This window comes from Capra hircus, chromosome 29 (genome assembly GCF_001704415.2).
Source record: "Capra hircus breed San Clemente chromosome 29, ASM170441v1, whole genome shotgun sequence".
Lineage (NCBI taxonomy): Eukaryota > Metazoa > Chordata > Mammalia > Artiodactyla > Bovidae > Capra > Capra hircus.
Genome location: NC_030836.1, coordinates 24817869 through 24889957, shown reverse-complemented (window position 1 = coordinate 24889957; position 72089 = coordinate 24817869).

The window sequence follows — 72089 nt, the reverse complement described above, 5'->3', positions numbered from 1 at the left end:
GCCAAAACTCTCACAACAGAGAAGCTGCTTACATGGAAAAGGAAAGGAAAAAAATTTGAATCTCTGGGTCAAAATACATTGCTTTGGGAAAAAACACTAGGTTTCTTTTATTGAAATATAGTTCACTTACAATGTTGTGTTAATTTCTGCTATACAGCAAAGTGATTGTTTTATCAATACATATGTGTATATATATATATGTGTGTGGGTGTGTGTGTTCTTTTTTGTACTCTTTTCCATTATGGTTTATCACGGGCTATTGAATACAGTTCTATGCTCTACAGTAGGCCCCGGTTGTTTATCCATTCTATACATGCCAATTTGCATCTGCTAACCCCTCATCCTTCCCTCCTGACAACTACAGGTCTGTTCTATGTGTCCCTGAGCCTGTTTCTATTCCGTAGATAGTTTCACTTGTGTCGTATTTGAGATTCCTCACGTAAGTGATGTTTATGGTACAGTATGGTATTTACCTTTTTCTTTCTGGCTTAACTTCGTATGATAACCTCATGTTGCTGGAAATGGTATCATTTCACTTTTTATGGCTGAGTAGTATTGCACTGTATGTATGTACCACTTCGTTATCCATTCATCTGCCAATGGACATTTCGGTTGTTCTCACGTCTTGGCTATTGTGAACAGTGCTTCTGCGAACATAGGAGTGCATGTATCCTTTTAAAAATAATTTTCACCTTGCCTTTTAAAAATATTTATTTATTTTTTGCTGGGTCAGGTCTTGGATCTTGCAGTAGGCGGGGTGTTTTCATTACAACACGGGGGCTTTTCTCTAGTTGTGATGTGCAGGCTTAGTGATCCCATGGCCTGTGGGATCTTTGCTCTCTTGACTGGGGATTGAACCTGCCTCCCCTGCATTGCAAGGTGGATTCTTACCCCTGGGCTACCAGGGAAGTCCCTACATGTGTCTTTTTGAATTGGAGTTTTGTCCAGATAAGTGCCCAGGAGTGGGATTGCTGTATCAGATGGCAACTCTATTTTCATTTTGTAAAGGAAACTCCATACTGTTTTCTGTAGTGGCTGTACCAGTTTACATTCCCACCAACAGTGCAGGAGGGTTCCCTTTTCTCCACACCCTCTTCAGCATTTCCATCTTTATAATGACAGCCATTCTGACTGGGTGTGAGATAGTACCTCACTGTAGTTTTGATTTGCATTCCTCTAAGAATTAGCGATGTTGAGCATCTTTTCATGTGCCTGTTTGTGCATCTAGAAAAAATACTAGTTTTAATGTCGGTTAGGTACAAAATCATGATCTTTTTATATTTTAATATTGGTGAGCCAGTGAACTGATAGCAAATATTCCATTAAACCAGTTGAGGCAGAATTATTAAAGCACTTGAGCAATCAGGCTTTACAAAAAGAAAGAAGGAGTCATGGCAAATGTCAAATAAAAAGAAAAAATAGTTTAGAAAAAAAATGAAATGACTGCTTGTACTAGGTACTGAAGGGGTAAAAAGATGTGGGAAGAATGGCTCAGGCAGAGGGAATAGCAGGTGCAAAGGCCCCAAGGCAAGGAGGAGCAGAGGGCGCTCAAGGACTAAATGGAAGGCCAGTGTGGCTGGACCCCCGCAGTTTACTGGGATTGTGGTTGAAGGTGGGGCTGGGAAACAAGCAGGGGCTTCTCACGTGAAGTCTCACAGTCACTTGAAAGATTTTGGTCTTTGGTGTAACAGTACACCATTGTACTCTTTTTTTTTTCTTAGCCATTGAAAGGTTTTAAAACTAGGGGGAGACATGATCAATCACATGGGCTGCTAAGACAAGAATGGACTGGGAGGGAGCCAGAAGGGACACTGGGAGACACACACTCACGTGCTCACACACACAACACACATAGCCTCCAAACAGCTGGCAATGCCCTGTATACAGAAAGCCACAGGAACATGAAACTCCTTGTTTCATCTCCACAGTATTTCTCGCTTGTTTTTCTGATACAACCCACCCGTTTATCTTGCATTACAGCTGAAATTGCTCATTATTTATTTTTTAAGCAATTTTGTGAAACAACAGACAGGACATTTCCCTTACTGTCCTTCTCGGGGAGAGGATGCAGGTTACAGCAGATAATGTGCTATTATCAGAGCCCATTTTCTCCCTCAGTTTCATGGGGGATGGCTAGGGACTGGGGGTGCTGAAGTTGGGCAGGAGTGGAATTCACCCTTCTGTCAGGGTTGGCCTGAAAGTGAGCATTAGCACATGTATTCAATTTGGTCTAGGATCTCCCTTTGGACACGGAACCTGGTCTTTATCTCATTTCTCCCATTAATAATGAACTGTTAAATCACATTGCTCATGCCATTTGTGGAGACAGCGATGTGCTGGCCTAATTGTAGCCACCCTGATGCCCCATCATTTTCTTAATCCTCCTCCTCATGGCTTGGCAGGGGGAGTGGGGCGGCTCAGAAATACTGGTTTGGGCTTGGCTCTACTCCTTGCAAGGAATCTTCAGTTTCAGAAACGGGGACCATCTTGGCTAAAATTGATGGAACTCCAGGGGGAGGGCCTTGAGGGGGGACTGCACACATTCCCATCTGTGTGCTCCCTCCTCCCCATGTTCCCAGAGACCCTCTCTGGAATGATAATGGGTTGAGGAAAGGCGGCTGGCTTGGGCGGCAGGCCCTCCATTCAAAGCCTTCAAGCAGAGCCCCTGGCTCCTATCTGGTTTTTGCGGGCAGTGTGGGCAAGCTGCTGACTTCTTGGGATCAGGCCAGTTGATAAACAAGGATAATGATGTCTGTGGGTTTGGAATCCCTCACAACCAAAAGTGAAATGATTCATCCTACAGGAGGGCTTTCCCTATAGAAATGACCCTGCACCTGTGGTCAGCATGGCTAGAAAAGAAGTGCATTTCTCAACCATGGGGAGAGTTTTTCTCCTCTTGCTGGGGGAGTCCAGGCATTGGAGAGCTAGTCAGAATTAGGGTTAAGGGTGGTCTATACTTGATCTTGCTAGAGAATCCCACGGATGGAGAGGCTTGGTGGGCTACAGTCCACGGGTCGCAAACAGTCGGACACAACTGAGCGACTTCACTTTCACTTATACTTGATTTTAGCCAAAAGGCCAAGAAGTGATAAGCATGGTCTACACAAGCCTGCAGAGATGTTGGGAGAGGCTGGCATCATTGAAAAGGCTCAGAAGTTTGGTCCCACCCAGTCACCCACTGGCTGCGTGAACTTAAAGGAAACTCTCTTCCAGTGCTGTGAAATTTCTAAAAATGGGCCTGTTTCTAAAATGGGTGTGGCAATGAGCTCAAAGGTATTGCCCTCACCCTCTCAGCCATGATCGTCAGGTGTGTGGCCCCTTTTCTTGCCCAAAGGAGCTGCTCCATGGGTGGACTGTCCTGGGTTCCTAGTGTTTTGATTTCAGCTGCTCCTTCCAGTGTGGGGATAAAGGGGGTCCCTTACGGGGTGAGATCTAAGATGCACTCCTGCTTGAAGAGGTCTCCCTTTCTCCCCGCATCCAAGGACCTGAAACTCCCACAGTGCGTCTGCTTTGAGAGGGAGCTGGCTAAGGTGGTGGAAAGAGCGTGGTCTTTGGTGCTGACAAGAACCTCAGGCATTTCTCAGGTTACTCGGAGCACCTCCTTCTTGCTGAAGGCACTCCTGCCTCCTCGTCTTGCTGCCACCCACAGTTGGACAGTCCGAGCTGAAGTGCTGGGTCTGGGCGGCCTCTATGCCTCTGCGCTAGCCCCTGCTCTTGCTGCTCTGCCCCTCACTGTGAGGCCTGGGCAGCCTCCGTGCCTCTGTGCTGGCCCTTGCCTTGCTGTTCCGTCCCTCGCTGTGAGGCCTGGGCGGCCTCCATGCCCTCTGCGCTGGCCCTTGCCTTGCTGCTCTGCCCCTCACTGTGAGGCATGGCGGCCTCCATGCCCTCTGTGCTGGCCCTTGCCTTGCTGCTCTGCCCCTCACTGTGAGACATGGGCGGGAGGCAGCATATTGTCCCTGGCCTCCCCAGGGCCCACCAGCGGCCAAATGATACCCCCTACAAGTATAGGGAGCCAACCTTCTGTAGACTTGGACCAACAGAAAGGAAGAAACCTGGGGGAGATCAGCCAATTCCCCTCTTCTTCCTCCCTGCCAGGGACCACTCTGAGGCCTTGTCCTTACAGATTTTTTGGAGAAAGCTCCACATGCTAAGCAAACACACCTGCTGATCACCTGCTGGGTTATAGCAGCTTGTGGTGAAGCAGTGGGCGTTGCTTCGCATCCCTTTCCCCCTTCCTGGCCTCATTTCCCTCTTTTTCTCCCTCTCACTGCCATATGCATCAGGCTCTGTGCTAAGTACTTGATATAAGTACTTGCACAAGCACTTGCTAAGTACTTGGGCTTCTCTAAGAGTGTCTGCACTTGAATTCCCGCTGAAGCTCTGCTGTCTAGAGGACCCAGACTGAGACATCTGGTTTGTTATTTGATCGACCGTTCACCAGCCGTGTGAGTCTTGAAACCTTCCTCTCCTAAAATGCCAATTTTCTTCCCTGTAAAATAGAGATAATAATATTCATCTTTCAGAGTGTGAGAAGTATGTATGATATATATCAAGTACTTAGCACAGAGCCTGGTGCATATGCACAGCAAATGCTCAATTAAGGGTAACTCCTTTTATTATTATCTTTCTTATTGTTGCTGCTGTTATTATTTATGACAGGAATGGCTGGCTGTCACCAAAGATGACTGCACCCCTTCCACAATAAAGAGTTACTGCTTAGAAACCCTGCCCAGCCATGGGCTTCCCTCCTCAGCCTAACTGGTAACTAGGGAAAGTCATGTGACTGAGTTCATGCCAATGGAATGTAGGTAGAAATGATTTAAAGCTTCTTCTCAGCCTGGCTTATAAAATGTTCTCACTGCGATGTAACCGTGTGCTGAAGAGAGCAGAGCATCCATCAGCCCAGAACCCTCGCTGGCTGCAGGGCAAAGGTCCCCTGTTCACCAGTTCATCCCTTCACTCCACCACTGAATGTTATACAAATACGAGATCAATTATTTTCGTGTTGAGCCACCGAACTTTTGGATTCAAACTGTCATTGCAGCTGGTATTACCTTAATTGTCACATCGTTATTACCGTTGTGGCTATAACTTATTATTCAGAGTAAGACCTTTTTTTCAGTTAAGGCTTTTCAAAGGGTTCAGCATGTGGACTCTGGAGTTAGAAGGATGTGAATTCCAGCTCCAACACCTTACTAGCTTGTGACTTCTGTTGCTGAATTACTTAACCAAAAAATGGGTCACATAGGAATTATGAGAATGGGATCAAGAAACCTATGTAAAGAGAAGGGCAGTGTCTGGTACAGAATGAGCTCAAGAACAGTTAACTACCGCCACCCCCATCGTCTTCAGCAGCAGCAGCCCATCGTTATATCAGTGAAGAATTGGGCACAGGCTGAATAGGAGGTGAAAGTCTGGTGTAGCTCCAGGGTTGAAGTGGGCATGGAAGAGTCTCAGAACACGGTGTGCAGGTTTGAGAAAGGCAGCCAAGCGGTGGGCCGATGAGGTAACGCAGTGCTGAAGATAGACTTGGCCCATCTCAGCATCAATCTAGCAGGGCAGGCTACATTTCTCTGGAAGTTGGCTTCAGTCCTACTGGCCAACAAGCAGCTTCAGAGAGCATCCTGTGGACAGGGCACTGCCCTGGCACTGTGGGAGATACAGTGAGAAGGGGCAGGGGATGGCAAAGGATGCTGAGCACGTGGGACGCATCAGGCCTGAGGCTGGACCCTGGACACCTGCGAACTTGTTGAAATGTCACCACAAACCTGTGAAGTTGCTACAACTTCCATTTTATAGATGAGGAAGCTGATACACAGGACTCATGGAACTTGTCCAAAATCACCTAGTCAGTTGTAGAGTGGGGGCCTGAACCTTCACTGGGTGGAGACCCTATTGTCTCTGGAACCATGTTTATTGATCAAGGCGAGTTCAGCAGAATTTCAGGATGTAACTGGGAAGAGGCAAGGAGTGTCAGTAGACAGGTACTTGCCCTGCTTTTAGCTGGGCATTAGCTGACTTTGTGGGTTTGGGCAGGTCACTTTATTGTCTCTGATGCTTTTGGGAAGAAAGAAAACCAAGTGGGAAAGGGGGATGGAAAGAAGCCACATGTGCCAGGTACCAAACCGGAGTCTTTCAATAGAACAACTAACTCATGTATTCCTTCCGGCAGTATACAAGGTAGGTGATGTTACAGAAAGCTGAGGCCCAGAGAGAGATTCAGCCACTTGTCCCAAATCTCTGTGGCATATCCCTTCTCTCGGGTATGTGTGCCAACAATGTTTTGTGGCGTAAAGTCCCAGGTCCCTGTGCCTTAGCACAGTAGGTGCCTTCAAGACTTCTTCTAGCTCTTAATTGACTCAATCTCATTTCTGTAATATTTCTTCAGGAAGCAACTCAAGGGAAATGGCACCTTGAATATCTTGCTGTATATCATCTGCTCTCTTCCCAGCCTAAGTTAATGGAGATGGAGCCACGTAAAGGTGCCTCGTGAGCCCAGGATATTGGTCCTCCTGGTTTCAAACTCCTTTCTTCCTCCTCTTCCCCTCCCTGCTCTCCTCCATCAAAGCTGGGAGCTCCTAGCTTCCTCCATTTTTTCCAAAGATGGGGAGGAGCAATATAAATGCTATTTTTGCATCCTTTCTTCCCTTCTTCTCACTTCTACTTTGTTCTGTGTCATTAACCAAGGCCCAACCAGCACAGAGAGCACCCAGGCGTTGTTTGGGTTTAAATGAAAGTTAAACACAACCTGGGGTTTATCGGCTTCACCGGGCAGCTCTCCAGGGAATGGAGTTTTGGGACCATGAGGAGGGAGTTTTCTCCCTTTTAATGAGCTGCTCGCAGCCTGCCAGGTGATAGCAGGGGGTTAGCGATCGCTTTAGGGGATTTGATAACAAGAGTGAGGACTGCCATCTCAGACAGAGTGCCGCCTGCCTGCCTGCTGGAGTCATCATTAATGCGAACCGCTGAACTGTCGAACGAACAGCTCAGGGCTCTTCTGGGTGGGAGCCAGAGAGAAAATCGGGCCATCACCAGGGCTGTGCCTCTTGGACTCTGTCCATCCACATCTACTCACCGAAGGGCCGGAGACTCCCAGGCCTGCATCTGTGTGGACAGCTGTGTGGAACAGCTGTTGATATATCCTGGGTGCAATGGGGAGTCAGTGTCAGCCCAGGCCCTCAAGTGCTGGAAGGGTCCTTCAGGCGCGTGTGAGTCAAGTTCTCTCCAAAGAGAGGGAATCAATAGATAACCTGGCATGAGCCAGTGAGGTCATGGAACCTGAACTGGACCTGAAGGGAGTCCCGTGTGTTTTCCTTCCCAGAGCCTAGAAAGTTTTGCACCCACTCGTTATGTCATCTGGGATACTGACAGCCACTGTTGCCCAGCAGGCCTGTGGTAAGGGGGGTCATCTCCCTTCTAGCCCTAACCTGAAGCTTTTTCCAAATTCGTTGGAAATAAAGCTCTGGCTGTCTCTTTCTAGCTTACTCGTGGCTTTCCTGAAATTGAGCAGGATGGTTCTCTGCAAGATTTAACTCATAGATTCTCCATCATGTTGTCATGTAGATGCAAAGAACCATGGACATCTGTACCTTGCTTTTCAAAGCACTTCCACTCAAATTGGAGCAGGTTGTGGGGGCAGGGGGTGCGGAGTCTGAGCTGTGGAGTTTGATAGAGTAAGTTCAAAGCCCAGCTCTCTCACCTCCCAGGCAAGATCCCAGGACAAAAGTGCTTCACCTCCTGAAGAGGAGAAAGTCATTCCTACCTACGGAAGTTTTGGGGAAATGAGGGGAGAGGATGTATTTGCAGCACTATGTCAGGTCTAGCATATAGTTAGCTGTTCTTATCATTATTAATAATTCTTCTGGCACTATGAGCTATGAAGTCATAATCTACGAATTATTAGATGAAATATGAAGCATCTCCGACTTAGCATATAAACTTCCCTCCTGGCCAAAGGGACCACACTTGCTTTCATATATTAGACTAAGTCACAGAAGGTTGATTTCTGAAATCAACTAGGAACTTGATGTGTAGCAACATCCCAGGAAGGGTGATCCTTATCCTTGAGCTTCCATGAACTGGTCCTTCGGCTGGATTCTTGAAGAGAGACTGAAGTGCCACCAGAATGTGTGAATCTGGATGGTCCTCACTTCTTTCTCTTTTGTGACCAAACACCCTGGCACCCTGAGCTGTTGCCAATAAGTTCAGTTCAGTTCTGTTCAGTCGCTCAGTCATGTCCGACTCTTTGTGACCCCATGGACTGCAGCACTCCAGGCTTCCCTGTCCATCACCAACTCCCAGGGCTTGCTCAAACTCATGTCTGTCGAGTTGGTGATGCCATCCAACCATCTCATCCTCTGCCGTCCCCTTCTCCTCCCACCTTCAATCTTTCCCAGCATCAGGGTCTTTTCCAGTGAGTCAGTTCTTCACATCAGGTGGCCAAAGTATTGGAGTTTCAACTACAGCATCAGTCCTTCCAATGAATATTCAGGACTGATTTCCTTTAGGATGAACTGGTTAGATCTCCTTGGAGTCCAAGGGACTCTCAAGAGTCTTCTCCAATACCACAGTTCAAAAGAATCGATTCTTTGGCGCACAGTTTTCTTTATAGTCCAGCTCTCACATCTGTTGCCAATCACAAGGGGTTAAAAAAAGATAAGTTAAAGGCAGTCAGTGTGGCCTGGGTGCTACTTCAGAGCCCCCAGCAGGCCTGGCTGTCTCATTGCATGGATTGGAATATAAAGCAGTATTCTCAGGTGGCAACTGTCTCCCTCCTTCCCAGAGAGGTTGATGGCAAGGACACCCAGGGCCAGGACACCCCCTGGGAGTTCTGGATCCCTCCCCAGTCCCAAGTCCATTTTATACTGGGACTGGGTACACGGTTCTCCTTGGAGAGGCCATACAATATTAATTTGGATATTTAGTTTTGTGGGACGTTTTGTTAGGTACTTTTTTCTGTATGCTGAGCTATGACTATTAGTTACATGAACTCGAATAAGTTGCCTAACCTCTCTGATCCTGTTTCTTCATCTACTGAATGAAACAACAATCCTCACTGCATATTATAAGCGTTAAATGCTATCATGTATGTTATTATTTAATAAAATTAATATTATCATTTGCATGCTGCTTATTACCTAGCACATAGTAAGCCCTCAGCAGATACCATCTGTTTTCTGTTTTGTTCACATAGTGATTAGCTGTATAAATAAAGCCTCTCTGGCAATGAAATTACAATCTGTGAAGGAGGGAGCAAGGGGGCTCAGAGTCAATCTGCTCTCTGCGAGTGATGGCTAAGGAAATAGAGCTGTTTAGAGCGTGGTTATTTATTTGTAAAATAAACCACCCAGGATTGTACACAGTGTGGGATTATTTTTTTTCAAACTGTGAAATGCAATTTGTATAACATGATCTATGGATTATGAAATTCACTTAGCCTTGAGCAAGCCTGAAATTGAACGATTATTTTTACTTCTCCCCACCCCCTCCTTCTCAGCCCCAGCTCTTGATCTGCTGAGCCATCCAGACTTTGCCTTCAGTTTGGGGAGCTTGCCCAGCCAGGTGGGCTCTTTGCTGAGGAAAGATAAACACACACACACACACACACACACACACACAGAGCTTTGTCCACAGTGGTGTAAGTAGAGGAGGGGGCTCTTGAAACACTCTCCAAAAGAGGTTCTGAGGAATGTGGAGGCCTGGTTTGAAGTGCAGGAGTGGAGAAGTAACAGTCTCGGGCAGAATGTGTTATCACCAGCCCCCTAGGCGGGGCTGCAAGCTCCCGAAAGCTCCCCTGCTCACTCTGTCTCTGCCTCTCCAGGCAGGGACCGCCACCTCCCAGGGCTGAGCCTCCTTGCCCTTGACTGAAAGCAAAGGCTGAAGTGAGGCAGACCCTGGAGGGGTGAGGCGTGGTCGGCGCTTGGGGCACGGAGCGGCTGATTTTGTAGATCCCTTATTGCAGTCTGTTTTCCCACCTGCCTCCCCTGCCAGCTTATGTGACCCTGGGGGGCAGGGCTGGGCCCTGGCAGTGCTTTCTGTGTCCCCAGTGCCTGGCCCAGGGTCTGGTCCAGAGCAAGTTTGCGACTGTGCTAAGAAAACAGCCGTGGGCGCTAGGGAGCCCTCTTCCTTTTGGGACTTTCTCTCACAGTCTGCCCTCAAGATCTGTGGCTTCATCCTTTCGTGATGAGAACTAAGCAGATATCCAGAGCAGAGCGCAGTGAGGAGCCTTTTTTGCTTTTCCAGGGGAAGGCATGACAGGAGAGATGCTGACCTGCAGACTCGATCATCTTCAATTCATCAGTGGACTCTCCGTAAAAGAAAAAGTAACCGCCTGAGTGTTTGGAAAGGAGGAGACCTTCTGTGACAGTAGTGAGGTCTGGCTGGGGAATTTAGAAGTCCATTTACTACAATGGAGCTGCAGGGGTGAGTGGCAGTGTGGTGTATATGGATCGTTAAAGATCCCCTCCTGAGGCACGGTGAGCTAATTTCCCTGCACAGCCTAGGATGATCCGACTCCTGATGGCAGAGGGTCGCTCGCAATCAGCAGCATTCAGAGCTACACTGTCACCTAATTTCCTTCCCTTTCATTGGCCCCTTTATCAGTGTCCAAAGGCCAGTTCCTCTGAGTCATGGAGCACTGGAGGAAAACCGTTAGGTGGTGAGAAAATTATTTGCTCCATCGTTCTCGAGGCAGAGACAGCGTAGGCAAATCTCCGGTTTTAAGCCCTGAGGTCCTTTGTTAGGCCCTGTAGCATAAATCACACACACACAAAAAGCAACAAACTTTCTTAATCCCTTAATGGCTTATTCAAAGTAGCTTGTGATTTGAAACCTTTGCTATTTCCTAGTAAAAATGCCCTGTTAATATAAAAATATCAGAAACTGACACATTTGTATCTTGTTTTGACTTTTGAATCAATGTCTTATTTCCTGAGGTTTGAATTAATGTGGTAGCCCTGTCTAACCTATAACTTTGTCATTTACAACAAACTGTGTCTAGATTGGCTGAACCGCTTTGGTGTGAGGCAGGACACAGTTCCGTACAGTTTCCAGCAAGCGGTGTTGATTCTTCTCCAGGGTTAGATGTGTGATAGGCCTGTTCTTAGTATGTCTGATGCTTCCCAGGCTAGGCCATGGGAGCCCCCGGGTGCCAGCTGATGGGTGATGGTTTGGGGCCTGCTGGGTGAGCAGAGGTCTGTGGCGGTTTCTGAATAAGGTATGGACTGACGGCCTGAGAGGGCTTCCCTGGTGGCTCAGAGGTAAAGAATCCTCCTGCCAGTGCAGGAGACACAGGTTCGATCCCTGGGTCAGGAAGATCCCCTGGAGAAGGGCATGGCAACCCCACTCCAGTACTCATGCCTGAAAAATCCCATGGACAGAGGAACCTGGCAGGCTCCAGTCCATGGGGTTGCAAAGAGTCGGACACGATTCAACCAACTAAACCAACAATGGTCTGAGAGGGTAGGATAACTTGTAGGCTTCTAGGATACAAGAACTTGTATCCTAGGATACAAGTAGGATAACTTGTAAGGAGTAGCCGGTTAGTAAATAACCACACAGTAGGGCCTTCTCCAGCTGCCCTCCTAGAATATACAGGGATAGAGCCTCCGGCACCCCTAAATGAACTCTACCCTGGAACATGGAAGAAGCTGCTTAGACAAAGGTTCTGTCTGCCCCTTAATCACGTCTGCGCCCTCTCTCTCTCTTGTTCTGGGTCTGAGTCCCCAGGCTGCCACCTGTATTGTTTCTGCCTCCCCTCATTTCCCTCCCCCTCCCCGAGTCTCTTCATCTATGACTCACAGATATTCCTAGAGATCCAGTCTTCTCTCCTAAGCAGCATCCATGGTGATCCCATCAGCCCACAGAAAGGGAGGTGTATCCCCTTCTGATGGACTCAGTGTCCATCTGCACCTCTCCCCAAATGATACATGTTCTCCCCTTTCCCCTCCCTGTCTCTTCTTCCCTCCCTTCCTTCCAAAAGGTATTTTTTTGACGACCTGCTGTTAGTCAGCTCTGGGCTGTGCTCTAAGCGTACAGCAGAGGAGCTCCCAGTCTAGAGGGAGAGAGAGAAACAGTCCCTGGTGCAAATACTGAACTACTCACAGGCGACCCAAGGGCTGCGAAGGCAACTGCAGGATGCTAGGAGAGCAGGGTGCGGCGAGGCTGTGCTGGGGGTCCAGAAGGCCTCCCTGCTATGAGGATGTTTCAACCGAGACTGATGGATATAAGCTGGAGTTTCCCAGAAGGAAGGAAGGGAGCGGGAGTGAGTCCTGGAGGAGGGAACGCCTCTCAGCTGGTTCAAAGTCCCTGGGGCAGGAAGGAATGGAGTAGAGTCAGGGACTTGGAGGTGGAAGAGGCTGGCTGGAGACTGCAGGTGGAGAGGGGCAGCCACGGACCAGAGCAGCAGGACCTTGCAGGCCAGGTGGAGGGCGAGGCCCGGATCCCATCGAGTAGGGCTGATGCGGAGGGCTGAGCAAGGAAGGGTCTTCCATACAGTGTGCCTGTCACTGCGTTGTCTGCTGGCCCATCCTCACTCCACGGTGCATATCACCCTGGGATGTGGTCAGTCTGTTAGCTTAAAAATTGAAGTGTAAGTGTGTGTGTGAGCAAGCGAGAGAGAGAAAGAACAGCAATTCCGTTATCTTCATTTACCATCTGTTATTTTCATTTAAGTAGATAACCCTTAAAAAATTCAGTCTTACAATGCAGGCTGAGGGCTGAAGAATTGGTGCTTTTGAATTGTGGTGTTGGAGAAGACTCTTGAGAGTCCCTTGGACTGCAAGGAGGTACAACCAGTCCATCCTAAAGGAGATCAGTCCTGGGTGTTCATTGGAAGGACTGATGTTGAAGCTGAAACTCCAATATTTTGGCCACCTGATGCCAAGAGCTGACTCATTGGAAAAGACCCTGATGCTGGGAAAGATTGAGGGCAGGAGGAGAAGGGAACGACAGAGGATGAGATGGTTGGATGGCATCACTGACTCGATGGACTTGGGTTTGGGTGGACTCCGGGAGTTGGTGATGGACAGGGAGGCCTGGTGTACTGCAGTCCTTGGGGTTGCAAAGAGTCGGACACAACTGAGAGACTGAACTGAACTGAACGTTGCAGGCAAATTTAGGGAAATCCTTTTTGAAAACTCACAAGTATCCTCTAAATAGTCACGGAGCGCCTCTGGTGCTCCAGGTGCCGGGCTGGACGCTGAGACACGGAAAAAGAGCAGGCTGGGAGAGTGACCATCATGAAACTCCCATGCCTTCCCTATCATCCCCAAATGTCACCTCTTCTCCCTTGCGCAGGTTCCTTTCTTGGTCCCAGACTCCCCCTCCCACCTCACCCCACTCCAGCCACTCCGCCCCCCCCCCCCCCCCCGACGCGTCTGGAGGAGAAATGCTTTCTTTCTTTCAAAGTCCTGTATTTCCACTTTCACCATAACAACAGGGTACCCAACAGTGAGACTGCGGTAAGATAAATAGTGGCTAATATACGTAAAATCTTTTTACATGTGTTAATCCTCAAAAACTACCCTATGGTAAAGGCCCTTATTGTCTCCATTTTATAGATGTTGAAACTGAGGCACAGAGAAGTTAAGTCAGTTGATCACTATCACATACATTCAAAGTCACATGGCTGATAAGTGCCAGAGCTGGGGTTTGACTCCAGGTAGACAGTCCAGCTCCTAAGACTGGGGTCCTTAGCTGTGACAGTTCATTGCCCACGTTTAACTGTTCACCACTGTGAATTCTCCTCTAGATTTTAACAGCCGAAACTATGTCTGTTTTGTTCCCCTGGATCCCCAGTGCTTAGCTCTGTGCTTGACACTTCACAGGGTTCAAGATAAACATGTGGAGACTGGTTGATTGCAGACAAAGGCAAAGGAAAATTTGGGACAACAGGTGTGAGGTCTGATGATGGAGTAAGCCTGTTGAATTTAAAGACATTGGGAAGGAGGACAGGTCCTTTAGGAGGGCTACAATCCAGAGCCTAACAAAGTTGGGTGAGATTTAGATCATTAGAGGAAGCTGATCTTTATTCTTAAACTGGGTGTTAGAAATGTGTGTGGAAGGTCCCTGAACATGCTAACACTTTTTGGTAAGTGGGTCTCTCCCCGGGAAAGACACCCTCTGGAGACTCCCGTGGGCTGCCTGGGTCAGTCTATAGTGCATGTCGTCTCTGAGGAAGCCTGTGTCCTGTCCAAGTGGTCTGGGAGCTCCGTCACACTGATTCCACCAGCCAGGCTCATCAACCTGACCATTCTGTCTGCTGACCACCGGGGCTCAGTTCAGGAGGCACCTCACTCTTCAATCTGACCGCAGGCATCTGCCCTCCCCACCTCTCCCCAGAGCATCACAGCGGAGGGCAGTGGAGGTGGGGGGTGGGTGTGGCTCCAGCTTCCTGAGTGACTGGCCAAGCTCTGTCTCCTCTAAAGAACCAGAAGGGGTTCCCCATACCCCCTGCACCATCAGCCATGCTGACTTGCTCTGAAGACACCTGGCAGTCATTCAAAAGCTGTCTTGACTCTCCTGAGGTTGCCTGGAGAGGGGCTCCCCGAGTGACTGTCCTGTCCTTGGCTGGGACCCCAGGGGGCCATCAGCCCATCCTAGTTCTGCTGCGCCGGTACCGCCAGGGCGGGGGAGCATCTGACCTGTCCTGGGTGCAGCGAACCCGATCCACAGGACCCCTGCGGCTTTCCTCCTGAAATCCTTCCAGCCTTGAATCTAAACCCTTCACGGACAAACCTTTATCCTTTTAAATGACTCCTTTAAGGTTTGGTCTCCTGCCCAAGGCCAGAGTCAGCCCTTTAGAAAAGGGAGGAGAGAGCCCTTCTGGAGCCATCCGTCTGCCTCGCTGTCACTATTGTGCCTTAAGTGAACCCCTTTATGCGGGGAGAGGCCATTATGATCATTTTTGGTTATTAATTGCCCATCCGTTTGTGCCTTTGAATAGCCTTCACGGGCGGTTTTGGACTCCATTCTCTGCTGCTGCCTTGGACACAGATTCTTTTCACAGGGAGATGCTGGCTTCAGTGCAACAATGGGGCTTAAAGTCAGCGCTCCTTGCCTTGGAGGTGATGCCACTTCAGAGCATGGAGGGGGCTGAGGGCTAGGGTCAGACTGCAGAACCAAAGAGGTAGGGGGGCTGAAGAAGCTGGATGCAGGCTACATCTCCACAAGATGAAGCATCAGCTCTGGGTGGTGGGGGGGTGGTGACTCAAAGACACTGGAGCAGGGAGGGGTCTGCAGAGGGAATGAAGCCCACCTGGTTTCCTAGGGTGGGGGCCAACACCAGCTGCAAACAGCTGCCTCAGTGCAGGCCAGGGATGTCGGTCTCAGGAAACTTTAAGGACACGGCCTTTCTCGGCTTCTGTTTAAGGCCGATGGACGTCTCCTTCAGGAGCGTTACCCTGAGAGTAGGAGGTTGTCAATGATAATTGTCATTTATTGTGTGCTAAGCCTTGTGCTTAGAGCTTTGCTTAGGCTGGACATCCCTGAGGCAGGGAGCCGGTCCTTTATTCAGCGCAAATGTGCTTACTGACAGCTCATCCTTGGCCAGCACTGCTGAGCTGGTAGGCAAAACGGCCAGCCCTTCACTTGCACTTTCAGTCCTGCAGCTTACGGGAAGAAGAGTGGGGACAGTGACGGGAAAAGACCGGGGCTGCTATCGTGAACTAAAACAGCAAAGTAGGCAGGCATACGAGAATAACATTCCTGAGGAAGTGATTATTAATATGGGAAGGAGCTGTCGACTTAAAGAACAGTCACATCATGAAAGTTGAGCGTTATATTTTATTTGGTGGAAATTTTTAGGACTTCAAGCCCGGGAGACACCATCTCAAGTAACCCTGAGAGAACTGCTTCGAGGGGGTGGGGGGTGGCAAGGGTAGGAGCATGGGAGGGTAGGTAGGTAGGGGTGAAGGAGTCAGGTTAGGTAGAAGGTTGCCACAAAGGGCAGGTCATCTGAACAACAAAAGATTACTGTTAATTAAGGAAAACCGGGTGTCTCAAGTTAAGGAATTTAGCTTGCTGTTCCATGTATGGAGAGATGCAAGAGCCTGTGCTTACGGAAATCATCCCTTTCATAGGCGTCTCAGCTATCTGGGGCCAGTATCCACTGTTTTTCATATCCCCCTTTCCCCAGCTAGCTCCTCAGTGCTTAAGGATGGGTGCCTGATTGCAGGTATTGCTTTCCTGGGCACTCGACAGGCTGAGAAGTTCATGTTTGGAGGGCCGGAATCACTGATGGCTGTGACATCCTTGTTTGCAGATATGGCAGGAAATGCTGCATTTCTCAGCAGCTGCCAGGAGGAGAGTTGGGGCCTTCTTGACAGAGGGATAGGCGTGTGCAAAAGTCTTGAGGTGCGGCAACCCTTAGCGTCTTCAGGGAACCACGCAAAGGCCAAGTGGCTGGAGCAGTTCTCGGAGTGGATGTCTAGTGGATCCCAGCATCACCTGAGAACAAGTTAGCAATGCACATTCTCAGGCCCACCCCAGATCTACGGGGTCGCAGACCTTGGGGTGAGGGGCCCAGCAAGGTTTCCAGATGTTTCTGATGCATATTAGAATCGGAGTACCCCTGGGCTTGAGCATAGTGTGCAGGGGGCTGGGGTTGTCTGAGATGAGCTGTGGAACTTGGTAGGGCCTGGGAAAGTGCAATAGCCAGTTTAGATTTTAAGCGCATTTGAAATCACGAAAGGAGTTTTATCGGGTGTCCCAGGTAGCTCAGCTGGAAAAGAATCCACCTGCATGCAGGAGGCCTCAGTTCGATTCCTGGGTTGGGAAGTTCCCCTGGAGGAGGGATCGGCTATCCACTCTGGTATTCTTGGGCTTCCCTTGTGGCTCAGGTGGTAAAGAATCTGCCTGCAATGCAGGAGACCTGGCTTCAATCCCTGGGTTGGGAAGATCCCTTGGAGAAGGGAAAGGTTACCCACTCCAGTATTCTTGCCTGGAGGATCCCCATGGACAGAGGAACCTGGCTGGCTACAGACCATGAGGTCGCAGAGTCAGATACGACTGAGCAACTAAGCAAACACAAAGGATTTTCAGCACTTGGGTGGGATGATTGATTTTTCATTTTGAAATATTCCTGGCTGCTCTGTGAAGTGATGGGTGGGGAGGGGGTCAATAATGGAAGATGGAAGCCCAATTGGGAAGCTGTTTGCCATATCCTTAGCACCTAGAACTACAAGAGGTAATAGTAGATGTTCAGTAAATATTTATTGAAAGAATGATCACATTTCAGACTGTTATCTGTTCTCAAAGCACCCGGTAGACTCCATCCATAGCATTTGCCACATGTGAAATTCAGTGGATCGTGCATAGTCGTTGGTATGCCTCTTCCACTCTGCTATGATTTCTAAAGGCAGGAACTAGTGCCAGGCACGATGCCTGCCACGTGGGGCTTCAAGGATTATATGTTGAATGAATAATTGAATGTAATCATAGCATCTCTATGAATGGGAACTGTTATTATTCCCACTGTACGGCAGACGAAACATTATAACAGGTAAGTAAGTCATCTTTCTAGGAATCACTGGGGCTGAAATCGGAACTCAAGCTCTCTGGGACAATGCTCACCGCCCCACCCCTTGCCGTCTTACCTTTGTGCTGTTTAAGAAAAATCACCAGTAGGATTCCAGAGTCTTGTCTGTGCCTGTGAAACAGTCCCCTGAGAATGGTTGCCAGCCGTGAGCAATGCATGAGAACCCAAGGCATCAAAAGGCTTGATATTTTGGGGCCTGCCGGGTTGCCATGGTGTCTGACCTAGAGAAGGCAGAGACATCCTCCTCTGCCAGGCTGAGGCCTGAGTATGCATATTCATGGCAGGGCCAGGCCTACCGAGGGGGAGGGGAGGAGGCCAAGCAGGCAGCACAGGCTGCTTCTGCTGTTCAGGGTCTGGGCACCTTGGAGGTGCGGTGGTTCATCCAAGCCTCCCGGATTGCTCCCATCAGTTCCTCCCAACTGGGTGAGGACCCAGCTCTAAGAAGCATAATCAGAAGGCTTTGCTTTTCAGGTAGAAGAAAGGAAAGTACAGGAACATGTATTTAAAGGATGCCCCTGATATCCCAGGTTCTCCTGTGACCTGCAAGTCATTGTCCGTTACAAGTGCCTGCAGTGTGCCAGGTGCCATGCTAGATTGACAGGCACTATTCCATTGAATCCTCAAACACCTGTCTGAGATACAAATAATGATTATTAATAGGTATTAGTGACATCTAGTGTGTGGAATGGGCTTCCCAGGTGGCCCAGTGGTAAAGAATCTGCCTGCCAATGCAGGAGACACAGGAGATGCAGGTTTGGGAGATCCTGGGTCGGGAAACTCCCCTGGAGCAGGAAATGGCAACCAGCTCCAGTATTCTGGCCTGGAAAATTCCATACACAGAGGAGCGAGCCTGGCAGGCTACACAGGCCTTGGGGTCTCAAAGAGTCAGACAAGACTGAGCAACGAGCACTCATGCACAGCATAGTGTGTGGAATAACCCTACAAAGTAACTGTTATGCGGGTGAGATCACTGAGATTTGGAGAGAAAAGAAGCAGTTTGCACAGCCTCCCAAGCAGATGTGTCAGAGATGTGACTTGAACCCAGGTCTATTTGACTTCATAGCTCACTCCCCGCCCCATCCCAAGCTTTGCCCTTGGAGCAGTCTTCTGAGGATGGCTTAAATGTCCCTTCCCAGGACTGGACTCTGTTTACAGGTGACCTCTTCCATTGTGCAGGGTGATGGGTGAGGTGAGGTGAATCAGAGACAAACTCAAAGCCCTTCAGATGAAAAGTCCCCACAGTCCCACCCTCTGGTGTGCCCTTTCCCTTGTCACTTCCCCAGGACTCAGCTCTTCTGTAAAATGTGGTCCAGGTAGGAGAGGGATCAAGTGACTTATTAGGTCAAAAGTTTATTCAAACATAGTTATTAAGCTCCTACTAGGTACCAGACCAGAGAAGGCAATGGCACCCCACTCGAGTACTCTTGCCTGGAAAATCCCATGGACGGAGGAGCCTGGTGGGCTGCAGTCCATGGGGTCGTTAAGACTCGGACACGACTGAGCGACTTCCCTTTCACTTTTCACTTTCATGCATTGGAGAAGGAAAGGGCAACCCGCTCCACTGTTCTTGCCTGGAGAATCCCAGGTACAGTGGAGCCTGGTGGGCTGCTGTCTATGGGGTCGCACAGAGTCGGACACGATTGAAGTGACTTAGCAGCAGCAGCAGCAGGTACCAGACTCTGTTCAAGGCTCTGGGGACAGAGGGGGACATGGATCAGACAGCATCTCCACTGTCATGGAGTTTATATTCTAATGGGGAAAGAAGAAGTATAAGCAATATTTAAATTAGACAGCGGAGAAGGAAAACAGTAGCATCCCTAATGCCTTTAAGGGAGCACTGGTGAATGCTGTGGAGAAACTGAGATAAAATGATCCAGGAGAAAAGGGAGGGTAGGTTGAGCAGGCTAATTCAGATTGAGTGGTCTGGAAATGTGGCTCTAGGAAATTGACTTGGAGGCGAGAAGAAACCAGTTGTGTGATGAACGGACCAGGGTGCCAGGTCGAGGGAAGAGGCTCTGGGGGAAGAAAACGATGGTCTGATGGCAAGCATCAACTGGGAAGAGGGAGGGAGGCGGTGGACAGAGCCAGTGCATGGAGGGCCTGGTTGGCTGTGGTAAGGAGTTTAGGTTTCCTTTTAATTAGGATGGGAGGCTGTTTTCGAGATTTAAGCAGGAAGTTACACTCTCTGATTTGCACTTCTACAAGGTCACTTGGGCTGCCACAGGAAGGAGGGATGGCAGGGGGTGGGAGAGAGGGGGAGCAGGAGGGCCGGTCCTGTCTTCGGGAGCTGCTGGCTTGGGGTGTAACCAGCAAAGCAGGGAAAAGCAGGCAGATTTTATAACAAGTTGAAGGCGGGGCAGGTCTGCACCGGGCCGAGGGGAGAACTGGGGTATGTGGGACAAGCCCCTGCCCTGCAGGATCTAACAGCCACTTGCAAACTCCCACCCCCCACGAAGTAATGACAGAGCATTGAAGAGAATGAGGCATTGGCACCGGAGCGGGCTGTGGGCACGGAATGGTCTGCAGGAGCACAAGCAGGGAGTCGGAGATGGAAGGAGGAGGGGGCTTCCCTTCCAGGCCTGCCTGCCTACACGCTGCCTCTCCTCTGGTCCTGCCGCCTCCAGCCGGTCCCTTGTCTCATGGGTGGTTTGGGGACAGGCTTGGCTCCCATGTGCCAGGCATCCTGCTCTCACCCCGTCTGCCAACCCAGCCAGCTGAGAGCATCTGGGAGGCGCCAGCTTCTAGGGCGAAAGAGGCCCCACAGTGGGCGTTGGGCCTCGTGCCCATAGCTGCCATTCAGTTAGTGGCTCACGCCTTGTTCTGGTAGCACGCGGAACAGAGGTCAGCCCAGTGACAGCCACGTTCAGTTGGGAGCAGGCGGGGCCTGTGCTGTGAGGTAAGGGGATGGAGGCCAGGGTGACCAGCCAGCTGTGGCTGCCCCCAGGCCCCTTTCCCACAGGTGTCTGATGTGAATGGAGATGAAGCATTTGATGAGGGGACCCTCCACGAGTGCACAGGATTCACCAAGGCCTTCCTGTCACTAAGGCACACGTTTGTGTGAAATATGATAAAGGCCCCACTCATGTCCCTGAAACCTGCCCAGGAGCGTTCCAGGGCCCGTTGTCTCCTGCAGATTAACAGTGATAGTAGCGAGCTAAGCCTTCCATTGACCTACCATGGGTCAAGCACTTCTAAGTGCTGTATCTTTGCTAACTTTTAAAATCCATTGTTAGCTTATTTGATCCTTCAAGGTAGGATCTGTTATCACCACCATGGTATAGATCAGGAAGTCAAAATACAGAGGGGTCCAAGTGCTGCAGCTGGTGAGAGGCAGAGTCAAGATTTTGAAGTCAGGAAGTCTGGTTCTTAGGCCCTGTGTTTAAACAGTTTTCTATACACAGTAAATAAAGAATAGAGTCCAGAGCCCTATCCTGGCACGTGGTGCTCCTAGCTCCATCATTCCACCTTCCAGACATGCCTCCCACCTCCGAGAGGCCATCTTCCATGGTGGTTGTGCATTTAAACCCTGAGATGGATGAGTTCAGTTCAGTTGCTCAGTCATGTCCAACTCTTTGCAACCCCATGGACTGCAGCACACCAGGCTTCCCTATCCATTACCAACTCCCCGAGATTGCTCAAACTCATGTCCATTGAGTTGGAGATACCATCCATCCAACCATCTCATCCTCTGTTGTCCCCTTCTCCTCCTGCCTTCAATCTTTCCTAGCATCAGGGTCTTTTCCAATGAGTCAGTTCTTTGCATCAGGTGGCCAAAGTATCAGAGCTTCAGTTTCAGCATCAGTCCTTCCAATGAATATTCAGGACTGATTTCCTTTAGGACTGACTGGTTTGATCTCCTTGTGGTCTAAGGGACTCTCAAGAGTCTCCTCCAACACAACAGTTCAAAAACAGCAATTCTTGGGTGCTCAGCTTTCTTTATAGTCCAACTCTCACATCCATACATGACTACTGGAAAAACCATAGCCTTTACTAGACGGATCTTTGTCAGCAAAGTAATGTCTCTGCTTTTTTAATATGCTGTCTAGGTTGATCATAGCTTTTCTTCCAAGGAGCAAGCATCTTTTAATTTCATGGCTGCAGTCACCATCTGCAGTGATTTTGGAGCCCAAGAGAATGAAGTCTGTCACTGTTTCCATTGTTTCCCCATCTATTTGCCACGAAGCGATGAGACCAGATGCCATGATCTTAGTTTTTTGAATGTTGAGTTTTAAGCCAGCTTTTTCATTCTCCTCTTTCACTTTCATCAAGAGGCTCTTTATTTCTTCTTTGCTTTCTGCCACGAGGGTGGTATCATCTTCATATTTGAGGTTTCTCCCAGCAATCTTGATTCCAGCTTGCTCTTCATCCAGCCTGGCATTTTACATGATGTACTCTGCATATATACAGGGTGACAATATATAGCCTTGACGTACTCCTTTCCCAGTTTGGAACTAGTCTGTTGTTCCATATCTGGTTCTAACTGTTGCTTCTTGACCTGCATACAGATTTCCATACAAATCTTCCTGACCTGCATACATGAGATGGGTGAGTAGGGGTTCAACTCCATCTAGCATCAACTAGCTTTGTGACTGGGGCTGAGTAACTTAGGCAGAGAACAGCACGGACCATGGCGGGGAGGCTTGAGTGTGTGAGCATATGTGATGACGCAGGTGGGTGGAGGGGAGGGGAAGTGGTAGGAGATGAGCTTGGAAATGGAGGCTGGGGTCCTGACTGCTCAGGGCTTCAAGGTCCCTTAGACTGAATTTCATGCTGAAGACAGGAAAGTGCTCCATCAGGGAAAGCTTCCAATCATAAGAGGACTGCCAGGTTCAAGTGGTAAGAAAGCCCAACCCGAACTCACTCAGGCATAGAAGAAATGTATTAGCTTATGTCACAGAATCATCTGCAGGAGAAGAAGTTTCAGGCCAGACTTGATCCAAGGATGATACGTTGTGTCATTAAGAGCTTTTTGCCTCTCCTCTCTACGCTGCATTCTCAGATGCAATCTCCCCGCTGGTGGCACACCGATTACCAATGTCCTTGCAGTTCAGTTCCCCCGAACAGTGAGTGCTTTTGCCTGAGCCAAGATCCTGAGATTAGCTCGGAGTTGATTGATTGTCCTGGCCCAGGTTACTGGCCCATACCTGAAGTAATCTTGGCAGTATGAGGGGTGTGGCACTCTGATTGTCCAGGCGTGGTCACAGGCTCACCCCAAGGAGAACAATCATGTCTGTTACCAGAAGAAGGGCAAGTGATGGCAGTGATGTAACAGATGTCTCCTTAGAGTTGTGCTCAAGCAAAAGGGTGGTGTAATCAAACAATAGTTTAGGAAGAATGTGTTGGTGCTGATATGGAGGACAGACTGGGCCAGGGAGATGTGGGAGGTCTCTTTGTGTTTGAAAAGCAGTATTGTGAATAGACACTGGATCTGGACTGAGGAGATCCTGAAGTCAGTCTGAGGCTTTATCCTTTAGGTACTTGGGAGCCATAGAATGTTTTAGAGCAAGAGAGGGTTCTAGCCTGAGTTATGTTTCATGATGACTAATGCCGCAGTAACTTAGAAGTGGTTTGAGGTGGGGAGAAGCCCTTCCAAGAGTCTAGTCGGCATGCAGTAGTGAAGACACAAGAGGTTTAGACTTGGAGAGAAAAAGTCTGGCTCTTCCATGTTCAGTGGTGTGACCCTGGGCAAGATACCTCACCTTTCTTCACTTCTGTTTTCTCATCTGGAAAAGGAGATAATAATCTTGATCTGAAAGATTGTGACTTAGAAAATTTTTGTAACACAGCTAGCCAATGGTGCACTTCACACCGTTAGTACGCAACAAATCCTGGTGTCTTTTCTTCTTCCTTCCTCTTCTCCCTCTCTCTGGGGACCCAATTCAGCTGAGTTTGAAGAAGTAAGCTCTGACTGATAAAGAATGTGGGCTTAGAAGCCAAAAAGTGAACAGTGAAAGAGTAAGTTGCTTAGTCGTATATGACTCTACAACCCCATGGACTGTAGCCTGCCTGGCTCCTCAGTCCATGGAATTCTCCAGGCAAAAATACTGGAGTGGGCAGTCATTCCCTTCTCCAGAGGATCTTTCTGACCCAGGGATAGAACCCAGGTCTCCTGCATTGCAGGCAGGTTACCGTCTGAGCCACCAGGGAAGGCCTAGAAGGCACAGACCTGGATCAAATCTAACTTCCCTGTTTAACAGCTCTATGACCTTGGACAGTCTTTCTGAGCTTCTGTCCTCATCTGAAAATTTTCATTTACAATCCCACTAGACCCAACAGATGAAGTTCATCATGCCACCTGCTGGCACATACTGAGTAACCTCCAAAGAGTAGGTGTTAGAAATCATAACTAAAAAGTCGAGGTTGCGGGGGTTGGGAATCAAAGATGAACTTTCTAGATAGGTGAATCTCACCTAGCAATCCTGGGAGAGAGATTCCCCCTCGCTTGGTGGGTGGAGCTTTATACTCCTCATTTCCTTCCGCAGGCAGTAAAGGGAGTTGAGACTTACAGCATACTTCTGTGGGATTCATCATTTCAGGTCCTTAGTATTAAATGCAGGTCTGATTTTCTAGGAGGGGGCGATTAGCACTGCAGCAGCTTCCGTCTGCAGAGTTCAGGTGCTGCGGTTGTAATTTGTAACCAGCACCTTCCCATTTGGCTCCTTTGCGGCCATCTGGTCCCCTTAGCGGAGATCTGTTTTGTTGGCAACGACAGTATTGAGTAAATGCCACGGGAAAGTTGAAATTTACCCATCAGAGCTCAGTGCACCATAGAGACTCCCTTCTCAGCCCCCACAGAATGATCATCTCTGACCCCGCCTCCCCTCTCACTTGTCCGTTGCCAGCGCATCTCCGTGGGGATTTTCTAGCACTATAATTATTTTATTGCCAAGAATCAGAGTAATTATAACTTTCCCAGGGATTTCCTAGGAAAAGATGAACTTGGATTTATGCATAAGCACATTCAAAAAAAGAGGTTTGGGACTTGTGCGTTTTATGTGGTTTGAGACGTTATCATGAGTTTCATTTCACTAAAATACTTAATAAGTTTCTGCCTGCTGCATAGTATGTTGATGATGATGAAAGCTACCATTAATTTGAGAACACAGTATGCATTAGGCAGTGTGATAGGTATTTTATAAACTTGTCTTCTGATCAGCCCAGTCTGGAAGGGACTGCTTAGGTCACTGTTTCTTTCAAAACCATAGCTTGTGATACATTACTTGGTCATGAAATCAATTTGATGAGTTGAAAACAGCATTTTAAAAAGCGAACGATGAAGACTGGAATGAGATCGAATGGAATAGAATGGGATGAAATCAAGTGGGATGGAATGGAGTGGGATGGGATGGGATGGAATGGAATGGTTTGAAGTGGATTGATGCAGGGTAGAATGATGTGAACTGGAGTGGAATGGAGTGGCACGGCATATTAAATATTGGAGAGCATTGCAAGAAGCCAGAGAAAGAATGTTTTATGAAACTATGTCTCAGTTACAAACATAATATGTGTGAGTACTAGGTTGTAATGAAAAGTAAATTTTGTACGATGGGTGGTGGAGAAAAAAGCTGGAAATTCACTGGCCTAACTCTGTGGTTCGCAAGCTTTGCTGCATCAGAGTCTCCCGGAAGGCGCGTTAAAGCAGAGGGTGCCAGCCCCTGTCCCCAGAGTTTCTGGTTCAGCAGGTCTGAGTCGGGCCTGAAACTTTGCTCACAAGCTCCCAGGTGCACTGATGCTGCTGTTCCAAACCACGTTTGAAAACCACTGACCAAATGACCCCGTCTCATAGGTGAAGAGACTGAGATTCAGAGAGAAAGTAATACACCTGTGATCCACAGCTGGTACGATGAAGAGCTAGGATACAGACTCAATCTGTCTGACGCCAAAACTGTAAACCATGTTATGCTCGGTTTAGTTTTGGAAATAATCCATCTTCAACAAGTGACTCTGGCATCTCTCTGCGTATTTTGTGTTTTTTTCTCCAAGGCCTATATAAACTGCCTGAGACAGAAGAAACATTGGCACTGGCAAGCCCAACCCCCTTATTGCTTAGATGGATACTTAGTCCCTGGAGGGAAAGAGAAACACAGGCTTGGTGAGAAGTTGGACAGCATCCTTAGCCTTCATCAGTCTTTATAAGCCTGCCTCACCTCCTTCTCTCGACAACTCCATACCTGGGTCTTAACTGGAGTCTTGACATGTGCGTGGCTTGGTCTCATGAAGATCCCACACTGAGGAAAAGCCTCTTTGCCCAAGAATGTTCTCTGTATCAACTCTGATTCCTGAAGAACCCTCATAGTGGCCCACATATGGCGCTTCCTAGCCTGGGACATTGAGTGTAGTATTCAGAGGATGCTTTTTATTTCTTCTACATGTAGCTAAGTGGAAAGAGCAATAGCTATGGGATTAGACAGAGTTGGGTCAAATCCTGGGACTATGTGATCCTGAGCCATCTACCTGCTTAATTCATCTTTTGATTTGACATCTTTTGTGAAAGTGAAAGTTGCTTAGTCATGTCTAACTTTTCTGCACCCTCAAGGACTGTAGGCTGCCGGGTTTCTCTGTCCATGGGATTTTGCAGGCAAGAATACAGGAGCGGGTTGCCAATCCCTTCTCTAGGGAATCTTCCCAACCTAGGGATTAAACCCAGGTCTCCTGCACTGCAGGCAGATTCTTTACTATCTGAGCCATAGCTTGATTTGGCATATTTTCTGCAGTACTAGAAATACCTATAACCTCATCCATGGGATTTCCCTGGCAAGAATACTGGAGTGAGTTGCTAATCCCTTCTCCAGGGGATCTTCCAACCCAGGAATCAAACCCAGACCTTCTGCATTGCAGGCAGATTCTTTACCGTCTGAGCCATGTCTTGATTTGACGTCTATTGTACAGGACTGCTGCTGCTGCTGCTAAGTCCCTTCAGGACTAGAAATACCTATAACCTCATAGGCACTTTCTAAATATTAAATAACATATCTAAAACACTCAGCATGACACTTGGTACCGAAGGAACCCTCAGTAAGTAGCAGATGGTATACTCCTTGTTCATTCACGCATAAATGTTGATTGAATACCTACTTTGTTTCAGGCACTGTGGTATGTATACCAAAGCTACAAAGATGGTAAAGAATCCAGCTGCAATGCAGGAGACCCAGCCTCAACCTGGGTGGGGAAGATCCCCTGGAGAAGAGAATGGCTACCCACTCCAGTATTCTCGCCTGGAGAATCCCATGGTGGGGTTGCCAAGAGTTGGACACAACTGAACGACTAAGCACACACACACTGGCCCTGCCTTTGGGCAGCTCACACTCTATTGCTCAACTAATCTACCTGTCCCCACTCTCTAATCCCATGCCCTTGGCAGACATGGCTACTTGACCGTTTTGTATCATTTCATACTGAGCTCAATATGCACTTTAACTTGCTTCTCCACATGGCAGTTCAGGCAGTGTTGCCCAGCAGATGGAGTGACTGTAAACCACTGGCTTCTCTGTTTTCCTTAGTTTAGTGGCCGGGACTTAGAAATGGACAATTGCAGTGGTGCGTGGTAAACGCCATGCTGGGGGAAAATAGAGACCCTCAGATCCTGTGTGAGGGTTGCTCCATTCTCTGGGAGAGCTTGCTGTGTAAGGCTCTCAGAGGGAGCTGAGTCTGGAAGGACAGATATGGAGTTCATTAGATGTAAAGGAGAGTTGGTGATCAGGGAGATGGGGGAATAGCATGTAAACATGCAGACATACAAGACAGATAGATGAGCAAATAGGCAGGTCTGTCTTTCCCTCTCTCTGTCTTCATTTCCGTCTCCATCTTTACCTCTCTCTCCATCTCCATCTCTTTCTCTCTCCCCAAATCCATCTCTTTCTCTCTCTCAACCTCTGTCTCCACCTCCATCCCTACCCCCATCCGCATCCCCATCTTTCTCTCCATCTCCTCCTGTGTGTTCTGGAGGCGAGAGAGAGCAATGGGGGCATTTGGGGAACTGTAAGGAGGAACCAGGTGTAGGCAAAGGCTGTACTGAGACTGCAACAGTGAGGAGAGGCCTTTCTGGAAGTCAGGGGACCATTACCGTGCCCCCGGGAGCAGGCAGGCGGCACTGCCTGAGTGGACAGAAAGCTGAACTGATGCAGATTAACCTGGAGAAAAGAAGCCAACAGGCAAGCAACGTCTCTCCTCGGGATGAAAACCTCCAAATTCAGTGGAAAGATTTAAGGGCTAATGGAAGCATTTCTCTGTTTCATACAGTAGTAATCCAGGTCCCTCAGGATCCAGCACAGAACCTGATGAGTGCTGGGCCAAAACCACCCAGAGCGCCCATTTCCATCACAAGCTGACTGCAGGCTACACTCTAATGGGATTGTTTGTTTGAAAAAAAAAATGCCACCCCTGCTTTAAAAGTCTGTCCTTCTCACTGAACCCGAGCTCTGTCGCTATTGTAAGGGGATTGGGGGCCTGGCAAAAATATTTACGGTCCTGCTCTTGGGGTTAATTGGCTTTGAATTTTGGCTGCAGAACTTTCAGCGTTAGAATAGAGGGAGTAGAAAGGAAGTGGCGTGGATCTAGGGAACTAGCCTGCTGGTTGAACGACGCAGAGGCAGCACACCTCTGAGAGAGGGTCTGGCATTCAGACTTGGCTCACGTCTGGGTGACCTTGAGTAAGACCCTTCACCTTTCCGGGCCTCAGTTTTCTCACTTGCAGAATGGAGAAGTTGCAGTTGTACTATCTAAATGTCCTTCCATCTGTAATATTTCTTGTTTAGACAGCAATCACTTGGGAGATTTGGTTTGTAAGGAGTTTGATCAGCAAATTGCCAGACTCTGTCTGTTCTCATCCATCAGAGGGATATACACTGCTAATGTGCTTTATCCAAATTTGCTGCTGTGATCAGAAGCAAGCTATTTGCTGCAAAAAAGTTAGACATTGTTGGCAAATCCCTGCAGCATGTGCTGTGTCCCTACAGTTGGCTTTTAAGTTTCTTGTGTCAAACTCTAAATGTGTGTTCCAGGGAATATTTAATTTGGGGATAACTTTCTTGGCTGACTGCAAAAATCCTGTTTGGCCCTTAATGAAACTAAAGTAATTTTGGTTCTATGGGACTAGGCTGATACTAGTTCTATTTTTAAAGAAGATCCTGCAGTTGGGCCCTTTCATGAGCTAGCCTGGAAGAGTAGTGCTATGACGGGGTTCCCATGGAACAGCCCTATTGCTTTAGGTTGAAATAGTGTTGATTTTGACAGGTTGACTTGGAATGAAGCTATTTAACTTGGAATGAAACTTGGTGGGCCTGGGAAGCTATCTGTAGAATCTCATTGTCCAGCTGTCTGAGGGTAAGAGGACGCTGAGGGTGTGTACCTTCTCTGGCAGTCGCATCAGCCATGTGTGGGAAGCTGTGCTCCTGATTGTCCAAGAAAAAAGGGAGCCCCCTGCTGGATGGAGGACTGCCCTGTGTGGTAGCCACAAGTATATCAAGATTCAGTTCAGTTCAGTTCATTTCAGTCGCTCAGTCGTGTCCAACTCTTTGTGACCCCATGAATTGCAGCACGCCAGGCCTCCCTGTCCATCGTCAACTCCTGGAGTTCACTCAGACTCCTGTCCATTGAGTCCGTGATGCCATCCAGCCATCTCATCCTCTGTCGTCCCCTTCTCCTCCTGCCCCCAATCCCTTCCAGCATCAAAGTCTTTTCCAATGAGTCAAGTCTTCGCATGAGGTGGCCAGAGTACTGGAGTTTCAGCTTTAGCATCATTCCTTCCAAGGAAATCCCAGGGTTGATCTCCTTCAGAATGGACTGGTTGGATCCCCTTGCAGTCCAAGGGACTCTCAGGAGTCTTCTCCAACACCACAGTTCAAAAGCATCAATTCTTCGGCGCTCAGCCTTCTTCACAGTCCAACTCTCACATCCATACATGACTACTAGAAAAACCATAGCCTTGACTAGACGGACCTTAGTTGGCAAAGTAATGTCTCTGCTTTTGAATATGCTATCTAGGTTGGTCATAGCTGTTCTTCCAAGGAGTAAGCGTCTTTTAATTTCATGGCTGCAGTCATGATTTTGGAGCCCCCCAAAATAAAGTCTGACACTGTTTCAAGATTAGTCCATCCTAATGGCATCACTGACTTGATGGACGTGAGTCTGAGTGAACTTCGGGAGCTGGTGATGGACAGGGAGGCCTGGCGTGCTGCGATTCATGGGGTCGCAAAGAGTCGGACACGACTGAGTGACTGAACTGAACTGACAGGTAGAGTAGAATCAAAAGTCTTCATTTTTTAAAAAATAAATGTGCTTTTTCTGGTATTAAATAATCGTTATTTCTCCAAAAGACTTTAATTATTTTAATTGCTGTTAAAGAAATCAAATTTAATTAAATAGCTCCCCAAAAAAGCCTTTAAAATTTCAGATTCCTGATGAAAGATTAAGAATGAAACTTGGCTTTTTGTGTGTTGGAAGGTTGTAGAAAGGGGAACTGGAGAAAAGGTCTTCCGTTTAGGGCTTTTGTGAAAGTTTACAGCTGAACCCTGAGAATGGAAGACGATATAACATTAATCACATTCATTTGAGGATTCACTATAGTTTACACTTTATGTCTCAGTTGATCCTCAAACATATGGTAGACATTTTGCAGTTGGGGAAATTGAGTTCAGCTCACTTGTGGGGGAGCTGCAGTTAGAACCCAGGTACCCAAATTCCCTTACTTTTCTAATATCTTAGGATTAGAAATGGTCTTTTCCCAAGAGGTGAACCCTGAAGGTAATCAGTAGAGAGGAAATTAAACAGTTAAAGTTCTGATGGTAAAGCACCAACTGGTCCCTATAATGTATGATGCTTTCTGGGGAGACACAGGGGTCTAGAAATACACATAAATGTGAGCTTCATTAAAATGCAGTTTACAAGAGAGAGTTCAGTTAGCTGAATTTCTTGTTTCCATGAGAGAGTGATGATGATAGTAATTTGGTGCTGTGTGTGTTTGGTATTTCATTTAAATTTTTATAGCACCATGCCAGATGGGAAGACAGACAGCATTTGTAAAAGCCTCGTGGCTGCACTGGGTGATGGGCCAAAGTAACAGGTCAGACTTATCATTTTGTCTGTTTCGGTGGGATTTCTCCTCCTGTGACCTCACTGTGGAAAATGCATTTGCACCTGCCCACAGCTCCTTGTTTCTTCCACCAAATGCCCCTATTGGGCCTGTCCCTGAGATGTGACTGGCGGCGACACCCTTGGCAAGAGGGCTCATTTCCAGTCCGGGGGTGAATGGGCTTGCCTGCCGTCCCTCCTCGCTTTCATGTCTGAAGGTCTGGGAACAAGGTAGAGGTGTGCAGGTGCTGGAGCCAGCTGCTGCTCAGAGCAGATGAGCGTTTCCTGGAACTAGTCCCAGACGATGAATCGCTTTTGTGGTACAGAGAGATGCACCGGAAAATTGTCCATTCACCATGCCCACTCTTTGCCTCTTGAATGCACTGACGCTTGCTCATTCTCAGCTCCACGTGGCTCAGGAGTGAGCTGCACAGAAGGCTCTGAATGAGCCATGGGTGGAGCCCAGCAGAGGCTGTCAGTTAGGCAGGGACGGGAAAGGGAGATGTTGAGAACACGTCACTGGGCAGAGATGGCCTCCACCCCTGCTTCCTTCTAAAACTCTTACTGGTAATCACTGTAGGGAACTTGGAAAATACAAAGTTACAAGGAAAAATCAATTATTTCTAGACTTGTTACTGAGAAGAAAAGCATATTTTAGATATATCTCCTGTAAATTTGAGGATGTCTCTTTTCCTATCCCCCGTGATCCATACCTCCCCCTCCTTCCCTTCCCTCCTTTTTTCCTCCCTTCCTCTCTCCCCTTCCCCCCCCCCATTTCCTCTCTCCTTCCTTCTCTCCCTCTCTTTCTTCCCTTCTATCTGCATCTAAATTGGGATCATGTTGTATATATAGTTTTGTGACTTGATTTTTAAATTGTGTTCACATGCTCCCATGATAAGATGTTCTTTTCAAATTAACATTTTTAATAGCTCAGGGGTAATTTTTTTAGAAGAACCATAACTTATCTAACCAATAAGGCATAACACTGTAAATATACCATATCTAACGCATTATCTATCGTTGGACATTTAGGCTGTTTTCAGTTTTATTCAAAATAATAAATACTATTTTAATAAGCATCTTTGAACATAAATCTTACTTGGAATTTCTGATCAGAAATGGATCTCTGATCCATCTCTAGAAGTGGGTAAAACCTATGAACTTAAACAAAACAAAAAAACTACTCATGATGCTCATGGCTGACTTGCTTTCCAGGAATTTGTATACCAATTTACGTTTCCTTTGGTGGTCAAAAAGCTTGTTCCCTTACACCCTGGATGGACAGATTTTCCTTGAGAAACAACATAAAGCTGAGGGCAAGTTAAAAGGAAAGATCTGACATCCAACGTTGTCCAAAGAACATCAGGAAATATCTTTTTTCTCATGCGAATCTGTGGATTCTCAGAACTGCTGGTGAATCAGAATGACTTTTTGTTGCTGGGATCGGTGTCCTGTCCCTGGGATGGGCTGTCTGAAGGTGGATGGCAAATCTGTGGTAAATCTCAAAAACTGGAAGCTGTTATTATGGTGATGTTTCTGGGTCCTTTCTGAGGTTATTTCATTCCGAGGTAGCTGCTTGTACCCTATTTTTTGGAAGAGGAAATTGAAGTGCCAAGAGGTTATATGAAATACAGATGACAGAACTGTTGAGTGCAGAGATTCTGAAAACGAAGATCTGATGTTTGAGTTCTCACATGCTCTGTCTGGGACCTTGGACCTATATAACAGGGACAACCCAACTTAACTCATGGGACTGTCATATGAGTTCTCATGAGGATTAAATGAGGGAATTTCATGCAACGCCCCTGGCATCGTACCTGGTAGATGGAAAGTACTCAAAAACTTGTAGGCATTTTGCCCAAGTGGCAGAGTTGGAAGCAAACCCAGACAGCGTGACACCCAAATCCCCACCCTTTCCAGGGAACCCACTGCCCCCCAAAGGTTGGTGGCTGCTCCCCTGGCGCCACTTCTGGCACCAAGAATGCCCATGAATCAAGAATAAGCTGCGGCAGGCCACCAGGGTGAGGTGGATGTGGTGGGAAGGCCGTCTCTTTATGACTTTTGGCCTTTGCCATCAGTTCTGTGGGATGGGGCAGAGGATAGCAAGGGCCTTAAAAGATTGGCTTCTGGCGATCAGAGGATCATGTATTCTCTGCCAGACTGAGAAGAAAAGACCTAGCTCTCCTAGAGCCCAGCTGTGCCAACCCTGCAGTTAAGCCATCTGGTCCACCAGAGCCACATCCCCACATAGTCTGTGGTGCTGGTAGCTGTGTTCCTCATCTCTAGCATTCCACCACGGCCTCTGGCCCCACCTCACCAGGTGCACTCTCCTGTTTGCAGGATCCTGGCCGGCTTTTCCATGGCAAATCTGGCAGGAGTTGGAAAGAGCAAGGTCGGAAAGGAAGAGAACCACCGAAACCCGAAAGTTGCAGTCTCGATCTGGCTTCGTTTGTTTCTGGCTGTGCCGCAGTTTCTACCTACTCTGTATTTCCTTACTGCACTTCTTTCAGTTTTTTTATTTTTTCCTTGTTGTACTGAATTTTTCCAGCCAGGCAACTCTGGCGAGCTGTACTAAAGCCCCAAGAGAGGCTCTCCCTTCGCTTCTCTGTCTTCTTAAAAGGAGGCAAGAATACGAAATAAGGCTACCCTTGTGTCTCTTCGGTCACCTCTGCCTCTTTATTAACACTATGAGAGGAGGGTTCCCGGTCCTGGAGATCACTGGCCCTGATCTTGCCCTTGGCTAGCAGGTCAACTCAGACCTTGCCAGGCAGCCCTTACGCTGACTCATGGGAGTTTGTTTCTGCAAAGACTCCCTGTCTCCCTGGGGCTGAGGAAGGTTGGAAAACCCTGAAGAACTAGTGAATCAGTGCTGGTTGAGCCACAGGGCTTCGGGGAGCTGTTGACTACCCTGAGAACTCACTAAAAGTGTCAGGAGTGTTCCCTAGACAGCCTCCAGGAGAATCGGAATGACTCAAGTGACATTTCTGTACCATAAGCTCCCTGGAACCCTATTACCCAGATGAGGGTTCTGGTAGGGGGCAGGTGGTACACCAAAAAGTATTGGTTGGAGAGGGCTTAATCAAGGGACTGTTTACAAGTGCATGGGCAGGGTTAAGGGAACCGATAGGAAAAGCAGGAGCTGTGCCAAGCCTCAGGCTTGAGGGCTGAGGGGAGAAAGCTGTAGCCTTGGACAAGGGGCTCCCTGACAGCAGCCTTGGCCTCAAGGTGAAGAATGAGACAGTTTGGCAGGGAGGGAGCTGGGGAATTAGCCCCTCCCCCAACCCCTCTTTCTGCTTTATCCCTTCTCGTGTCAGGCAAGGCCTCTTGTTGGCCTGGAGGGCAAGGGAGTGTGCAGAGTCAGCTTCTGAGCCAGAGCAGGGCAGAGAAGTGTGGAGAATGGTGGGGTTAAAGGGGAAAATCAGACCCCTCCAAATTCCCTCATTTTAATGAAGGTCATTTGCATTTGCATTGAAGTTTGCCTTCTGTGTCTCTCCCGCACCTCCCTTTTCTGGTGACTTTCCCAGCACCCTTGGCTACGTCCTCATTTATCAGTACCATTCTCAACACTGCCCACAGAGAGCTAGGGCTCCATGTAGACTGCTCACATTAAGAAGTCAGTTGCTTTCCTGGTGCAAATTACTCAATCCTTCCAAGTCTCCATTTGCTCATCTGTGAATTAGATATAATATACCCACCACAGCAGGTGGGTGAGCGAGAAAAATGATTGTAATGCCCTGAACCAGAGCACAGTGTCGGTGCCCAGCTAGTCACAATAGCAATAAGAAGCAAGAGCAACAACTGTTTCTTGAGCGCATACTCTGTGCCTGATGTGTGTTATGCCCTTTAGGACTGTCTATGGATTTAGTTCTCCCCAGTAGATGAGGCATGCTGCCCATCATGGTTTTATCAGTGCAAGACGCGAGGGGTAGAGAAATGAAGCAATTGCCTGTAGTCATACCGAGAGCCAATGATGGAGCGGACCCAGGACCCAGGACTTGCCGTTGTAACCATGACCCTCTACTACTTCTTGGTGGTGATTACCTCACTACCCCCTCTTCATTTGGGATTCACTTTCGATTTCTAACTAGTTGAGAGTAAACTTGAAGAGGCACTGCTTAGCCCAATCAGTCTGGTAGAATTCCACCCGCTGTGGTGCTTGACTGTGGCTGTCTGGCCACCCTCTTGGCTTCCAGAGCCCCTAGAGCCTTCCATGCCACTGCCAGCTTCACTCAGTTCCTCTTCCCACAGATGCTGCCCTCAGATCCCCTGTCCTGCTAGGGCCGTCACCACAGCTAGAGCCACCAGCTTGCTGAGAACCACAGGTCTGTTGAAATTAAAAAAAAAAAAAAAGAGGCTCAGGGTGAAAAGTACCTTGCTTTTAAACTTAGTGATGAATTTCTGCTCATTTCTTCCATCTTGGTTCTGCTCCGAGCATTGTTGCTCTCGTCTGTGTGTTATTGGTCAAATATCATATCATCTCTGGGTCTCAGTTTGCCCATCTGTAGAATGGGGAGATTAGACTATGTTCTCCATAATTCATTTGAACTCCATTATTCTATAGCAAGCTGAGTGTGTCAGGACAAATACAGGGAAGTGAACCCAGAGGACATGCGGAGAAGCACATGGATTCCAAAACAAGGCTATTCATTCAAATCCCAGCTCCAACCTTTATTTGCTCTGTGACTTTGGCCAATTATTTAACCACTCTGTGTCTTAATTTCCTCATCTGTAAACTGGGGATAATTAGAAGATTTACCCTACAGAGTCATCCTAAGAATTCAGTAGTGGATTTTTGCAAAATGCTAAGAATAGTGTCTCAATATAGATATGACATGGAAATGAGAGTTATTAATATTATTAGTAGTAATGTTATTACTTGGTGGCTCAGTGGTAATGAATCTGCCTACAATACTGGAGCCGCAGGAGACTCTGGCTGCATCCCTAGATCAGGAAGATCCCTTGGAGAAGGGAATGGCAACCCACTCCAGTATTCTGGCCTAGAGAATCCCATGGACAGAGGAGCCTGGTGAGCTTCAGTCCTGGGGTCACAGATAGTCGGATACGACTGAAGCAGCTTAGCACATATGCAGTAATACTATTATTATTGAATCCTGCTGCCACACAGGGCTAGTCTGAAGCCTCACTCTGTCAGCCCAAGCAATTTTGTTCATCAGTTTGGGTCCCGATTTCTCTATCAGTAGCTAGACTGAGGAGAAGGCAATGGCAACCCACTCCAGTACTCTTGCCTGGAAAATTCCATGGATGGAGGAGCCTGGTAGGACAGTCCATAGGGTCTCGAAGAGTCAGACACAACTGAGCAACTTCACTTTCACTTTTTACTTTCATGAACTGGAGAAGGAAATGGCAACCCACTCCAGTATTGCCTAGAGAATCCCAGGGATGGGAGCCTGGTGGGCTGCTGTCTATGGGGTTGCTCAGAGTCGGACACAACTCATGTGACTTAGCATCAGTAGTGAAGAAGGAATTCATAGGGCCTGGACTCCATCTTAGGCCTGTTCATGCTGATCGTGCTCGGCCACCTCTCCAGTGGACTCTGAACTCTGTGTTTAGTGCCTATGAAAACAACAACAGAAGGATAAGACCCCCTCCAGACAGAGGAACCTTGAAGATCGTATCTAGGTTACTCATCGCCTAAGAGAAAACACACACTAATCACCCTTTCCTCCAGACAGGCCATAAATTTTTCTGTATCTATCAGAGTGTAACCTCGGGCTTATTGATTATTGGCTAATTGTTTGACTGTTTGAGCACATGAGCACACAGCGCGTGAATGATGGGGTTATTGGGGTTGTATTTTCCTTGGTTTATGTAAGTCTCAAGGAATTTGGGGTGGTGGGTTCAGACACATGCACATGGGGTATAAAAGATTTTCACAAATGCTGGTCGGGGTCCTTGGCTAAGAGGAGACTCTCTGCCTTGGGCCCGCCGGTGTAATAAACTGCACTCCACTATCTGCATTGTCCTTCTGAGTGAGTTTGTTTCCCAGAACGCGTGGCTATAACAGTAGCAGCAGCAGCTAGACTAAGGGCTTGCAGGGTGTCGGGAAGATCAAATCGGGTGATGTTTATAAGCGCCTACCTCATCCTAGGCCCTCAGGAAGTGTTACTGCCTTCCTCCTTGGAGCTGTTTCTCCATGGCCCTTGTCTCCTGGTTGATTCCGGCAGTGCTGTAAATAAACTCAATGGTGCCTGCTGAGAAGATGATACTCTGCCCGAAGTTTTGATAATAAAACCATCATTTTCTCAGCAACAGCAGCCAAGCCTGAGGCTGCCTGCCCTCCTGTGTGGGGTCCCCCAGGAGCTCAGCTGTGTGACCCACAGAAGCACCGTGATTAACTGGAGGCTGTTCCAGCTCTGGGTGAAGAGCCCACTCTGTGCCACAGGCCAGCAGGTTTTCCAGATGAGAAGACAGAGGACCCATAGGAATCTTCCTGGGGCTCCCAAGAAAGCAGCCAAGCTGGGATTGGAGCCAAGGTTTCTGAGTTTAGAGTTCTGGCTTAGACTCATACAACTTCATTGGTCCTGATTTACCCAGTTGTTCTTTGAGGTGCGAGCCAGCTGAAGCCAGGAGCTGGAGCTAATATGGCTTGCATTCATGCACGCTCAGTCACTTCAGTCGTGTCTGACTCTTTGTGACCCTATGGACTCCAGCCTGCCAGGCTTCTCTGTCCATGGGATTCTCCAGGCAAGAACACTGAAGTGGGTTGCCACGCCCTCCTCCAAAGGATCTTCCTGATCCAGGGATTGAATCCGAGTCTTCTGCATCTCCTGCGTTGGAGGGGGATTCTTTACCAGTGAGCACTGGGGAAGCCTAATATAGCTTGGCGGTGGGGGGGTGGGAGGTGAGGGTGGGCTGTTTGGGTCTGTTTCCTGCCAAGTTAGGCTTGCTTTGTTCCATGCATCTGACAGAATCCTTACCCATTGCTAGAACCCTTACAAATAGATCAGAAATGGGCCCAGGTTAGACGGCTCAGTACAGAGTCATTTCCATGAAATGAAATGCTCATACTCTGAGGTAGGGGTGTAAACTGGCACAGATGTGGGTAAGGGGGAAGAGGCCTGGTAGTACCCTAGCCACTAAATTTATTTGAAAATGCATGCCCAATCCTGTGGTACACTAGTCAGTATATTTGTTCAGCTGTTTTTCAGAAAAACTTCAAATACAATTGATCTAAATAGCACTGAAGTTATTCTTTCCTACAGGAGTCTGTGATGATCCCTCTATGGCTGAACCTAGAAGTTACTCATGTAGTGAGTGCCTGGTCCCATTGGTCAGAAGCTCTTCACATGCACTTAGCTGGGGGGGAAGCCTGGGAGATTGAGTCCCTCTTTCAGAAGTGGGTGTGGCGGATACCCTGCTACATGACCAAGATCCCTCTTCAGGGCTGACATCCCATCCCCGGATCTGGGAGTATCGCTGACTGAGAGCGCACCACTGTGGCTCTCTCTGGCCACTGCCCAGAGCCACAGGGAACCACCTTGCCCAGGATCACACCCGCTTCCAGAAGGAGGCCATTTTTGCCAGTACCTGGCTTATGCAGGCAGAAAAATTCCCGGCCCCCTTGCCTCAATTTGGGACAACTCTGAAGGGGCATTCCAGCTCCAGAGGTCCTCTAGGGGCCCACTGGGGCCTGGTTGGGAGAGCACTGCAGGCCCACTGTGCCTTCCTCACTTGCTTGTAGGTGGCTCTCCTGAGGTCTCTCCCCAGTAAACCTCTGTCTGCACACTCTATGCCAGAGACGGGTTCAGGGAACCTAAACTGAGAAATCTGGGTTCTCTATCACAGAAGAAGTGAGAGGATGTCGGAAACAAACCGTCCGTGTCACCTACTGCAACCCCATTTTTCGCTTCGGCTCTGAAAAGATACTTGCAGGTGTGCCCCAGGAAGCAGGCTCGGGCTGCTCTGGCCCCGCAGAGGGTGAGAGTGCAAACACTGAACGGCTTAGTGAACCGCGGTGTGGCCGAACCATGGAGCATGGTAAGAAGACTGCGAAAGTTCTAGACTGGCTGCGTTCCATAATCTCCAAGAGTTTACTGACTGCGAAAAGGAACTTGTAGAAAGATATAGACCATGTGATTACCATTTTATTAAGAAGGGGCAAACACGACCAACATGCATAGCCATTAAAATAGTATGTAAGTGCTCAGAAAAATAGCAGAAGGTTGACATGGAAGCTGCTCTCAGGGGCTACCTTTAGGTGAGGGGATGAGAGACTTGGGATGTGGGTATCGGGAGGGGGTGAGGACTGGAGCAGAATGGTCTGAGGAGCTTGAAGCCTTACCTGTAACATTTTGTAAAAAGAATATATTGGAATACGTTCGTGGATGATTTGTTCTGTTAGAAATTTACATTAGAAAAGAAAAATGAAAATCCATTTTCAGTCATGGAAATCAAAGTGATCTTCTGAGGCCAGATGAAAAAAAGTCAACTTTGCTTTCCAAAGAGAATCCTTTCTTTTTCCTTTCAAGAGACTTTGAGCCCTCGGGCAGTTCACTCTGTCTCTGTGGGCCTCAGTTTCCCCGTCTGTGATGTGACAGTCACAGATCCCATCCCAGCTGCTGCGAGGTTGAACTGAGGGACAGCTTCTGAAGCGGTTACCCCATGCTGGGCACACTGAAAAAAGTGGTGAGTGGACTTCAGGGAAGGCTCCCCCCGACCCCGCTTCTAGAGAAGGCAGCCTGGCAGCCTGGACAGGGCTCAAGCTGGTCCAGTGAACAACTGGCCCAGCCTGACCGGCCAGCAGCCAGCACTTCCAATCACCTTCAGGTGGGCCTGGGTCAATCCCCCGGGAAGGGGAGAGTGCCATTCCCTGGGCACAGCCCACAGCTGTGAGGGCCAAGCCACGCTGTTCCAGAACTTTCCAGGTGTTCTGAGGCCATCTCTGTTTCTGGGAGATGAGCAGCTGTGTGTGTAGTTGCCGAGGATGTTTTGTATTATGTCAAAGCGTTTGGGTGGCTTTTCTGTCCTCTTCTTTCTCAGGATGAAGAGGACAAAGCCTCCCTTTCAGGGCAGCCCCGGCAGACCAGAAAGGCTTTGAGATCATGAAATGCAAATCCCGGCCGCTTTTGAACCGCATTGGAAGGCGGAGCTGCTGAATTAAATTAACATGGCCCATAAATACAGAGGTTAAAAAATGGGAAACCAAGTGTTCAGAGGCTTTTGTCCAAAGGAAAAATAATCACAGGACAATGGTCTATTTTGTTTGGATTACAGGCCGGGCTGATATCTAGCCCAAACCTGGCAATATTTATGTTGAAAACTGCTGTTTGCAGAGCACTGTTATCCTAATTCATCTCTGTGGGGAGTCCCTCAGAGCAGAGCAAACTGGGCAAGGGACGCCTCTGCCTCCTGCTGACCCGCCTGGTTCTGCCCTTGCCCGTCAGCGCTGGTGTTTGGCCATCTGAGGAGATGAGCAGATGTGGATGAAGGAGCGGGGCCTAGCACACACAGACCAGGGACCCACTGACAAAATTCAGCCTGCAAAAAATGTATTTTTAGAAATATTTAAATCCATCCTGCTTCTCTTTAGAAATCAAAAGAGCTGATACCATTTGACCGTACAGTCATTGAAATCACAGGGGCCTAGGGGTGGCTGCCCCTGTAGTCAGAGCACTCTGTTAGCCCCAGTCCACACTGCTCCCTTTCGCTCCCCATCCCTGAGACTGAATGTCAGTTGCCATTAAGAGTATGCTTGTTACTGTTCAGCTGCAAGTCATGTCTGACTGTTTTGCGACTCCATGGACTGCAGCCTGCCAGGCTCCTCTGTGCATAGGATTTCCTAGGCAAGAATACGGGAGAGGGTTGCCATTCCCTTCTCCAACAAGTATATATATATGTATATATATATAGATATATAGATATATAGATATATCACACTTGTGCTATATATACTCTGGAGTGGGTTGCCATTTCCTTCTCCAGGGGATCTTCCCAACCCAGGGATTGAACCTGGGTTTCCCGCATTGTAGGCAGATGCTTTTACTGTCTGAGATATTATTTTGATGGAGTCAAATGAAAGTGAAAGTCTCTCAGTCCTATCTGACTCTTTGTGACCCCATGGGCTAGTTCTCCAGGCCAGAATACTGGAGTGGGTAGCTTTTTCCCTTCTCCAGTGGATCTTTCCAACCCAGGAATCGAACTGGGGTCTCCTGCATTGCAGGCAGATTCTTTACCAACTGAGCTGTCAGGGAAGCCCTAACACTTGTGCTATGATTTATCTAACAGGCAAAACAACTGCCCAAACTCATGACATATTAAAATATAAGAAGATGTGAGCTAAATTATCCAGAGACCTTTTTGTTTGCTTCCTTAGAGCTGGGCTGCTTTTCTCCTATGGGTACTTCTGTTTCCAATCACTGGGCTATTGCTGAAACTTCTAGGACTAGATATGGGCCTTGGTGCTTGACCAACTGATCCTAGGCAGCCATCCCATCTGTCCCCCACTTTTGCCCCCAGTGTCCTTCTATGTGAAAAGAAAGGACGTTATCTCTCCAACCGTGTTTCAGATGACATTAGCTCTGCGGGACATGAATAAGGTTCACTGGAAGGCGCTGTTAGACACAGTCAAGTTGACCCCCATACGCAGGCCTTTCCAGGGCCCTTGATGAACTGACGTGCATCTGCTTCTCAAATGAATTTACCAGGGAAGTGATTTTCATGGAGCAGCTTGGGGCACTGGTGTTGTCTGGCTTGGATTTGGGGACGTGAAGTATGACACCCAGGCTCCCAGCCAGCAGGAAGGCTCAGTGCTGGACTGTAACCCACCCCATCCTCACCCTGGGTCAGGGCATCCTGCCCAGTACCAGCAGGCCCAGTTGCGGACCTTCGTTCTGTCCTCACTCCAGTTTGCCCCTCCTCGCCAAGCATGGGGCATCAAGGGAGGTTTGAAGTTGAGGAATGATCACTCCCCACCCCTCATCATATCATGTTCCCTAGGGGTCCTTTGCCCCAAAACTGGGTCACAGGAAGATAAGTCTAACCAGTCTTCGGTCAGGCAAAATGATGGGGATAAGAATATGGAAACACTTGTCAGGGTGAACCAGCCATTCAGCTTTCCATCGGTGCTGGCAGAGGAACACTGATGAAGGCCTTGCTGAGAAAAGATTGCTAAACCCTGTAAGACCTGTCATGTTTATGGCCCTTTTATGTCAGACTGCTGTTCCCTGTCTCCTGCAACATTTGCTGCTTGCCTTACACCAAAAACTCCTAGAGGGCAGGGAGCTGCATCGATTTATTTGCATTATTTATTATATCGTATGCATTCAAACGGTTAATCAAGAAGGATTTATTGAGTAGGGTTGTTGCCCCCTGAGATGTCGGTTCCTCCCTTAGAGTCATAAATAATTCAATGCCCACCGTGTGGCAGAGTGGAGACTCCATAGCTGGATGGAACTGGGACTGAATGGTCTGGGTGGCCTTGGTTACATCACTTCTCTCTGAGCCTCAGTTTTTCTCATCTTAAAATGGGGACTGTGCGAGGAAACTCACAGCCTTCATGAGGATTCCCAGCAGAGCCTGGCACAGAGTAGGCTGCAGGAAATTACTGTTGTTATGATGCCTAAAGGTTTACAGGCCTTCTTTTTGGATTCATCATCTCATTTCATTCCCATGGCCTCTCCCTGAGTTAGATAAGGCCGGGGTCAAGACCAACTGCTGCTGCTGCTGCTGCTAAGTCGCTTCAGTCGTGTCCGATTCTGTGCGACCCCATAGACGGCAGCCCACTAGGCTCCTCTGTCCCTGGAATTCTCCAGGCAAGAATACTGGAGTGGGTTGCCATTTCCTTCTCCACAAGACCAACTACATTTTACAAATGTGGAAACAGAAGCTCAGAGAGATGGAGGGCCTTGCCTGAAGTTTCTCAGCCAGGAAGAGGGGAGCCAGGATTTAAAGTTTGAGCCTTGGATCCTACATTCTGGGTGGCCTCCATCACAGCCCTGACTCCCCTGTGAAGGCGCTCTGCCAAATGCAAACACCATCCAGTACAAAGGCTAATGCGTAACTATCATGACAAATTCAGCATTTATTGCTCCAAGTAACAACTTTTCCTGGAAAGATATTCTAAAGCCTTTAAAGAGCCCTTAGGAGGATAATAAGGGCTGTCTATTAAAAAGTTTTATCAGGTAGAAAATGATCAGGGTTAGCTAGAGAAAGCGTGGGTGTCAGGGGAAAGAGGCAGGGCGCAACACAAGAGTTCCCCCTGAGGCGTGAGGAAGGAGGGTTCACAGAGGGACAGCAGCAGAGAAGGACAGAGGAAACCACAAAGCTCCACGTCAGCAAAGACAAGGAAGTTCTGGGCCTTTGGGTGTGATTGGACAGGCAGGTCCAGAGCCAGAGGCCTGCAGGATTTTCTGATGGAGGGCTTCTGGTGGGAGGAGGCGGGAGAAGAAAGTAGGGTTTCCAAGAGGCAACATCAGAGCAGCCAGCGTGGTGTTCACTGACGGCGAGCGCAATGAGGGCCTAACAGACCAAAATGGAAAAAAAAGGCAGGGGAATAGTTGTTGTTGTTCAATTGCTAAGTCTTGTCTGACTCTTTGCAACCCCTTGGGCTTGAGTATGCCAGGCTTCCCTGTCCTCCGCTATCTCCCAGAGTTCACTCAAACTCATGTCTGTTGAGTCAGTGATGCTATCCAACCATCTCATTCTCTGCTGCTCCCTTCTTCTCTAGCCCTTCCATCTTTCTCAGCATCAAGGTCTTTTCCAGTGAGTTGGCTCTTTGCATCAGGTGGCCAAAGTATTGGAGTTTCAGCTTCAGCATCAATCCTTCCAATGAATATTCAGGGTTGACTTCCTTTAGTATCGACTGGTTTGGTCTCCTTGCTGTTCAAGGGACTCTCAAGAGTCTTCTCCAACACCACAGTTTCAAAGCATCAATTCTTCGGCACTCAGCCTTCCTTATGGTCCAACTCTCACATCTATACATGACTACTGGAAAAACCATGGCTTTGACTGTTTGGACCTTTGTCAGCAAAGTGATGTCTCTGCTTTTTATTGTGCTACTAGGTTTGTTAATTTATCAAACGTTTCAATTGATCAGTCAGTGAAAATATATTGAGGACCTACCACATGCCAGGGTTAGTACTTGCTCCTGCAAGTATAAACATAGTACGAGATGAAGACAGGACTCAACGTAAGCCTGGACCAAACAAGGAAAAGCCCAAGGTCTTACCTGCTGCCCTAGCCTGTATGCTGTGCACACACACATGCTCACTCAAGCATGCACACACATATGCAAACATGCACACACGTGGCTCTCATGCCCATCTCTTTTTCCTCCTGGTTACCATTACCCCTAGCAGGTATCTCTCCTCCTCTGTCCCAAGGCAAGGCCCCTTTGCTTGTCAGCTCAAAAATTAGGATACACATGCAATGTCTACTTTGGAAACAAGGCGCACCGCCCCCCGCCCCCCGCCAATGATATCATTAAAAATGAGGCTTTGCCAGACATCTGAGGAACTGGTTTTTTTTTTTTTCCTTTATTTTAATTTACAATACTGTATTGGTTTTGCCATACATTGACATGAATCCACCACAGGTGTACATGCGTTCCCAAACATGAACCCCCCACCCACCTCCCTCCCCATAAGGTCTCTCTGGGTCATCACCGTGCACCAGCCCCAAGCATGCTGTATTCTGCGTCGGACATAGACTGGCGATTCGATTCTTACATGATAGTATACATGTTACAATGCCATTCTCCCAAATCATCCCACCCTCTCCCTCTCCCGGAGGAACTGTTTTTTGTTACATTAGATGGGCACACACTTTTAGCGTAGCTCCCAGCTCCCCGAGGTCTCCCAGGACGTTGGCCATCTGGACAGGGCCTATGGAGGTGGGGTGGCTGTTCTCACCCGGTTGCCTGAGCCAGCTCCGTGGGGCTGAGCCTGGAGGGTGGCTGTGAGTTGAGCTGCAGTTCATTTGGTGGCCTGGTCACTGTGCCGGGTATAATTAACTGAGCTGAAAGGAAGCTAAAGACACTTCTCTGACAGAGAGGTCAGAGAGGATAAACTCTGATGGGAAATTAATGATGAGAGTCTGGAAACTCCACAGGAGGGCTTTGCCACCACGGCTCTGGTTACACACTGGTAGCTGGTCTTCCCGTTCCTTACCTAACAGAATGCAGGCACTCAAGGGGCTTTTCAGAGACTGTTTCTTCAGGGTGTTTCAAAGAACACTCCACTGTTTTATTATTAGTAGTAGTATTAATAATAACTATCCTCAACAACATGGTTATTGAGCATTTATGTGACAGTTGCTGTGGCAAGTGCTTTATATATATTCTTACCGTAAATTGTCATGTTGAACACCCTACCCACCCACCCATCCATCTATGTACCAGGAGCTGTAACAGAGCTCATTTACCCAAGGATTCAAAATTACTGCCCAATGGAACTGGGATTTAGACCTAACCTCCTACCCATTTCACTTTTTGAGCTGTTAGTTAAGTTTTGCATAGAAGAGAAGGGTGGGGGCTGCGGTAGTTCATGGTCTAGGGCCAAGACTGACCCACTATGGCTCGCAGCTCTGTTTTTAAGTTAAGTTTTATGGGCGTACACCTTTTTGTTTACTTTGTCTAGGGCTGGCCTCACTCTACTGTTATAGAGCTGAGTGGTTGCATTAATAACTGTATGGTCTGCCAAACCTAAAATATTTACTGTCTGACCCTGCACAGAAAAACCTTGCCAGCCCTGATCTAAGAAAACCCAGGGTTAAACAAAATTCAACAGGGGTTTCTTTGCTGTACAACTCTTTAGAGCCTTCACTTTACTAATGTGCATTGTGAAGGGCCCAGAGAAGGATCTGGTCTGTGGGACAGCCTCACATATTTGGTTAAAAGACCCCCTTTCATGATGTATCTTTAGGTGAGCTTTGGGGAGCACTGCAGGAGTCTGCTGCCTCTCATTTGGCCAAAAAGAAGATGGGCTCAGAGAGGGAAGAGTGACTCGCTGCTGGCCACGTGGCTTGTATAGGGCTCAGCCAGCGCTTCCCAAGGCCATGCTATACTGTCTGCTCTTTGCCAGCCTCAGCGAGAGTAATTGGTGCTATTCCCATAGCTCCTTCTCCAGAGGGATCGTCTGTGGCGATGGCCGGAGCCGCCCTTTCTTCATTCACTTGCCCATTCACGATGGTGTTCTACAACCCCGTCTTTATGGGGCCTGTTTGTTCAAGTCCAAGAAGAGAGGGGAAAATCATCATACTAATAATGAATGTCAGTTTTAATCAGCTTCATCTGACGTTATGAGAATTGAATTTCTACCTTTCACCGCATACATTAAATATAGGGCTTTATCTCCTCATGCAGAATTGATTTGCCATAATTCTCTCCTTTGGTCCTTGTCATGTAAATCGTGGTATTTCTCCCCCATTGACTGCATGACGCATGATCTGCAGAAGCAGATTAGAGGTGAGAATCCAGCCTCCCTGAGCAGCTGCTGCGGGGAGCTTTGTCTATCTGTCTTTTCCTGCTCATGCTTTCCTTCTCTGGACTCTCTCTTTGGAGCTGCTCACTGGCCCATCGTGCCCTCTGCAGATGGAGCCTGGACAAGAGGGAAAGCGGATGATGGTCTAGGGGGCTGAGCAGGCAGCCTTTGGAGGAAGTCTGGAGGCCTCTGCGTGGGAATCTCCAGCTCCTGCAGTGTGGGCCAGTGACTGCGGGATAGTTTATAGGGTTGGCTCTTAGGGCCGCTTGCAATTTTTGATCCACTACTGAATCAGAGCACCAGTATCCCCAAGAGTGCCATACCCTTAAGTACTCCCCAAGGGGCCCCCAGAGAATCTCCAGGTTTTGGCATCTGTGCTGAATGGATAAGGACAAAGGTAGCCCCTGGTTGGTGCAAGAACCATGAGCCAGATAAGGGTCTAGCCTTATGGCTGGGCCTATGAACTGTGGCTTGGAGACTAGTCCCAGGGCTCTATGGGAGGGAACAAGGTTTTGGAAGAGCTGTCTCAGACACATAGACTGTGTCATTCAGTGAGAATCCAGCTGGAGACATCTATATCCACGCTCTGTAAAGCTCTTAAGCCTCACTTTTGTCTTGTAACTATGTCCTGATACCTATCTGAACAATGTTTAAGAGATGGGGTTCTGGAGGCAGAAAGACTTGTGATCAAATCCTGGCTCTTTCACTTACTAATTATGTGATCTTGGACAGATGACCCCTTGAAATTTCTGCTTTACTCATCTGTAAAATTAGGACAATAGTAATAGCCATGCCCGTGAGATTGTTTGGAAGATTGAAATAATCCCTATGAAGTATTTAGTGCAAGCTCAGCTCTTAATCGGGAGAAGGCAATGGCAACCCACTCCAGTACTCTTGCCTGAAAAATCCCATGGATGGAGGAGCCTGGTGGGCTGCAGTCCATGGGGTCACTAGGAGTTGGACACGACTGAGCCATTTCACTTTCACTTTTCACTTTCATGCATTAGAGAAGGAAATGGCAACCTACTCCACTATTCTTGCCTGGAGAATCCTAGGGATGGGGGAGCCTGGTGGGCTGCTGTCTATGGGGTCGCACAGAGTCAGACATGACTGAAGCGACTTAGCAGCAGCAGCAGCAGCAGCTCTTAATGGTAAATGTGTAGTAAATGGTCAATACCTCAAGGCTACTCTTCTGACTGTTAAACTTCCATTCTACAATAATGGTGTCTTGAGACATGCCTTTTGGTAGAGTGTATTGACATAGTAGGTAGACCAATGTGCTTTAGAAGGCCATTGAATATCTAGTGTGTCTCAGGGATGGCCCACAAAGATGGGGAAGGGCAAGAAGGGATCTATCCCTCACTACTTACTTTTAATAGTAAATGATCAATGACAGCTGGTTTCCATACTATCACTCACAGGTTGCCCTTAGCATTAACTGTCAAAGACAGCATCTAGGCAAATAAACAGGAGGTCTGGCTCAGGTGAGAAATTCTTAATGCTTTTCCTAAAGAAAAATGAAAGGAAATTACAAATTACATTTGCCAGCATTTGACAGATCATGGAGAAAACAAGGGAATTACAGAAAAACTTCTGCTTTATTGACTGTGCTAAAGCCTTTGACTGTGTGGATCACAACAAAGTACTGGGCTACCTTATGACTGTCTCCTGAGAAACCTGTATGCGGGTCAAGAAGCAACAGCTAGAATCGGACATGAAATGATGGACTGGTCTAAAATTGGGAAAGGAGTACAACAAAGCTGTATATTGTCACCCTGCTTATTTAATTTATATGCAGAGTAGATCATGTGAAATGCCCGGCTGGATGACGCACAAGCTGGAATCAAGATTGCTTGGAGAAATAACAGCCTCAGATATGCAGATGATGCTGGTCTAATGACAGAAAGTGAAGAGGAACTGAAGAGCCACTTGATGAGTGTGAAAGAGGGGAGTCAAAAAGCTGGCTTAAAACTCAACATTAAAAAAAAAATAAGATAATGACATCCTCATCACTTCATGGCAAATAGAAGGGGAAAAGGTAGAAACAATGACAGACTTTATTTTCTTGGGCTCCAAAATCACTGTGAATGGTGACTGTAGCCAAGAAATTAAAAGATGCTTGCTTCTTGGAAAAAAGGCTATGACAAACCTAAAAGCAGAGGCATCACTTTGCCAACAAAGGTCCAGATAGTCAAAGCCATGGTTTTTCCACTAGTCATGAATGGATGTGAGAGCAGGACCACGAAGAAGGCGGGGGGCCGAAGAATTGATGGTTTTGAATTGTGGTATTGGAGAAGACTCTTGAGAGTCGCTTGGACCGCAAGATCAAACTAATCAATCCTAAAGGAAATCAACCCTCAATCAACCCTTGTTTTGAAAGGACTGATGATGAAGCTGAAACTCCAATACTGTAGCCACCTTATGGGAAAAACGTACTAATAGGGAAAGACTGTGATGCTGGGAAAGATTGAGGGCAGGAGGAGAAGTGGTGACTGAGGATGAGATGGTTGGATGGCAACATCGACTCAACGGACATGAGTTTGAGCAAATGCCAGGAGATAGTGGAGGACAGAGGAGCCTGGCGTTGTACAGTCCATGGGGTTGCAAAAAGCTGAACACAACTTAGCGGCTGAGCAACAGCAACAAATTTTAAATGATATCCACTTATTGAGAAAGCGCTATGTGTAAGCACTGTGCCCAGAGCTTTATGTTTACTGTAATCTACTTACATTTTGCAGCAACCCCAAAAAGTGGTGCCATTTTTATTCCCATTTTACAGATGGTAAAACTAAAGGGCACCTATGTAGCCACTGGAAAGAGGAAGACCTCAGCTCCAGAATCCATATCAAGATGAATTTTCCTTGGACCCCAGAGTAATTATTGAATGAAAAGAAGGCAGTTTTTCTTGAGTGAGGACTCGGCCCAAGCGACGCTTGAGGACAGTGTAAACTGACTGTCAATGGAGGTGGCCTGCTGACGCTGATGACTGGGGATGGTCAGGTCTCAGCAGAGTTGGCGAGAACCTCTCTGACTGCTCGGCACTGTCCTCCCCAGCAGCTTTTGCAAGTCAAAGCAGTTGGCATGGATCCAGTGAGGTCCTGAAAGGCTAAGCAGTCAGCCTGAGCTGGCCAGGTGGGCAGTGACATGGAGGAGAATCTGTGTCAGCACCACCTTAGTAATTCTCAGCACAGCTTAGTGCTGCTAATCGCAGGGGTAAATGAGGTACTCTTCAAGGCAGGTGGGATGACTTTCAGCCTTGTCCTGAGTGCTGTTCCGCTGGGGAGTTACAGAGACTCTGCAGTCACACACACATGTATACCTGTGTGTGGTGGGGGGCACTTTTAGGGAAGGGCTGAGGCTGGCACGGCAGCTAATGCCCCCCACCCCATGCCTCCTGTCCCTGTGTGCCACTGTCCAGCCCCATGCTCCTGTGCTCTCACAAATGCCAGCTTTCACTTATGGAGCCTAGCTTCTTAGGTGCCAGGCACTGTGCAAGCCCTAGATCCTACAACCCCTTGTTGTAGGTAAGTCAGTGGAACTGTGAACCTCCTTGGTTTTCAGGAGGAAAGATGGAAGGACAGAGAGGCAAAGTAATTTGCCCAGGAAGTGGCAGAGTCAGAATTCAAACCATAGTCTCTTGATTCTAAAGCTCAAATGTTTCATTCAGACGGGTTCATCCTCAGGGTCCTGCCCCCCTGGGGTGTCACAGATCATGGTGAGATGGGCTTCAAGCACCTTGTTGCTGTAAGGTATTATGTTTTCTGTCTCTTGAGTCTGGCAGCGCAGTTTTCTCTCTTCTCTGTGCCCTTGGATTTGTGACTGTTCACACACACACACACACACACACACACACACAGAGGCTCCCCAGGCCCTCAGAGAATGAATATGCTAATTAAAGTCTGGCTCTCTTTGCACTATGCTCCCTTTTGCTTTGGGAGGTTGGAGGTGCTTGGGGGTCGGTCACCTCTGCAGCATCCTCAGTTACTGATTCAAGCACTTCTCATACACCCTCCGATGACAGGGAGATTGCTTCTAGTTCCATTATTGCAAAATCTGGCTGTTTACAAGTATCTCTTTCTCAGGAACTGTAGCAGTCCCCAGGTCAATCCTGCCCCAGTTGAGCAGCTCAGCTAACTGTGTGGGGTGTTTTTGTCTAGATAAAGGGACACTTTAGTTGTTGACCCTGAGAGGCCCTTGCCTGGACCCTGAGGTCTGTAATCCTAGACTCTGGGCTGTGATTGTTCCCTGTTCCCAGGGCTGGACCTTCCTAGGGAAGGTCTGGTTTTCTTTCTTTCCCAGAGGGAGATGGCTCTAGGCTTTGTTCACTCTGACCCCAGCCCTTCTGTTATCAGCCTGCCAACCCCTGAGCTGCCAGCCCACCAGCCCACAACCTCTTCAGCCCCGCCGGCACTGGCTACTAGAGTCAGGCAAGAAAAGGCTGATGGATGGGCCAGCAGGTGCAAGAGAAACCTCCCAGTGTTGAGTCTCTGGCAGCTGGCACGGGACTTTCATCTGCCTGCCCTCACCCCTGTCCCAGCAGGCACTCATCCAGACAGAGCTAGGGAGGACTTCCATATAAGGTGATGGAACAGGTTTATCCCCAAGGCCAGGAGAAATCCCAGTTTCTGGAGATGTCTTCAGTCCTTCCTGTTCACTGGAGGCTCAGGCTGCAGACTCTGTTGCACCTTGGTCCTGCCCTGAAACTTATCACAAGCACCTCCCTTGGACCTGCCCTCTGGAAATCAACAAGGTGCCAAGGACAAAGCACAGGCCTGGGAGTCCAGAGTCACCAGCTCCTCAATAGGCTATAAACTTTCTGTGTGACCTTCGGCTTAAGTGCCGATGTTCCCACCCGCAAAGGTCATGTGTGGATTTCTGGAGGGTCTTGAGGCCAGATGATATTATCTAAGGCTGTTCCTATCTGTGACTTTTCATCCCAGAACCCTATAACTTGAGATTTCCTCTGCGTTCCAAGTCCAAGTGGGAGGTGATAGAGTGGAGAAGAGGAAGGGAAGGTTCACTTACTTCTTCCATCTTTACCCTCCCTTCCTGCCTGGGGCCAGACTACCAGGAAGTTCCCAGCATATAGGGCTTGATTTAGGAGACACTGAAAGGCCCATCTACCCCCAAACATCCTCTCTGCCTCTGTTAATTCAACAATTGCAGTCACTCCTCGGGGGACACATGGTCTCCAAAAGTCACCTGAATTTAATATTTAAATATGGCACCTGGGAATCGAGTTGGATTCATTCTTATCCTTTAACTTGCATTAGATTCTATACAGTCCATGGACTTCTCTAGGCCAGAATACTGGAGCGGGTAGCCGTTCCCCTCTCCAGGGGCATCGTCCCAACCCATGGATCGAACCCAGATCTCCTGTATTGCAGGCAGATTCTTTACCCACTAAGCCACCAGGGAAGCCCACAGAGTGACCAGAAGCTACTGTAAACAGTGATGCTATCACCAAGTTTACCAGACCAGTAGCATTCCCATACATTTGAGGATTCCCTCTCGTGGATTTGATCTGTAGATGTTAACCAGGCAGGGAATGGCTGTGCATAGAGTGTTTTCACCTTGAGAATAACTCAGGCAGGCCATTTTGGATCTTGCTGATGTACAGGTGGCGAAGGAAGATTAGGGTAGGGAGAGGATGCTGGAGTCAGATGGCCTTGGGTTCACATCCCAGGCCTGCCCCTTCCCAGCTGTGCGCCTTCAGTGCTTTTTTTTCGTAAGACCAGTCTCTTCACCTCTGAACTGGCGACTGGGGGGTCATAACACCCTACAGTGTGGATATAAGAATTAAATTAATGAACAGAACATACTGTGCTTAGCACCTAGTTAGTTCTCGATAGTGGCACCTAAAAATAACTCTAATAAACAAGCATTTTTCACTGTGTCATTACTGACATGTACCAAGCTGCCATTTATTGAGTGTGCCTATGGGCAAGGCAGGGGCTTCCCCTGTGGCTCAGTGGTAAAGAAGCTGCCTGCCAATGCAGGAGATGTGGGTTTGATCCCAGGGTCAGGAAGATCCCCTGGAAGAAGAAATGGCAACCCACTCCAATATTCTTGCCTGGGAAATTCCATGGACAAAGGAGCCTGGCAGGCTGTAGTCATGGGGTTGCAAAAGAGTTGGACGTAACTTAGCGACTGAACAGCAATAAATGCGCAAGGCGTGGGGCCAAATTCTTGGTGCAGTGTTGCAGATACCAACCAACAGCACTGCCAGTCTGCAGGCTGGCCCTGGCTGTCCTCTTGTCTGAAGAAATCAGACAGTTTTCTCCATTGGGGTACTTTGAGTCAGGACAGGCCAGTCTATCAGAGGACCCTGGGGTGTCTGCTCTCAGGAGCCTGCTGTGTAGTCAGTACTGTCCCCAACACAGCATCTCTATTGTTCTCCAAGGGTCTGCTTCTCCCTGGACAGGGCAGGCAGTGTCCAGGAGGCCCTCTCACCCCATCAGGAGAGGTGGTGAGACTGTCTCAGCCAAGGGAGGGTCCCTGGGACTATGAAGGCCCAAGGCCCTCATCCCTTTCCCAGAGACCACACCTTCACTGAAGCCCCATATGCACCTCAACTCTGGACTCCACAGTGGTGTCTTAAGCTGCTTCAGAGGTGGGGAGGGGGGAGGAAGGGGGTTCTGTAGTCTGACGTTGTGGTACCTTCTTCTCTCTGCTCTCACTTCTAACACTGTGCTTCCTTGAGGAAAGGGGCATTCTGCATTATCACAGGGAAAAGACAGAGATGCTGGTTTCAGACAGAAAGTGAAAGTCGCTCAGTCATGTCCAACTCTTATAGTCCATGGACTTCTGCAGGCCAGAATACTGGAGTGGGTAGCCTTTCCCTTCTCCAGGGGATCTTCTTGACCCACGGATCGAACCCAGGTCTCCCGCATTGTGGGCAGATTCTTTACACAGCTGAGTCACAAGGCAAGCCCCAAAACATTAGACAAACTGTCCAGGAGGCCTCACATTTCAATTACAGTATTTGGGGATCTTCCCAACCCAGGGATCAAACCCAGGTCTCCCGCATTGCAGACAGATTCTTTACCAGCTGAGCCACCAGGGAAGCCCAAGAATATTGGAGTGGGTAGTCTATTCCTTTTCCAGCAGACTTTCCCGACCCAGGAATTGAACCTGGGTCTCCTGCATTGCAGACAGATTCTTTACCAACTGAGCTATGAGGGAAGCTGTTTCAGATGGAGTAGTGCTTAATTCTAGCTTCACTATTCACAGCTAATGTGAACAACGTGTATCACTTTGCTACCTTCAATTCTTCATAGGTGAAATGGGGATCATAGTTCCTTGCAGGAGGTCATCTTGTGAGGCAAAGCAGAGGCCTGGATGTCAGATGTCAGAATGAAATGCAGAGTGGGTACTCAGTATGTAAGAGAGAATCAACTGGGCTTGATTTTCAACTCTCTCCTGTGAGATCAGAGAAGACATATAAGCACTAGCTTGCAGTATTGGGGCATACTCTGTACTGGATAAATGCTAACTATCGTGATCATAATGTTTTTATGGAGATAGCTCTTCCTTGCCCAAATCATGCCTGACTTTCGGGCCCAACGCTTTCCTACTACCTAGATCTACAGGGGGACTGGAACATACATTTTTTTTCTTCCATTGTCAAAAAACTCCAGTATTGATAAGTACATATGGATGCTGCTAAACACTGTACTTCCCAGCTTCCCTTGTAGCTAGATATGGATATTTCACCAAGTTTACAAAGTTGTGTATCAGCAGACAGAGAGGAGCCGCATCCTTCTTGGTTACTTCCTCCATCTGGCTGCTCGGAATTTTGATATGATGGCTGTAGCTCTCACAGCCACCATGGACTCTGAAAATGAAAGTCATACCCCAGGGAAGGAAGAGGGTAAACTGACTGAAAGGACCCTGATCAGCTCACATGTCTCCATATATGGTCCATCTATGGGCCTCCCCTAGCAGTCCTGTGGTGAACACTCCATGCTTCCAGCACAAGGGACTCAGGTTCAATCCTTGGTTGGGAGCTAAGATCCCGTATGCCACCTGACATGGCCAAAAGATAAATTTAAAATGGCTTTCTATAAGAATAAAACTGTTTAGGTTAGAGATTAGATGTAACATGGTTACATGATAGAACAGTGGTTAAGAGCTCAGGATGTGGAGTCTGGAGTTAGAGAGATGGATTTAAGCCTCACCTTGGCCCCTTACTGACCCTGGAACTGGAACCACTTTTCCTTTATCCCCCTGAACTGTAGTTTCATCATCTATAAAAGTAGGCTGTTAATAATAGCACAGGTCTCAAAAAGAAGAAAAAAAATTAAAGAAGAACATAGTAACACAGGTCTGTGATGTTGTCATCAGGATAGAATGAAACAAGGTATGTAAAGCCCTTGGTGCAGTGCCCAGCTCAGGGTAAGCCCTGGGTGAGACCTGGCAATACTCCTCTTCTCCTCCCCCACCCCCTCTCCTCCTGAGTCTCCTCTCCCCATTCCCCTTCTCCTCCAATGGGACACTGTCCTGGAATGAATAGTATCTGTGCCATCATCACTAGTACCGCCATGACAGAGATAATCGAAAGACATTTCTGTGGAAATTAGGAAGCACGCGGCACACGTGTTTGTACAGCGTGGTCTGTGTGCGTGTGTGTATCTGTAGAGAAGTCAGGAGGAAAACGCATTGGCAGTGCTTCTCTCTAAGATGTGGGTTTTAATGATTTTATTTTCTTCTTTTAAGCCTCTCTGTAATGTCTGCATGAATGCCATGGTCATGAAATACTGTCCTTATTTAGAATTAAACCTGACTTGCTATTTACCTATTAGAAGAAAGCTAAGTTTGTCTGAATGATCCCAAGTCTTGAAGGGGCTGGCTCTATAGGGAGCTTGTGAACAGGAATCCCCCAGCTGGCTGACTCAGCCCTCTCTGGCAAGATGGAGCCTTCAGGGTGGGGCAGGTGGCAGGAGGGGTTGAAGTGACAAGTCTGCTTTTAAATCTGTCTGAGAGAATGGCTTTATTCACCACCATTCTTCCTGAGCATTCCCTTCCAGCATCTTCTCTGACCAGAGTAAAGGTCCTGGGATTGAAAAAATGCCAGCCAGAGAGTAGAGTTAAATTCTCTGTCCTCTGGAGGAAGAGAAATTATTTTGCTTCAAAAAAAAAAAAAAAAGAAAGAAAAAAGAAAAGGAAAAGAAGAAGGCAGAAAAGAAAGCAAGACATCAGCCCAGTAGCTGCATATGCTTAGTTAATGCGCTATTTCACAAATCCTCTTAGCAAGAGATTGGTTTATCTCTCTTCTGGCAGGGCCCGCAGCTGTGGTGCAGACAGAAGCTGGCCTGGCCCCTGCAGACCAGGCTGAGCTCCACAGAGCGGTGGCCTTGGGGACACGGGCCCCTGACAGATGAGCAGCTGGCCCAGGGGCCGTGGTGTGGAAGCCCTGGCTTTGAGTCTCCTGGAGAAGGGGCCGTCCTCCTTGGAAGAGCTGACAAGGCAGGTGGGAGAGGTGGGATGAGGATGGCAGAGGAGCCCAGTCAGGTTACTGTGGGCAGGAGCAGCCCCCTGCTTGGGACTTCCTGTTACTAATAGTTACAACTGTTCTAACTTCCTGTTACAGCTCATTTAGTTGTCCTGGGACTCAGATCAGGTTCTCTTGGATTCTTGCTTCATAGGTGACAACAGTTTGGCCCATAGGTTCTTTTTTTCTGGCTGTTCCATGTGGCTTACAGAATCTTAGTTCCTTGACCAGGAATTGAACTGGGCCATGGCAGTGAAAACCTTGAGTCCATCCTAACCACTGGAGAGTCAGGGAATACCCAAGGCCCATAGATTCTTATTCTTCCTAGGCCCCAAACTTTTCTTCTTTGAGCCACCATTTACTAGTGCTTACTACACATTTATTAAATACACAACTCATTGCTAAGCGATGTCAATATGTCACTTAATCCTCAAACCTCCCTGTAAAGTTATCCCCATTTTACAGATGATGAGAGTAAGGCTCAGAGAGTTATTGTCACACAGATCATTAGTTGCTGAGTTAGGGCTTGAACCTGGATGTGTCTGTTGCAAAGCTTGTGCTCCAAAGTTCTCGACCGATGTCATACGTCAGACTTACCTGTGGGGCTTAATCACACAGGTACCAGAACCCCACCTCAAGATTCCTGAATCCCTGCAAGATGCTTTGCAGGTAATTCTGACGTATACCACCTGATTGAAAACCACTGGATGCCCCAGAATCCTGAGCACTTGCCCAGCACAACTTGCCCACTCCATCCTGTAGAAGCAGGGTTGGCAGGCAGAGCAGGAGAGCGCATACCACTGTCTTTGGAGGATAAATTCAGCTGGTCTTTGGGTCCCCACTACCCTCTTTCCAGCCCTCCTCTCCTGACTCCTGGTGAGCCTCCTGCAGACCCCAGCTGACCTCTGAGCTTTAATGATGTTGGGGCTCCTAACCAAGACTATCATACCTATTTCTCCCTCTGCCCCTGCTGGACTTCATCTCTGACCCTCAAGGGAGAGTCCTGGGAACAGATAAGGGGCCACCTGATAGGCAGGCCTGCTAGGGCCGGTCTCCAGGAGACTGAGGGGTAACTCTGTGGCTGGACAGTTGGGAAGTATGTCAGCCCCTCCGGTCACAGCATGAACTCAACTCTCTGATCCACCTGTGCCAGTTAAGTGCCCTTGGGAAAACTGTTTTCTATGCATTTGTTCTTTCCTTGTCTCACCTTGGCTGTTTCTTTCATTTAATTGAGCACCAGGATCTTGGTTAGAGCAACCAGAAGTGAGGCAGGGCCCAGATGCACAGACTCGAATGGGAATAACAGGCTTTCAGCAGACCACCACAGGGTGCTATGTTTCTAGCTGTGGCAAACGAAGGCAAACCAGCTGTGAGAGCCCAGAAGGAATCAGGGTTAAGACTGGGAAGAGGAAAACTGCCTAGAGGAGGCCACACTGACTGGTAACATACAGCCTGTGAAATATACTGAGTAGCATTTCTAGACTGCAGAGCATACAGGAGCACTCGAACATGAGAAGCTCTCACTTATTCATTCAGCAAACATCCACCGAGGGGCGAGTCATGTTCCAGGAACTGTTCTAGGCACTAAATGCATGGATGGGAGGGAAGACAATAAACAGCCATATATATGTATTTCGTTGTTATTGTTCAGTCAGTAAGTTGTGTCCAACTCTCCTGAGCTTCCATGGGCTATAGCTTGCCAGGCTCTTCTGTTCATGGGATTTCCCAGGCAAGAATACTGGAGTGGGTTGCCATTTCCTTCTCCAGGGGATCTTTCTGATCCAGAGATCAAATCTACATCTCCTACACTGGCAGGCAGATTCCTTACCACTGAGCCACCAGGGTGTGTGTGTGTGTGTGTGTGTGTGTGTGTGTGTGTGATGCAAAAGACTTATAGAGAAACAAATTAACCTGGGAAGGAGGATGGCAGCGCCGGAGTCGGGGGGAGTGACAGATGTTGCTACCAGGGCTTCTCTGATTAAGTGATATTTTAGCATAGGTAAGGGAGGGCCACTGAGGGCAGGAGAGAGGAGAGAGGACACCGAGGATGCAGGTATATTGTTGGATTTAGAGATCACATTGTCCCAAACTGGCCATCTAACACAGTGAATACAGCTGAGACCCCAAAATAAAAGGTTTCTAAGAATAGAATGTCTGAAGAGAAGGAAATTCTACACAAACTAGGGCTATAGAGAGCCTGGGGGCTGTGGAATTAGGTGAGAATCAGAGTCATAGTATGATTGTTATTTTCCAAACAGACTTTTGAGACACATTCTCAGGATTTTCCTGATTAAAAAAAAATTACCTTCCAAGGGTTAAAAAAAGTTCATGTTTAGATACGTAATTTGTTTTCTCTTGTGTAATAAACTACCCCCAGATTTAGTGGATTAAAACAATAAACATTTATCATCTCAGAGTTTCTGGGAGTCAGGCATCTGGAAGCAGCTTGGCTGGGTGGGTCTGGCTCTGGGTCTCAGGAGGTTGTGGTGCAGATGTCAGGCAGGACTGTGTTCATCTGGAAGACCCACTTCTAAGACATCCACTCAGATGCCTGACAAGTTAGTGCTCATGGCGGGAGAGGCTTCAGTTTCTCATTGGGTGCACCTCTCCAAAGGATTGCTTGAGTATCCTTACAACATAGCAGATACTTCCTCTAAAGCAAGTAACTCGAGTAAGAGCAAGGCAGAAGCCCCAGTGTGTTTTGTCGTCTAGCCTCAGAAGCCACACATCATAGTTCTGCAGCATCCAATCTGTCACACAGGTCAGTGTGGTGCAGGGTAGGAGAGGGCTCTGCAAGGGCACAGTTATTAGGCAAGGATCACCTGGGACATCTTCAGTTCAGTTCAGTTCAGTCTCTCAGTCCTGTCTAACTCTTTGTGACCCCATGGACTGCAGGATGCCAGGCCTCCTTTCCCATCACCAACTCCCGGAGTTTACACAAACTCATGTCCATCGAGTCAGTGATGCCATCCAACCATCTCATCCTCTGTCATCCCCTTCTCCTCCCACCTTCAATCTTTCCCAGCATCAGGGTCTTTTCCAATGAGTAAGCTCTTCGCATCAGGTGGCCAAGTACTGGAGTTTCAGCTTCAACATCAGTCCTTCCAATGAATATTCAGGACTGACTTCCCTTAGGATGGACTGGTTGGATCTCCCTGCACTCCAAGGGACTCTCAAGAGTCTTCTCCAACACCGCAGTTCAAAAGCATCAATTCTTCGGTGCACAGCTTTCTTAATAGTCTAACTCTCACATCCATACAGGACTACTGGGAAAACTATAGCTTTGACTAGATGGCAAAGTAATGTCACTGCTTTTTAATATTCTGTCTAGGTTGGTCATAACTTTTCTTCCAAGGAGCAAGTGTCGTTTAATTTCATGGCTGCAGTCACCATCTGCAGTGATTTTGGAGCCCCAAAAAATAAAGTCAGCCACTGTTTCCACTGTTTCCCCATCTATCTGCCATGAAGTGATGGGACCGGATGCCATGATCTTCGTTTTCTGAATGTTGAGTTTTAAGCCAACTTTTTCACTCTCCTCTTTCACTTTCATCAAGAGGCTCTTTAGTTCTTCTTCACTTTCTTCCATAAGGGTAGGTGTCATCTGCATATCTGAGGTTATTGATATTTCTCCCGGCAACCTTGATTCCAGCTTGTGCTTCATCCAGCCCAGCATTTCTCATGATGTACTCTGCATATGAGTTAAATAAGCGCAGTGACAATATACAGCCCTGATGTACTCCTTTCCCTGTTTGGAACCAGTCTGTTGTTCCATGTCCAGTTCTAACTGTTGCTTCCTGACCTGCATACAGATTTCTCAAGAAGCAGGTCAGGTGGTCTGGTATTCCCATCTCTTGAAGAATTTTCCACAGTTTGTTGTGATCCACACAGTCAAAGGCTTTGGCATAGTCAAAAAGCGGAAATAGATGTGTTTCTGGAACTCTCTTGCTTTTTCGATGATTCAACGGATGTTGGCAATTTGATCTCTGGTTCCTCTGCCTTTTTTAAATCCAGCTTGAACATCTGAAAGTTCATGGTTCATGTACTGTTGAAGCCTGGCTTAGAGAATTTTGAGCATTACTTTGCTAGTGTGTGAGATGAGCGAAATTTTGCAGTACTTTGAACATTATTTGGCATAGACTTTCTTTGGGATTTCCAGTCCTGTGGCCACTGCTGAGTTTTCCAAATTTGCTGGCATATTGAGTGTAGCACTTTCACAGCATCATCTTTTAGGATTTGAAATAGCTCAACTGGAATTCCATCACCTCTACTAGCTTTGTTCGTAGTGATGCTTCCTAAGGCCCACTTGACTTCACATCCCAGGATGTCTGGCTCTAGGCGAGTGATCACAGCATCGTGATTATCTGTGTCATGAAGATCTTTTTTTGTACAGTTCTTCTGTGTATTCTTGTCACCGCTCCTTAATATCTTCTGCTTCTGTTAGGTCCATACGGTTTCTGTCCTTTATTGAGCCCATCTTTGCATGAAATGTTTCCTTGGTATTTCTTATTTTCTTGAAGAGATCCCTAGTCTTTCCCATTCTATTGTTTTCCTCTGTTTCTTTGCATTGATCACTGAGGGAAGGCTTTCTTTTCTCTGCTTGCAATGGGTATATCTTTCCTTTTCTCCTTTGCCTTTCACTTGTCTTCTTTTCACAGCTATTTGTAAGGCCTTCTCAGACAACCACTTTGCCTTTTTGCATTTCTTTTTCTTGGGGATGGTCTTGCTCCCTGTCTCCTGTACAATGTCACGAACCTCCGTCCATAGTTCTTCAGGCACTCTGACTATCAGATCTAATCCCTTGAATCTATTTCTCACTTCCACTGTATAATTGTAAGGGATTTGGTTTAGGTCATACCTGAATGGTCTAGTGGTTTTCCCTACTTTCTTCAACTTAAGTCTGAATTTGGCAATAAGGAGTTCATGATCTGAGCCACAGTCAGCTCCCAGTCTTGTTTTTGCTACTGTGTAGAGCTTCTCCATCTTTGGCTGCAAAGACTATAATCAATCTGATTTCAGTGTTGACCATCTGGTGATGTCCACGTGTAGAGTCATCTCTTGTGTCTTGGGCCATCTTGGAGACAGGCTACCGTAACAGGCCACTAATGAGAATGTTTTTAAAATGACATGAAATTAGCATTATTTCAGAAAATTTGTGATGCGATCAGTTAAAAAAAACCAGAAACAGTCTGCTGAACTATTTTTAAGATCAGGTCAGCTCCTCAAAGGAACGGGTCCCAGGTTTTGCATTCATTCCAAACCTGGGGTTAATTAACTCAGAATTTCACTGGCTGTGCTTTGACACATTACTTAATCTTCCTGTGCCTCTGATTCCTCACTGCAACATGTAAAGTAATAATAGCCACCTTCCTGGGTGCTCTTAGGGGTAAAGATGGACACCGTCCATCCCAGCTGGTACCCATGCCAAAGTGTAGCAGTGAAGGTGTTGAGTCCTAGTTTTACCAAATGTTGGCTCTTGAGTTTGAGCAAGTTTCTTCACCTTTCTGTGCCTCTCTGCTTCTGTAAAATGGCAATAGTAATAGTCTCTGCCTTGTAGGATGGTGATGATGATTGAATGAATGAATTTTTATTTAGTGCTTAGCACTGTGTCTGGCGTATCCTAAGTGCTATGTAGGTATTTGCGAAATAAAACATAGTCGACGTATATAGTAGATGTTTAATAATGGAGAGTTGTTTACACACTGTTCAGGCTTGCACCCCATGACAAAGATTGAAGGTATCAGAACATACTGGAAAAAATACCCTTTAGAATGTGGGAGTCTTCCTGGATAGTCTGTTTGCTATTCCTTGGCCTTTCACAGCCTCAGGTTCACCCAGGCTCCCTTCCTAATTTTAAATTTTGTCCTTCCTTTTCCATGGTTAGATGACTAGCTGCAGCTCCTTGGCCCCAAGTCCCTGAGGCTCTGAGTGTTTATGTCATTCATCATTGGGTGGGAATGAGTGAATTTTGCTAACCAAAAGGTGAGCCCGCCACCTGAACTTGTGACCTGAAAACCACCAAGAAAATGCAGTTCCCTTTCAGAATGTCTCGTTAGCCCAGCTCCTGCTGCCAGACATCAGCTGGCAAAAAGGCCTCCAGGAGGCCCTTTCTGCTCAAGCACCATGCTGAGTTGAGGGTTGCCAGATTTGGAGCAGCAAGCGAAAAAAGGATCTTAGAGCTGCTGATTCTGGGAACGGTCACTAACCTCCACGGCTGGCTTATTCTGAGCCAGATCCCGTCAGAGAGCTCATTTAGTGCTCATGGTCATCCTGAAGTTATTTTGTCATTGACTTAATTTTACAGATAAGGAATTGGAGGTACCAAGAAGTTAACTGACTTGCCCAAAAACATGTGCTTGGGGAGTGATGGAGCCAGGATTCAAAACGGGCAGCCTGGCTCCAGAGCACAGCCCCCAGCTCTGTGTATGCCACCCTGGTGACTTCCGTGTCTCCAGGCTGCCCCCATTCTCCATGTGGCCCACAGTGTCTCCAGGCTGTCCCCATTCCCCAGGTGGCCCACAGTGTCTCCAGGCTGTCCCCATTCCCCAGGTGGCCCACAGTGTCTCCAGGCTGTCCCCATTCCCCATGTGGCCCACAGTGTCTCCAGGCTGTCCCCATTCTCCATGTGGCCCACAGTGTCTCCCAGGCTGTCCCCATTCCCCAGGTGGCCCCTGTAGAGGCAAGGACAACAGATCTTAGTAGCTCCCCAGTTCTTTCTAACACATAACCTGCTGTTGGCCGTGGTCGTATCACATGCTTCTCCCTGCCTCAGTTTCCCTGGCTATTAAGCCAGGTCCCTGAAAGTTCTCCTGACTTCTGGTGGGGAGGCCACAGGCTTTAGGAAGTAGGCAGACTCAGATGGAACCCTGCTGTCTTTGGCCAGTTCCCTTAGGTAACCTCTCTGAGCTTCAGCATCCCTTTCTACAAACAGGGGATGATTAAAGCAACTCCAGAGAGGTACAATTAGAAGAAGTGAGAAAAGGGAAAATTAGGAATTTGGGGTTACATATACACACTTTGTTGTTATGTAGTCACAAAGTCGTGTCTGATTCCTTGTGACCCTATGGACTGTAGCCTGCCAGGTTTCTCTGTCTATGGGATTTCCCAGGCAAGAATACTGGAGTGAGTTGCCATTCCCTTCTCCAGGGGGATCTTCCTGACCCAGCAATCAAACCTGTGTCTCCGGCATTGGCAGGCGGATTCTTTATCACTGAGCCACCTGGAGAGCCCCATAGACACATTGTGCTAGGTCATTTCAGTCGTGTCTGACTCTGTGCGACCCCATAGACGGCAGCCCACCAGGCTCCCCCATCCTTGGGATTCTCCAGGCAAGAACACTGGAGTGAGTTGCCATTTCCTTCTCCAATGTATGAACGTGAAAACTGAAAGTGACGTCACTCAGTTGTGTCCGACTCTTAGCGACCCCATGGACTACAGCCCACCAGGCTCCTCCATCCATGGGATTTTCCAGGCAAGAGTACTGGAGTGGGGTGCCATTAAGTAAAATAGATAAACAATAAGGACCTACTGTATATCACAGGGAACTATATTTAATATTTTGTATAGCCTATAAGGGAAAAGGATCTGAAAAAGAATATATATATATATACACATATATGTATGTATGTGTAACGGAATCACTTTGCTGTATACCTGAAGCTGACATAACATGTGAATCAACTACAGTTCGGTAATAAAAAAATTTTAATGATAATTCTGAAAACAGGCATGTTAAATCCAGATTCATTGTTTTAAAAAAAAGGAAAGAAGAAAATATATGTATCATGTTAACATATAGGAAGTACTCAATAAATGTTTTCTCCGTGTTCCTACCCACTTTTATAAATAGTGTGAAACTTTAATCAAGAAAATCACAAATCCATTTATTTGTTCCATAGACATTTACTCTTCCCTGTTCATCCTCATTTGGTCCAGTTTCATTCATTCATGCATCCTTCTGTCCATCTGCTCACTCATCGACACATTCATTCACCCAGATATTGATTGAGCTACTGCTGTCTGCCATATTCTGAAGATGGAAAGCTAGGGTCCTTGCTCTCAAGTAGCTCATAATCCAGGTTTGGCATATGCTCTTGAGTGTCACGTCACATTCACATATACAAAGCTTTGCTCATCCAGATTTAATACATTAGGTTGACAGCTCTGTCATTAAAGAAGCTTTTCCCCAAGGTTTTTCTTGACTTAATAGCAAGGTACTGTGATTAAACCATTAGTTTAACCTCTCGTCGTGTTCAAATCTGTTTTGTTGAAATAAATCCACAGTTAACATCTGTCTACAGTCCATCCGTTTTACGTGAGCCATACAGCCCAGCCAACCTGCTCAGACCACCTCTGGGTTGTTATATTTCTCAGAGGGCAGAGCCAGCTCCCTAGGCAGACAAAGCTGCACTTACCAACTGGGCAGGGTGATTTCTCCAGGAGTGCTACCCTCATCTAATTGGCCTCAACAGTGAGCAATTAATGACGTGGAACCACTTTGAAAGCACCATAAATAAAAGGCCAGGAACCTGAGATTGAAGCGAACCAGAGGTTACAGTAATGATGATGAATTGTTTTTCCTGGAGGGTTTTTGTTGTTGCTGTTTGTTTTTTTTTTTTAAAGGAGCTAGTTAGCATCTCTCAACCATGATGACCCCACACTGGGGTGAAGGTGGGAGAGGGTAGGGATTCTGTTTGCAGTTGGTGAGGTCTGATAGATGCTGCGCAGGAGAAGTGTCATGAGTCATTTCTAAGGAGCTGTGCTGAGCACTGAAATAGCTGTTGAGTCAACGAAGGAATTCTTTCCAGAGTGGAGCAGAATGAATCTGGGCTTTGGGATGAGCTGTAGCTTAGTATCTTGAACTTGGGCATGTGCACGGCTTTACCTTCTCAGCCTTGATGTCTCCATCTATTGAATAGGGATGAGCACAGCGCCTACCTTTCAGGGCTATTGGGTGGAGTAAATGAGACAACATACTGTTTACATTTCATCCCCAGTTATTGGCCTGGGCCTGGGCCTAAAACATTGTGGAAGCATATCATACACTGTTCCTTTGCCTCCTAAACAGTCATCTTAGACATTCTGTTACAATGAAACCTCACTGCATAAGATAGGTTGTGTTTATTTCCATGTCCCCTAGATGAGTTACTGGCTTGCAGTAGGTACTCATCACCTGGGAAGCCCCATATACACACTACTTTATGTAAAATAGATAACCAACATAGGCCTACTGTATATCCCAGAGCACTATACTTAATATTTTGAATAACCTATAAGGGAAAAGAATCTAAAAAAGAATGTGCGTATACACATATATATATGTATGTATGTATAGCTGAATTTGGCTTCCCTGACAGCTTGGCTGATAGAGAATCTGCCTGCAATGCAGGAGAAACCAGCTTGATCCTTGGGTTGGGAAGATCCCCCTGGAGAAGGCATAGGCTACCCTCTCCAGCATTCCTGGGCTTCCTTGGTGGCTCAGATGGTAAAGAATCCACCTGCAGAGCAGGACACCTGGGTTCAATCCCTGGGTTGGGAAGATCCTCTGGAGGAGGGCATGGCAACCTGCTTCAGTATTCTGGCCTGGAGAATCCCTATGGACAGAAGAGCCTGGTGGGCTACGTTCCATGGGGTCACAAAGAATTGGACTTGACTGGGCGACTGAGCACAGCACAGCATAACTGAATCACTTTGCTGTATATCTGAAACTAACACAACATTGTAAATCAGCTACACTTCAATAATAACAAAAAATTTAAATTATAATTCTGAAAAAAGCATGTTAAATCCAGATCCATTGTTTAAAAAAATAATTAAATGAGAAAATAACTGTATCATGTTGACATAAATCTCAAACAAAAATAACACCATTTTCTCTGCTTTTCTTCTCTGTGGTAGATTAACTGTATTGATGACCTCGATTCTTCACACACACCCACACAGACACATACACACACCCACACAGACACATACACACACTGTATCCGTGTCCTTTGCCACATGTCTTTGTATTTTCTTTTACTAAAGAACCGCTCAGGGGCTTCCCAGGTGGCTCAGTGGTAATCCGCCTGTCGATGCAGGAGACACAAGAGATGAGGCTTCTGACCTGACCCAAGGATCAGGAAGATCCCTCGGAGTAGGAAATGGCAACCCGCTCCAGTATAAGAATACTGGAAAATTCCATGAACAGAGGAGGCTCATGGGCTGCAGTCCATCAGGTCACAAAGGGTCAGACACAACTGAGCAACACCCAAAAAACTACTTACTTACTTCTAAGGCTGGACCTGTGCCATGTTTTGGACGTTAGATGTGATGCACGCAGAGACTTGAAAAGATAACCCCACTCTTGCTCTTGCTTCTATTCCATTGCCATGAGAAGATGCTCAGGCTAGCCTGGTGGAGGGTGAGAGAGATGTAGGGAAGAGTTTGGGTCACCCAATCATCATCTACCCATCATGAGAGTGAGCTGGGCTGCTGCCAGCACTGCCCAGCCAAGCCCAGCCTAAATCATAGATCCACAGACACCTGAGCGAAATGAATGCTTATTGTTTTCAGCAATGGACAGTTAAGGTATGTTATTACATAGCATCATTGTGGCTATAATGGCTATAAATAGCGATACACCCCTCCCCAGTTAATATCTGGGATGGATCTTAAAAGATGGCCAGGAGAAATGATGATGTACTTGTCTTTTTTTTTTTCCTTTTTATCACCTCTGGGAAAATATTTGATCGGAGGGTAACTACCATTAAATGATTATTGCTTAAATGATTTGAAGCACTATGAAATGGAAAGTCTCGGCTATCTCTATTGAACTGTCTCTCTTAGATGAAGTATAGTCAGCTGGAATAACAATATTAATAATAGTAAAACGTTACCTCCACATCACTTTAATACTTAATAAAACTCCCAGATGTTTTCTCTAAATCACTCTGATATTCTCAGTAACACGGTTCCTGATAGGTGAGGTGACTCAGGCAGGGTCACACAGCTAGCAAGTGGTAGAGAGAATTCTCGATAGATGGTGCCTTCACTTTCTGTGGCTGCTGTAACAAATTAATACAAACTTAGTGGCCAAAGACCCTGACGCTGGGAAAGATTGAAGGCAGGAGCAGAAGGGGATGATAGAGGATAAGACGGTTGGATGACATCACCAACTCCATGGACATGAGATTGAGTAAGCTCCTAGAGTTGGTGATGGACAGGTAAGCCTGGGGTGCTGCAGTCCATGGGGCTGCAAAGACTTGGACATGACTGAACAACTGAACTGAACTAGTGGCTTAAAACCTTTACAAATGTATGGTTTTACAGTTTTGTAGGTTAGAAGTCTAGGAGTCTCAAAATCAAGGTGTCAAGAGGGCTGTGTGTTTTCCTGGAGGGTCTAGAGGCTAATCTGTTTCCTAGTCACTTCCGCTTTTTGGATGCTGCCCATGTTCCTTGATTTGGGGCCCTGTGCCTCCATCTTCCAGGCCAGCAACATTGCATCTCTCTGGTCATTCATTTGTAGTCATGTCTCTCTGACTGACAACAGTCAGGAAAGTTCCTCCACTCTGAAGGAGTCACACAGTTAGATTGGGCTCACCTGGAAATCCAGGACTCTCACATGTCAAGGTCCTTCACCTTAATCACGTTTGCAGAGTCCCTTCTGCATGTGAGGTAACATATTCACAAGTTCCAGCAACTAGGATGCAGACATCTTTGCAGGACCACTGTTTTGCCTGCCATGCAAAGGGTCACCTACATTTCCAGTAACCCATTTCATCGGGATTTGGCAGGCTACTGGCCGCCCCCTCTCCTTCTTCTTCTTTTCTGGACAATGGTGCAATAGTATATAGTTCCACAATTCCACTGCCTGTAAAATCTCAACATTTGGCCAACTGGGGAAAAAAAATGGTAAGCACTCCCCAAAACAGATCTTGAGACAGGGTTGTCTTTGAGCACTTGGAGTTGGAGATTTTTTATATTCCTGTAAAATCACTTAGTGTTAGCTACAGACATGTTTCTGATTAAAATGGTCCAAAGGGTGTGTCCCTTCGGCATATATTGCTTACTCATCTCTCTTGGTGTAAAGGGACCAGATCTTGTAGGAGAAACGGATTTATTTTATGGTGGGACAGCAGCAGCAGAAATTACTTCATGCAAATAAAGCTTGGCAGTGTGACTTCATGAATAAGAAATGAGCCGGCGCCTCCTCTCCCCACAGGCGATGGTACGCGCTGGGAAATTAATTGCGGCATTCGTTGGGTGGCCTGACTTCTCTGTCAGGGTTTCGCGCAGACGCAAAGATGCTTCCCTTCACCCAATTGGATATCAAGCATTTATGTACTTTATAGCTTTGCTTTGTCTTGTAAGTGAACCATGGGTGGGTCTCAAGTCTCCTGGAAGCTTCTGGAGATCTTTCAAAATTAGGAACTCATGGTGGGAGCCAGCATGGCACTGAGCCACACATAATGGCCACGAGTTCAGATCATCTCTGAGTTTAAGAGATTTAAGATATTCTGACTTTTTTGAATAACAGTATGCCTCAGTACTTAAGTACATGGTCTCAGGAGCCAAAATATCTGGGCTCAAATCCCTGCTCTGTTCCTCTCCAGCTACATGACATATGGCAAGTTACCCAGTCATTCTATGCCTCAGTTTCCCTATCTGCAAATTAGAGATTATAATAGCACTTACCTCATAGGATTGTTATGTGGATTAAACATGGAAATAGGGATAAAGCACTTAGAATTTCACTGCTATCAGGCTTTGGAAGTGCAGTAATGTTCAGTTCAGTCACTCAGACGTATCCGACTCTTTGAGACCCTATGGACTGCAGCATACCAGGCTTCCCTGTCCATCACCAACTCCTGGAGCTTACTCAAACTCATGTCCATCCAGTCGGTGATGCCATCCAACCATCTCATCCTCTGCCGTCCCCTTCTCCTCCTGCCTTCAATCTTTCTCAGCATTAGGGTCTTTTCCAGGACACGGCTGAACGACTGAACTGAACTGAACTAGTTCTTTGCATCAGGTGGCCAGAGTATTAGAGCTTCAGCTTCAGCATCAGTCCTTCCAATGACTATTCAGGACTAATTTCCTTTAGGATGGACTGACTGGATCCCCTTGCTGTCCAAGGGACTCTCAAGAGTCTTCTCCAACACCATAATTCAAAAGCATCAATTTTTCAGTGTTCAGCTTTCTTTATAGTCCAACTCTCACATCCATACATGAGTACTGGAAAAACCATAGCTTTGACTAGATGGACCTTTGTAGGCCAAGTAATGTCTCTGCTTTTTAATATCCTGTCTAGGTTGGTCATAGCTTTTCTTCCAGGGAGCGTCTTTTAATTTCATGGCTTCAGTCACCATCTGCAGTGATTTTGGAGCCCAAGAAAATAGAGTCTCTCACTGTTTCCATTGTTTCCCCATCTATTTCCCATGAAGTGATGAGACCAGATGTCATGATCTTCGTTTTTTGAATGTTGAGTTTTAGGCCAGGTTTTTCACTCTCCTCTTTGACTTTCAAGGGGTTCTTTAGTTCCTCTTCACATTCTGCCATAAGGATTGTGTCATCTGCATATCTGAGGTTAATGGTATTTCTCCCAGCAATCTTGATTCCAGCTTGTGCTACATCCAGCCTGGCATTTCACATGATGTACTCTGCATGTAAGTTAAATAAGCACAGTGACAATATACAGCTTTGGCATACTCCTTTCCCAATTTGGAACTACTCTGTTATTCCATGTCCAGTTCAAACTGTTGCTTCTTGACCTGCATACAGATTTCTCAGGAGTCAGGTCAGGTGGTCTGGTATTTCCATCTCTTGCAGAATTTAAACAGTTTGCTGTGATCCTCACAGTCAAAGGCTTTGGCATTGTCAAAAAGCAGAAGTAGATGTTTTTCTGGAGTTTGCTTGCTTTTTCTACAATCCAATGAATGTTGGCAATTTGATCTCTGGTTCCTCTGCCTTTTCTAAATCCAGCTTGAACATCTGGAAGTTCATGGTTCATGTACTGTTGAAGCCTGGCTTAGAGAATTTTGAGCATTACTTTGCTAGTGTGTGAGATGAGTACAGTTGTGCAGTAGTTTGAACATTATTTGGCATAGACTTTCTTTGGGATTGGAATGAAAACTGACCTTTTCCAGTCCTGTGGCCACTGCTGAGTTTTCCAAATTTGCTGGCATATTGAGTGCAGCACATTCACAGCATCATCTTTTAGGATCTGAAATAGTTCAACTGGAACTCCATCACCTCCACTAGCTTTGTTTGTAGTGATGCTTCCTAAGGCCCACATGACTTTGCATTCCAGGATGTCTGGCTCTAGGTGACTGACCACACCATTGTGGTTATCTGGGTCATAAAGATCTTTTTTGTATAGTTCTTCTGTGTATTCTTGCCACCTCTTCTTAATATCTTCTGCTTCTGTTAGGTCCATAATGTTTCTGTCCTTTATTGAGCCCATCTTTGCATGAAATGTTTCCTTGGCATTTCTTATTTTCTTGAAGAGATCTCCAATCTTTGCCATCCTATTGTTTTCTTCTATTTCTTTGCATTGATGACTGAGGAAGGTTTTCTTTTATCTCCTGCTATTCTTTGGAACTCTGATTCAAATGGCTATATCTTTCCATTTCTCCTTTGCCTTTCACTTCTCTTCTTTTCTCAGCTATTTGCAAGGCCTCCTCAGACCATTTTGCCTTTTTGCATTTCTTTTTCTTGAGGATGGTCTTGATCCCTGCCTCCTGTACAATGTCACGAACCTCTGTCCACAGTTCTTCAACTTTGTCTATCAAATCCAATCCCTGGAACCTATTTGTCATTTCCACTGTATAATCATAAGGGATTTGATTTAGGTCATACCTGAATGGTCTAGTGTTTTCCCCTACTTTCTTCAATTTAATGAATTTGGCAACAAGGAGTTCATGATCTGAGCCACAGTCAGTTCCTGGTCTTGTTTTTGCTGACTGTATGGAGCTTCTCCATCTTTGGCTGCAAAGAATATAATCAATCTGATTTCAGTGTTGACCATCTGGTGATGTCCATGTGTAGAATCTTCTCTTGTGTTGTTGGAAGAGGGTGTTTGCTATGACCAGTGCGTTCTCTTTGCAACACTCTGTTAGCCTGTGCCCTGCTTCATTCTGTACTCCAGGCCAAATTTGCCTGTTACTCTAGGTATTTCTTGACTTCCTATTTTTGTATTCCAGTCCCCTATGATGAAAAGGACATCTTTTTTGGATGTTAGTTCTAGAATGTCTTGTAGGTCTTCATAGAACCATTCAACTTCAACTTCTTCAGCATTAGTGGTTGGGGCATAGACTTGGATTACTGTAATATTGAATGGTTTGCCTTGGAAATGAACAGCGATCATTCTGTCATTTTTTAGATTGCACCCAAGCACTGCATTTCGGACTCTTTTGTTGACTATGAGGACTACTCTGTTTCTTCTAAGGGATTCTTGCCCACAGTAGTAGATATAATGGTCATCTGAGTTAAACCCACCCATTCCAGTTCATTTTAGTTCACTGATTCCTAAAATGTTGATGTTCACTCTTGCCATCTCCTGTTTAACCACTTCAAATTTACTTTGATTCATGGACCTAACATTCCAGGTTCCTATGCGATATTGCTCTTTACAGCATTGGACCTTGCTTCCATCACAGTCACATCCACAACTGGGTGTTGTTTTTTCTTTGGCTCCATCTCTTCATTCTTTATGGAGTTATTTCTCCACTCTTCTCCAGTAGCACATTGGGCACCTACTGACCTGGGGAGTTCATATCTTTTCACCTTTCCATACTGTTCAATGGGGTTCTCACGGCAAGAATGCTGAAGTGGTTTGCTATTCCCTTCTCCAGTGGACCATGTTTTATCAGAACTATCCACCATGATGTTACTTGAGCTAAAATTATAATGAATGATGAGTGCTCATTGCTGCTGATGATTATATGCATTCATAATTTAATCAAAATGAGGTAGAAAATAGGACCGAGATTGAGAAGTCTTGGGCTCCAGCCCAACTTGTTGGCACCCCATTGTCTAGGCAATTCATTTATGTCTCTCAGCCCCTGTTTCTTCATCTGTTGGATGAGGTGATGATTGTTCCAGTTGTATCTTATTGCATAACAAATCACCTCAAAATTTAGTAACTTAAATCCTTCAATAAAAAATACATTTAAAAAGTTAGTAACTTAAAATAACAACCATTTTATTATAACTTACAATCTTGTGGGTCAAGTTTTCAGATAGGGCTCTGCCGGGTGATTCTTCTGCTCCTCATGGCTTTAACTAAGGCCAATCACAGAATTCAATCAGTGATGAGCTGGCTGGGCAGGTACAAGATGGTTTCATTCACATGTATGGTGCCTTAGCAGGATGGATGACTTGAAGGCTGGGCTCAGCTGGGACTGTAAACTGGAGCAACTACATGTGGCTGCATCAGCACTGTGGTCTCAGGGTTTGATGTCCAGAGTTCTCTGAGACAGTTTTCCAGATGATAGGGAATAGGATCTTCCAGCTTCATAAAGCCTGACCCTGCAGAGTGGCACCGTGTCACTTCTGCCATATTCTAATGGTCAGAGAA